Source organism: Callionymus lyra, chromosome 3, assembly GCF_982586985.1.
Source record: "Callionymus lyra chromosome 3, fCalLyr1.hap1.1, whole genome shotgun sequence".
NCBI classification, from domain to species: Eukaryota; Metazoa; Chordata; class Actinopteri; order Syngnathiformes; family Callionymidae; genus Callionymus; species Callionymus lyra.
The window spans coordinates 27,731,733-27,803,821 of NC_141820.1; the positions used below are offsets into that span (position 1 = coordinate 27,731,733).

Genomic DNA, 72,089 nt, shown 5'->3' on the forward strand with positions numbered 1-72,089 from the left:
CGTACAGTTTTATTCACTTTTTCCTCTGGACTCAACTGACTCTCCTTGGCAACTGTCAGGATTTACAACTGCGCTCCGGCGTGGCGGGTTACTGACAAAGATGACAAATTGTGTATGGAGAATGTTGCAGGCTGTGTGAGGGCCCGCAGAAATATTAGGAAACCTGATGGGAATATTGCAGGAATGTTTCATGTTTGCTGAAGTTTTCCTTCACAGACATGTCAGAAACACTTTATAGTTCCAGTTTTTCTTCAAAAGCCGCAGATTTAAGTGAATTCTGTGTCATCGTTGGTTGAGGGAGTTGTGTTTTTGAACAACATTTGTAAACTCAGAATGTATTTAATACGCCTTCTAATGAGTTCCTAATACAATGTTGTTTTTATTATGTACCATTGCCAAGGAGGTTATCTTTTCGCCAGCATTTGTTTAATAAAAAGTAATATTCCGTTGATAAAACCTTGTGGATTGGGTTTGAAATGGGATTTCTCGTGTGTCTTGTTTAAAACGTGTTGTTATTGTTCACGGGACAGAATAATCTCGAGGCATGTTTGACAACTTAGGAATGCAATTGACCCCGTGACCTGCTGGCTCGCTGGTTAGGACACTGTCACACAAGCTGTGCAAGGGATGTCAGTTTTCTTCATCGAAACTTTTGAACGTACAAAAATAAAAGTTGTTGAATTAAATTTAGGTGGAAACTGTGATTTTTTTTGCAAACAACTTTCAACATATATAAATGCATGGCAATTCATATTTTTATTAAAGTAATGGAATAATGTGTTTATCTCCTTAAATTACAAAGCTTATTAACTATGGAACTATAATGCTATAATTTGCAGAAAAACATTTAAAAAAATTATAATAAAATGAGATTTCAAATATGTTTGAGTTTTTTTTTTTACCATGCTACATTCTTTTAATGTTTTAGTGAACTACATTCCATTGTCTTTTGGGTCTTATTTTTAAGATACAATCTTCATAATTTTACTTAATCTCTTCCATTGTGTGCGTGTGTGTGTGTGTTTTTTTGTATTAGACACGCCTATTTTGAGAAAGTCAAATTATGTAAGGCACAAATGAGGTTAAAAAAAAACATTTTATACAAGTAGTTTTTATTTTTCATTGATTCTAATACAGCACGATTCAAGCGATTCATTTTTTTCCTGTCAAAAACGTATAATGTCTGTAAATTTGATATTGCTATATACATATATTTTATTATTGTAGATGTACAGAATTTGCATTAAAATATTAAATATATAAAGATAATAAGTGTTACGGTTGGTAAATTCCACTTCTGAATGACGGCTGCTAGCACTGTTAGCCACTAGCTAAGCTAGCAAGTACAGCATTAAGTTTAAAATGTCCATCAGTTTAAATAACGCTTTAATTGTTTCTTCTTCTTGTAAATGTTTGTACCGTAACACTTTCATTGTGTGTTGTTAGTAAGTAAGTAAGTAATTTGTATTTATATAGCGCTTTTCCAGACCAGGGTCACAAAGCGCTTAAACAATCAAAAACAACACTCAATAAAATATACTTTGTGCGTTTGTAAAGTTAAAAACTGAAAAAAGAGTTGAAAAATAAAATCTAACTAGTAAAAAAAAAACATATAAAAAACCCACATTACTTTACAGTAATTTAAAAAACCAAAAAATGCAGGATTATTTGATTTTGAAAAACACAACGTGTAGTTTGGAGTGCATCGTTTTAGTAATGAAATGTAAAAACAAGAATAGTTAATAAAGACTTTCACGGAGAACTTGTTCACGTTCTTGTTGAGATTACAATGAAACCTGCTGTCATTCATTGCACTAAAATAAATACTTCTGCTTCATCGAAATGCATTTTGACACCAGAATACTCACATTTCCTGCTCCTGTGTTGTTGTCTATATTTTGCAACACGTGTTTTTCCTTCAATTCCTTGACATGGGTCGAGGGCTCGAGTGGAAACTCGAACAGAACTTTTATATTTTAAAGCGTGAATGGTCGTTCAGTGGCGTCCAGGATTCCATTGAAACGTGTGAAAATGTGAATTTAATTCATAAAAGCGGAGCTGCCATGCCTGGCTCGGCTCCAGCATTCCGGCTCCTCTCTGTTTTCTCTGGCCGCCCTCCAGACCTCCTCCTCCTCCTCCACCCTCCGCCCCACCGTCCACCCACGGGAAGGTGATTTCGTTCTTTTCTTCCTTTTTTTAAAACCTCATCCTCATTGAGTTTTTTTTTTTTTTTTTTTTTTTTTGTTTCTCAAGTGGGCTGTGGATGCGGTTCTTATGCCCACACTTCTCAGACGGTCCGTGCCGAGCTGTCACGCCTCGCCGCTGCTGCTGCTGCCCGGTGCCGCGGTTCTCTCGTAGCCGAGTTGGAGTCGCTCTCACCCGGCGTCTCGAACTCCGCGCTCCCCCTCCTCCTCCTCCTCCTCCTCCTCCTCCGCCTCCCTCGGTGCTCTCGTTTCATCGGCTCCACCGTCGCCAGCTCCCGCTTCACACGGGAAACTTTCCAGAGGACAACTTGCCGCTTAAAGTCGGTTGACAACCTTTCGTTTTGATCATCCATCTTTTTTTTTAAAAGCCCGTTTCTACCGGGGAGAAGTTCAGCGGCGGCGCCGGTGATCATGAGCGGACGCGGGGACGAGGCCGCGGAGAGCTCCGGCTCCCAGGAGCCCGCTGCAGGGGCCGGGGAGCCGCAGAAGAGGAGGCCGGGGAGACCGAGGAAACCCCAGAAAGTAAGTTTAAATATTATTTTCCGGGCTCATGCTGCACCCCGTCTTTATATCTTACCTCTTTATGAATCTAACTTTCAATGACATTAGATAAGAACTGAATTATTATTTATAAAATCAGTATTTTTAAATAAAACATTTTTTCTCCACAATTTTCCAAAAATATAAAGGGATTCGTGTTTCACTTTCGCTCAATCGAGTCATTCAAAGATTCTTCGAGTGTGTTTTTGTGATTCATCAATGAGTCACTTTCCCACCAATAAACTTAAGAGAAACACACAGTTGTGCTGCGGCAGAGTGCATGTTTTGAAAAGCGGAATTATGAGTCAATCAATGCATCTTTGTTTGTCCACACACACACACACACACACACGCATTGTCCTGCGCCTCGCTCTTGACCTATAAAGCAATGATCAAATGTGAGACCACCAGTAAATGAGCAGACGCTTGAAAGGGTCCTACTCTAGTCGGAGAGAGCGGCTGGCACAGAGTGTGCGTGTGTGTGGTATGGTGTGTGTGATGAGATGGGGGGGTAGGGGTGTAAAGCTTTGTTTCCTGTCCTCGACACCCATGTCATGTCCCCCCCACCCCTCTTTCCTCTGCTTCAGGAGCCCACTGGAGAGCCTGTCCCCAAGCGACCGAGGGGCCGCCCAAAAGGAAGCAAGAACAAGGGCCCCTCAAAGGCGACGCAGAAGGTGAGGAGTCTCGACTGCACAACGACTCACACACACCTTTAACATTTTTTTTTTTTTTTAATCTTTGCCCAACATCCTGAGATCCTGCGTCTTCAAATGAGGACATTTTTGATAGTTTGACCTTTAACCTACTGGCAACACAACATTCATAAATGGCAGCAAAAGCAACAATAGTATCAATAATACAGTTGAAAGTAAACTGTTGACAATTAAGGACATGTATTTATTTTCCCTTTTTTTTTTGGTATTTCAAAAATTTCAAATTGACAGAGAATTAGCAGAATATATACACTTGACAAAAGCTCAGGTCACAAGAGGTCAAAGTGTACGCACTGATCACATTTACATTTCAGCTGAGAAAACCAAAGGGCACGATTTAAAGGGAACGATCCGATTTTTAAAATCACATCTTAACACCTAAAAGGCTATAGGAGAGAAATTGAATAAGAAAGTTGTCAAAGATAAACCTATAGAACATTTAAACCGTAGACAGGTCATGTGTGTACGACTAAATGCTTCATATTATTCACATGTTTCAAACTCATGGCCACAAAGTCATTATACGCGGCCCGCAGGATGGTCGGCGCAGATCAAAGTTAATGTTTACGTTGATATTTTGACCCATAAAGATTCCAGTGTTTAGGATTAGATAAGGGACGGATATTGCATTTATTGATAACAGTGAAACGGATAGTCGTGTTTGGTAAAAGACGACAAACACAATAGTAGTTAAAAAGCTTTAGCCTCCCTCACTTAAAGATGTTTTTGTTTTTAATTTTATTAAAGTGGAAGTCTGATCTACCTCGCACACATACACAGTGGCTCAAGGATCTTATACACTGTATGTTTGTGGCAACACTACAAAGTTTGATCAATTGTGGAAACTTCTTTTTTGTTTAAATTAAGGGAGCACAATTTATATTTGAACCAGAATGCCCTGATAGTCAATTGCCATATTTTTTTCACTAAGGCAAGTATTTGTACATGAGTGTATGTATATATGTGTGTGTTTATCTATATAACCATTTATTTCTTTTTTTGTGTGTTTAAAAAACGATGCGTGGCTGATTTGTCTCGATGCTATTTTTTAGTTTTTGTTGTTTTAATATTGGAAAATTCGCTATGGACTAGTTTTTACTTTACGGATTCCGCGTCCGTCTTATTGTGTTTGTATTATACGTGATTTTTTTTGTCACTCTGCATTCTGCAAAACTCAATAGAAAGATGTCTTACCAAAAAATGGAGCCTTCAAAATTAAAGAGACAGAGTCTTACTTTGTTTACCCCTAGAATAGATGGACATGTTTTGAGTTGTGTTACGGGTTACTATGACAACAGTCTGCAAATGTGTAGATTGTAGTTTTTAACGACCTTCACAAAGTCCAGTTTTAGGTTATTACTTATCAAAGCCAGGTTTATATAGTTTATATTTATTGAATAAGGTCAACATCGTGGCTCCAGTGGAGCTAGCATTAGCTGTGTCACGATTTAGCATTAGCACACATGTCAATCATTTATGCAATAATGACAACGTCTCTGATTCATCCATTTTTATTCCCAAAACAAAAAAACAAAAAAAGAATTATTCAACATAACGTAAACAACTCAACATTTAAATCTTGGTCAATTGTTTAGGACAAGACCCTTTCACCGGAGAAAGGTGCATTTCAAAAATCTGTATAACTTTTAAAAAATCATAGAATACAACGTTTCAAAAAAGCTTATACTATTCGGAAAAATGAAAAATGAAATTAATCATCAATCATGTTTCACCTCCACATGCCTCAAGAGTTGAACAGGCGATGTTTCTGAAAGATGGAAGCGTAAGTTTTTATAGAGATGAGTTTACTGAGAGGGGGTGGGATAAAGAGAGAGCAGTTTGAAGTGAGATTTAGATATTGATCATATTGTAGTTCGAAAGCGAGCGGGAAAGTGATTTTATTTTAGTGAGATGAGTAGTTGAAAACTTTGTTTTTTATATCTATTAAGTTTCACTCAAAACCATTATGAGGAAATAATTTCAGAAGGGTTTCAAGTCCTACCACAGCAGCTTAAAAAAATATTTACATGCCAATGAGCAGAAGAAAATGAATATTAAGTCCGAGAGTGAAATTTTTTATGATTGTACTGTAAATGTGTAGAACAGCTCAATTGATCATCTCTATGCATCTTTGCATCTATATGCTGAAGTCAAGACCAACTTTCCCCCTCGACTGAAGACATGAAAATGTAAGAACGTACGACACTCAATCGCTGTGATGAAATAAAGCCAGGTATAGTAACGTCACCGCGGATCACGCTGATGTGTTTTCACTTATACGAGACCGCTCGCACAAGAGCTGTTTTCACGGAGATCAAAGAACCCGAAAAACGAGTGAACCATAGACAGGTTTAGGAATTTCACAGCGACATCTCACCATGTGCTTGAGTTATGAGGCTGCGCCTGAGATCAGCCATGGCAAGTCCCAATGTCGTCATCCGTTGTGTAGACAAAGCTCTGGAAGTCTGATGATGACAGCAGCTTCAGTAATACCTTGATGTCCTCTACTACTGTAAACTTTCCCAGCTCTGTGGCTTCAAATCCATCAGCGCCAGCTATCTATTCTTGTGCTGTTTGAGAAACTTGGATCTCACCAGGATCACACCCCTCAAACAGAACTGTTTTTAAGAGCGACTTGTGAGGCACATCCTCAGTACATTGTGGCCTAGAGGCCATGTGCAGCGCTTAACCCGTATAAATGTGGCCCCCAAAGAATCAGAGAGAAACTAAAAAACAAAACTGTTAGTGGTTTCCAAATTCATGTCCCTTTCATGTACACGTTATTGTACTTGTTTCTGTTTCACGAATCAATGTCATTATTTGCTGTTCCCTTGCTTCCCCTTATTTCCTTATTATCTTTCTTATTTCCAATAGTTTTTCTTTCTTCAACACACAGAAATAAATTGTATTCTCTGATCAGGAAGAGGCAGGTGCGTGGTTTGGCTTTGTGGTTAGAGAGCTTCACACTTATTCGTAGCACTTCGGTTATTGAAGGAAACCTGGGAGTTCAACTTCAGTGCCCTGAGACGGAGCTTCAATATTGGGTGCACATAAGCATGAACCCCTGCTTACGGTCTAAAGGATATTTTAAAAAACAAAGACGTTTTCCTATATTTTATTACTTTCTTTCCCATTTTGCAAATACTGGTCTCCTCGTGTAAATGCATTGTATTCACTTAGCAAGTAATTTGAATGATCAAAATGACCAATTGTCTACTACACAAATGTATATGGAAAAAAAAAACGTAATCGTGCCTTTCAATTATATTTTCACAAACGTGTGAAAAGCCTCTCCAACACCAAACCACCTTTTTTTCTATTCGTTATCCAGACTTTTCCCTTGGAAAATGGAAACAAATTGAGAAATTGTCTTTTTAGCAAGGAGCTTTGAAAAAGACCAGACCAGATTAAGATGAAAGATTTTACAACATTAGAAAAGATGTTAGCAGCCGGCAAATTCCCAAATTCAATTAAATACATTAATGGTGTGTTTCCTGCTTCATCAGTTGGCTGGCCACTCTTAATCCAAGGGAGGTAGATCGGGGACGAGCACGAATTCTCCGCGGAGCAACGACAAATTTCTTGTGAACATAATATGCAATTTAAATCGTAACTTTTATTAAAAGATACATACTTTTGATTTTCACTGGGATCCAACACCAATTAAAAGCTTGGGTCCGAGCAGTGAATGACTTTACGTTGGAACTGTATCAAAATCCTTAACCCTGAAGCAGATTCAACGTTGTAAAAAGTCGACTTTTGGGTTGAAGCAAATGCTAAACAAAGCATTACAGACAGTCAGTTCTCTCTGAGCTTCCTCAGAATTGCTGTGTCACTCAGGGTTTTAAAACTAGCTAATGATTAATTCACGGGGGTATTGTCTTTCAGACCATGAAATCTCCACATAAAAAATGCAGGATCTCAAACCCAGTGATTACAGCGCACAGATTAGTCCACCAGCAATTTAGGATGTCATTATGAGCGCAGCCTGATGATAATTACTCTGTAACGAGGAAGCATCCGCTCTTTGCATTGTTGTTTTTAGGGGCGACGGCGCCACCGAAAATTTATGCTGTGTTTAACCGTGTCTACGTGGTTACAGCGCAATTCATTGTCTGAAATGGGCAATTTCGTTGTAGTCACTAGCCTTAACACTGAGACACAATTTGTTTATTACTTTGTTTCTTCCTCAAATTCATGCATTTATACTTTGTGGGCCTTATTCCCATAAGCCCTAATAAAAGGATGTCTCTCATGAAATATTTGGACCTTACAAAGTCATGAGTTGATACCCAGGTGTTTTTAGCTGGTTTGGTATAAAACCCCGGGTTATCCGTCATAACCCATGTTATGACTTCATAGGTGTAGATGCACTTCCTGCACTGACTGTTTTGATTGTCTGTGAGGCATATGCTCATATTGAGGCTCAGCCGGGGTAGTGGGTTACTGGAAGACGTTTAACCAAACTCCCCAATTGGTTAAAACCAAGGCGCAGACCCGCAGGCATTTATCAAGGGCCGTCAGCTCTTTCAGATATCAGCGTCTACAAGGGACCCACAAGTCCAGCAATGTAGTCAACTAGGGCTACAGGCTTGGAGAGTACAACCAGCATCAACCATTGAGTGGTTCACTGACCTTGTCTGGAATTTTTGGAGGTCTAGATGGAGGTTAAGCAGAAGTCTCCTCCAACATGATACCCTACAGAAGGACCAACGAAACAGCCACCCCCCACAGACTACCACCGGGATCATACCCAGCCTGTCAGGGATTCTCTGTTATCTAGTGCAACAGGCTGCCTGAGGTTGGCCTTAGACCTCTAAAAACAGACATCCAGCATTGCCTGAGCAGGAAAGTTTAAGCTGTTTTCACACGGTGGTCCTTCTCCTGCTGCTGGTGTGGCTTGATACAACTGAACTACCATGGGAGTTCCCGTATGTGCCGCAAGTTGCTCTTTACCCATGTAGCTACCTTTTCCTTGATATATTAAACTTTTGTGAAATAAAGATTATTAGAAATGGACGCGTGCCATAGACAAGGGTTAACTCAGAACAGAGGTCGGGTAGTGCCATAAGGTGGTAATTTTTTCTTTTAAAATCGAAAGACCTTAATTGTCATGTAGCATATATAATCAACCTAATCGGTTTTGACCAAGTTGATATAATCACTGAAATAACAGGTCAATAGAAGGTGCCCTGAGATGGACAAATGTGGTTCACGTCTCAGCCAGGCTTGTTGGGGTACGCCTGGCCAAATTGTTACCCAAAGCCACATGCCATCACTGTCCCTGGCTGCTTGACAAAGATCTCACTTTGTTTTGTCAGCCAGTTCTCGCCACAGTGCCCGGAATACCTCTAAATATTTAATGGTTTTCTGGCACTGCTTTTGTTTATTGTAGGTGACCAATAAGGGGTATCAATCCCTGTTGGAATTGTCTCTTGTTTCCAGTTGGCTCCACTTAACCCAAAACACAACAAACTTTTTTTTTGCACTTTACTGAGGCCAAACAAACATGGACTATTATGATGCAGTCTCTTTGTGTGAGGTGAAAAGAATGTGCCGGATTTAATTGTGTCAATTAATTGAAATGTGTGTTAAATAAATTAATGAATGTTTTTCATTCATTTATCTAAGAGCTTCTTTTTTGTGTTCACAGAAAGCGGAGGCTTCTGGGGAGAAAAGACCCAGAGGGCGACCCAGGAAATGGGTGAGTCAATTCTTTTTAACTTTATGGACTTGTCTGGACTTTAAATAAGGATTCTACAGATAGAACCAGGATCATGAGCAGCAAAACCAAATCTTTTGTGTAGCATTGTTTGCTAGCTCTTTTCCACCTGAAGTACAAGATGTTTGATGAAGAATCAGATCATCAAGTATAAACGATCATGAATACATTATACTGATTATACTGTCATTCAAACGTATCTTTAATTTAACGGTTCAATCATTCCATTTTAACCTAGCAACGCATGTTTGGGATTCATGTAAATTGATCTATACCTTGATCTTTTGACATGTATATAGTTGTGATCTTTTTCCATATTTATAACTAGCGTGTTCTCTGGCTACTTTGCCACATTCTTTCTCTTTACCCTTGTGCGGTCTCTGGGTCAAGGTGACCCGGTGGCCGAAAACAAATGTGTCTGCGGTATCCCGTGTGTTGTCTCTGTGTGAAGGTGAAAGACCTCCCTGGCTTCCAGAAATAAATTTGCAATGGTGGTCCTGTACTCGGTCCGTTTTAACCCAATGCAATGAAACTGAAGTGTACAGGGAAATTGAAGGGCGGGAGGTTAATCTCAGGACTGTAAGGAGAAATTCTAGCATATTGTTGATCAGTAATCCTTTGCTGCTGATAAGTTTGTTAGCAGACCAGCAGAGAGGCTGTCTCACAGCATTTGTATTTGTTGAAGGAGGGACCGTCATAGGCTTTTATTTTTATCCGTCCCATGACTAGTTACACGGCTTGTAACATTTTAGCCACTCGTGTGATTGAGTCAAACAATGTCCAAAGAATGATTTATTAATGGCTGTGGGGATTTAAATGATGGTGTCATCTGTTTGGGCTTGTGTTATCAGTCAAACAAGGCTTACTCTCCGTGAGAACATTAAATAATTCCTCTGACATCCCCTCAGTGTTTATCAGATACAAAGCAGCAGGGTTGATTGATGGCGGCGGGCGAAGACGGCCTGCTGTGCCACCCAGATGCCTGTGAAGGTCTGGAACTCTTCCACTTGTTTTGTGGTTTCATAGTCTAAGAAAGAGAACAACATGAATCAGCCCAGAGAGACATTGGCTTGTCTCGATATGTCCCCCCAAAAAAACAACAACCGTTTGCACATTAGCCATCTTCTCCAGCGACCACACACTGCTGGGTTTGCTGCTCTTATCAGCTGTGTGCGGCAGCTTTCAAGTCTGTTTGAAGAAAACCTAGAGTGAGTAAACACACAAGTCGGTTCACATGCTCATGTTTTCAATCTTCTGCCTTTTAGCCTTTGTCAACAGACACTTACCACTTGGGAGGCCAGACAAGAGTTTTCACCAACCTTCTGTTCAATAATTCAATAGATGTTTTTATAAACATATATATTCAGACTTTTGTTTTGTTATTTAAAGAGGCAATATTCCTGTTAGTACCCAATAATATAATTCATAAACATGCTGCAAAAGTTCCCTTTTTTTAACTTTAAGTTGAATTAGAAATAACAGCCTTTAAACAATTTCAGTGAGTAAATATGTGTATTAATATCAAGCTACATTTATATACATTTAATCCTATTTTTTTTAACATAACACCACAAATAAATCAAAAAGTGATTCATGTCGTCAAATATCCCGGAGCAACACAACAAATGGGCCATAATTTACTACTTGTGCCTTTAACTGTAACATTAAATAGCGACACCGCCCAATATGTTTTAAAAAATACTAACAAGGCAGAGAAGAACTACAGTTGAAAATGTTTGACAGTGATTGAGAATATTACAATTGTACATGTATGATGGATACAAATCAGAATTTATTGGTATAAAACTAAACGTACAGGACAAGACTGAAATAAAATACTCTATGAACCTATGAAGGTTGTCAAGAAGTGCAAGAATGTGTATTTTTAAGGAAAGTTGGTCATGAAGTGTTTGTACTCGGGTATTTGGAGAGGCTGGCCCAGAGAAAGTTTATTGTAAAGCCGTTCTGTTAAAGCAGCAACATCAATAAATCAATGTGTCGACTGCGTTGCAGCCTGCCACTGAACTCTTGGACCGAAGCGATAAAAAGGGTTTACAGCAGAGCTGCCTTTGTAGCGCAGCATGCTCATGCTTGTACGTCGCAGGTACGCTCACCTTCACGGCGCTCTCTCCACGTTGGCAGAGCAACACAGAGCGTGCCGCGTACTGTATCCTGGGAAGGGTGTACCTCAGCGAGCGCCGCAGGGCTCACACTAACTCACATGACAGTCAAAGGCGCCGCCACAAAGCTGCTTTCCCGCTGTCCGCAGACAAGAGAATGTTTAACTAGCGCAGCACTCAGTCAAAAAGACAATTTGTCTCTTTAGATTGTAATCTTATTTGTTACGCTCCAACACATCCTACCCGAAAAGAATTGAGGACAAAAGTTCATTGTCTTACTTTGGTTTATTTGTTTAACTATATTTAACAGTGTCAGGCCTCATAACTTCATGCTCTGACTGCGACCTTTCTCTCAACGCTTAAACCTCAAGTTCCCGAGGCTAAGTCTGGCCTGGCAACTCATGTGGATAAAAATGAAAATATAAAAAATACTGAAGTTAAAGTACATCAAAAATACCACCTCAGATCTTGATGTACTCCAAAAGGATTCCATACATCCATGGTTCGACGTTCCAGAGCAGTTTTTCAAGCCAATGAAATTACATTTTTACAATAATTCTACATACTTTACAAACACTGGGAAAAATGGGAAATTAGATTAACTCGTGTTGACGAAAATCACACTTAAAGCTTAGCATTCAAGAATCAAAACAAAGAAAAGGGAAAGATCTATAGCGGTGTCTTGTTAAACAAAATCCAAGTAGTGACCATTTAATATTTCACTTGTTTAAATGAACAACATTCATTTGAAGTTGCGAACTCAACGTTTCATATCTCAGTAACGGTGACCTGTTTTCAACAGCGCCCATAATTCTTTGCCGCCCAGCCAATCAAAGCTGTCGATCACTTTTGACTTTGCAACATGAAAAACAGTATTGCAGCGACCAATCAGCCGTCACTTTAAAGAGCAGTGCGTAGTAAGGCATCATCGTAGTTTGATGTTTTCAGCGCTATCTCTGTGCTTTTCTAGCAACCTTGTTGAAGTTGTGTATTTTTGTACATGTTTTCGTCACACTTGTTTTCTCATATATCTACGGGGAACAAGACCTCTCGGTTTGCCGCATGTGACACGTGAGAGATCCGTATCAGTTCTTCAGGCATGTCAAATGTGTTGGTGCGCAGCACGGCTACATGCCTAATGCAACACACCTTGTTGCAGTGAGAGTATTAGCTCATAGTTCCAGCGCAGCAGCAAAGTATGAATACAAAAGAAATTTAAGTCACACAGCAAACCCTCTTTTTGGACATTATAGAAGTTATTAAATATGTGGGGAAAAGTCCTGATTTCACCAAGATTAGAAAGAAAAACTAGAAAAACACTTTAAGTACTTCGCTGCTCACTCAACGTATGCCAGGTTCATGGACGTACGTGAAAGTAAGAAAGGTCAGAAAAAAAATACAAACGTTTGTATTGGTCTGCCCAAATAAAGGTCGAAATATTTATTAGTGACGAAATCGTGAAATATAAACAACATCTTTGTTTGTCAAACTTGACCTAATTCTTGTGTTCCCCCCAAATAAATCCTTAAAGAAGTACTTTGGCTGGGTAAACAAGGCTGCGTCCCTGGACATTGAACAGTCCTTGGTTGGCGTTTTTGACGTCACGCCCTTGAAAAGCAACCTTGGCTGGATTCACAGTCATGAATTAAGACCTGGCAGCTGTTTCACCCCCATATTTAAGCAGATCGAGCTTAATAAATACAGGTCCGTCCTGCTTCTTTTAGGGCAATTATTCAACAACGTTAGCCCTCGACATGCTGACTGTTGGCAGCATTACAACAGTACAAATTAAGAGAATTCATGAGACTTGTTTATTGTTTGTTTTTTGGATTTTAGGCTGTAAATGTAAAAAAATTCCGTTGCTCGATTCTTCAGAAATGACATTACCATTATTAGGATTATATCACTAATTCAAAGCTTCCTCTTCTCCAAGATTGCTGTTTAAAATAAAGAAATAAAAGGTCTGTACCGTCATGATGAAATGTCACATTTTTCAACAACGTTCAAATCATCAATTTGAAGTCAAATATTACTAAATTGTTATACTTCACAATAAAAATGCCGGCCAAACTTCAACACAGCAAAATCACAGGATTAACTAGACAAACATTCTCACTTCCTGATTCAACTTCTCTAATATTTCAGTCGCGTCACAGTTGTAAACATTATCAAACGTTAGCTGATCAACTTGGAGCATGTTTGTCTGAAGAACTGTTGTCCACACACACTGTCTGCCTGCATGTGGGACAACATAGTTTACAGAGGAAGTGCAACTTGAGTTTTGCAACTCACAGAGCACATGACATGGAAGATAACCTCTGTGCTGTCTGGCGGAAAGTAGAGCAGCCGTTCTCTTCTGCAGCACATTTTAGGGAAAAGATCTGGTCCTTCAAATAACAATTGACATGCACTTTTTAAACAAGATGAGTCGTCAATACTATCTTAAAAAATTCAGAGAAGATTCACCTGCGTACCAGTGTATGGATCCTATTTATGTTTGAAACATTCAGATAGTTTCATGAAGCAAAAGCTTTACCTTGATGTGCCGTGTGCATGATAGCAGCGTTGACTAAAAATGCAGCATGAGTTCTCTGAGTGGGAGTGAAAGAAGTGAAGGACATAGTTGTGTAGTTTAGATCGTGCGACTCAAGATGTCTATAGATGTGCTTAAATTGTTTTGAATTATAATTCTTTCAAAGTAATTGGAGTGATTCATTCGTTTCTTCCAAGTATGATGTTGATATTCCACGAAGACATAATTCCAAGTACCACACGAGGATCACATATGTTCAGGAAAAGTCTATATAAAATCAATAAAATACTACAAATAAAGGCAGTAACAGTTGACTTGAGATACCAACTACGTTATGAATTTGCGGGAAGGAGCAAAGTTAAGACTACGAACACAATAGAAATGGAAGAACTGGATCCGTTACCTCAAAGAAACACAAGTTATTGCTTTATAAAGCTTCTTAGCAGAGGTATATGCTGTCCCAGTCTTTTTGACAACTAAACAATATCTGTAATATTGAGCAAACCTTCCAAAACAAATGTCACAGAGAAGTTTTCTGTTCAACTTGCTAAGAGTTATGTTTTACAGGGATTAAGATTTTATGCATGCTACCACCAACGCACAGCTGGCAGGAACTGCTTGAGCATCAGTTTCGCTGGTCCAAGGTCAGTTCCTAATCAGCAGATCTTCCTGCACTGTTTGGCTGCGGCTACTGTCTTGTGTGTGCAGGTGTTGATACAGATACGAGCCCCTCTGCCAAGATGACCAGCTTCCTCTGCTAGTAAAAAGTTAAGGGGGAGGCTTGCTGCTTGCCAATAGATTGCATTCATCGGCTCACTTCCCCTTTTCTCCTGCCAAATGGCCGCGCTCCATTAGATTTTATGCGCTGGTTCCTGCTGGCAAGCGAAAGTCTTTATCCTCTGTTTGCAGCGCTGTTACAGTAACACATTGGTATCCTGGACATTTGGCTGTTGGGAGCAATTTCCTGTTGTCGTGGGGGAAAACAGGGAAGTTGTACAGACCCGAGTTGGAATTGTGATCACTTGTTTTTGAGAAGTTGATGGATTATATTGTCGACAGTCAACTCAACAAGTACTGGACAGCTACCCTAATATACTTGTAAGAAGTGATTGACCTACATTAGTTTTCGTGCTTGAACATAACCTTGTATTTTCTATCACTCCATCCCTAGTTTAATTGTAATTTATAGTGAGATAATAGTGGTGGTAACCTAAAAAAGAGTTCCCCTTTCCCATTGATCAAGGCATTCCAAGAGTTTCTTGGTCCAAATTTCTACCTTCTACCATTTGAACATGATTATTATTTTAACAAGGATGAGGCCACTAAGACCTGAAAAGAGGAATTAAGTTATCCCCGTTCATGCTGCACACAAATCCTGGGTCAATAAACATGAATAAACAGTTTATTAATAATTAATTTGTATTAACTAATCTGAAGGGGAAACTAATGTTAAACTCCAACTCTCCTGACTCACTCTCATGTTTCAAATGTTGAAGTCTTCCTCTCTAAGGTGCAGTAAGTCTCTAATCATGACCATGTTTTGAAGTTATTACTTTATAAAGTTCTCCCCCGTATGAAATCTCGGCGAAGGAGAGGTTACGAAAGCTGTAATCTCGCCCTGCTTTATTTGTACAACAAGACCCTTGGAGGTGGAGACTTACGGGATTGATGACACGAGGTGACAAACCTTGATGCTTGACTAATCACAGCAGAGTGGGCTTGTTAACTAATAGGATTTCAAGGTTTAAAGGTTTAGAAATGTTTGTTCTAACTGTAGTAAATGCTAATTTATACTTACTAGACACAGCTCCAACTCAAAAAGCAGTACAAAGACACAACATCCTTGTCCTCAACAGAACTCTGGGATGAGCATCTTATGTAAACTTCCAGTGTGTGAAATTGTACATTTAGAATGAGAAACAGGAAGAACTGATGGATACGACCGATATGAATGTCGATCTTTTTACAATTTCAGGCCTGCAGGGGTCAATTTAATTCCAAGACATTATGTTTATTGCCATCTACGATAAACTATTGAAGTTTTGTGTCCATGTCCAATCGCATTTCCTATAGTCAGAGATTACAAAGAAGTCTTTTCAAAAGCTTGTTTGTTGTAGTATTGTTAAAAAAAAAAACCTGGATACAATTGGAAATAGTTTTATGATGCACTGCGTTTGCATTCATTATATTTGTGTTGTCTCATGGATTATATACAGCTCATAATGTGACTTTTCTCTTGAGTGTTTCTGACAAAAAGGTTCCAATGACTACGGTTATGTGAAGCTGGAAAATGAATGTAAACACTGACCTTGTCTGACCATGTGAGTGATTTTTTTTTAAATTTCAGGCTGAACAAGTCTTCGTAATAATGATAGACATTTACCTGAAAAACTGTTACTCAGGGTTGAATTACTTCTATCTTGTTCTATGTTTGTAAATAATATTAAAAACTAGGAGAAAAGTACCCGAGAAATTTTTGATGTCTTATACCTACAAATGACAGCGATAAAATTACGATAGATAATTAAAATCACACACAACTCTTTTTGTCTAAAACTTCTCTAATGTCCTTTTACTAATTATGTGTGAACCCTTACTAAGCCTAGCCATGACATACCTCTGTCAAGAAGCTCATTTCACAAGGTTATATAAAAACACAGCATACCATTAAATCAGCACTATTGTACAATTTAACATAAATGTAAGTATTTTATTCCTTTATCAAGATTTGCTCTCTTACCCCAGGATTGAAAAATAATTTACCTTGCAATCCAGTCACGTAAGCTTTGCTGATTTCTAAAGTTTGTGAATCCTGATCATGTTTCACCTTATACCCCCCAGAAAAGAACATTCTAGCAAATGATTCTGCCACTATCTTGTCTTATTATCAATATTTCTTGAATGTTTCATTGAAATACACTCACCTGTTTTTGAGTTATTTACAGTAGATAACAGACAGACATATTAAATCGAAGATCACATGATGTCCTAATAATAATTTATTATCAAAGACACACACATCAAGCCAGAAATGGAATGCACTTGTGTAAAAGTTCAGAAAAAGCTCTGTTATCACGGGAGAAACCCAACAAGCACTAGGCTGAGATAAATAAAACGGTCATTTGTCTGGTTACATTAATCAAAAACGATTTACAGTCACAGACGCTGAATTAGTTACAGTACAGAGAAATAACCTAATGAACAACACAATGAGTAAAAAAAATATATACTTTAAAACATTGACTAGAGAATAACGTTCTAGTAACTATATCATAGTGTTGTTGCAAATTACCATCTGGATCCTCTAATTTTTTGAAGGATATGTTACTTTCCATCAAAGTAACTGCAATGTGATGATAATTCTCTTCTTCATTGACAATATGTTGCTTAAAGTACAGAAAAACTACAGCCACCTACTGGCCAAACCACAAAACTGTATTTAAATATATTATACAAATAATAGAAGAGCAGTAGTACTAAATGAATCTCTGGCTTTTTTTAAATGTAAAAACAACCGCAGAATTACAAATCTTCCTCAACATTGGTCTCGCTCGGCTTCTCTCTCTTCGGGTTCGTCAGTTCCTGCCGACCACGTTAAAGAGGACTTCAACACAGTCGGCTCTTTGTGTGGACGGCTCGGCGTCACACCCAGGACACACGCATGCCCATCTATCTCTGCCCATTCAAGGCCTCTTTGGTGTAAAGAGAGGCCAACGTGAGACTATTACTCGCCTCTCTTAAACCAGCGGAAGTGACTAAGTGAAAGGAATCACAAGTACTGCGGCGGGAGAGTTGAGGCCACGCGGTCCTTCTAATACGATCTTGGCCGCGGGTCACCGGAGGCGGATGCCAAGCTTTCCAATCAGGAGCAGGAGAAAGAAAAGTTGAGGTGATGAGTGGCACTATTAGGAGTTAGTCCAGCAGCTTTGAAAAGTGGCTCGCCCAGGAGAACCCTCAGAAAACTAGCTTCCCCCTACTTTTTTTTTTTCAAACCTGCATGTGTGAGGCGAGGGGTAATTGTGCTGTTGTGATCAGTGTCAGATGTTAAAAAGCTTTTTATAGCCCTGGAATGGCTCATACCGAAAATATTGAACTTGGCGTCTGAGGATTCTTGGCAGTGGATCATCTGGCAGATTGAGTCAGCGGTTGAATCAGACCTGCGGTGAGCTGGACCCTGCTGGTGTGCATGCCAATGGCCAGAAACTCGAAACCAAAGTCGCAAACACTCGGACCGGTCTTCGCTGAGCGGAGGTCGCTTCCAAAGATGTGAAAGTTGAAAAAGTCACTAATGATCTTTGAGAGGACGTATGCGCAAAGATGTTGGAAGGCTTAAGAAAGCAAGTGAGGGAGCTCCAGAGAAAGTATGTTGCATTAGAGCGATATCTAGTGGTGCCTGAGCAGATTGATAAAGGTTTGAAAATCACCTCAAATGACTTGTTCTTCGAGAATAAGTTTATACTTACACAAGTCTCAGACTATTATCGACCTATGATCATGATTATCAATGAATAATCTGAGAATATCAAACATCTCAGAATCTTTGCCTCCACAACAGCTGCTTTTAAACCATCTGAACTATTTTAGTTCTTCGGGAACCAAATCATTTTAGCACTTGTTTCAACAGCAGGAGCTAAGAACTAAATCCTGTGGTCAATGGAACCATTTCTGCTTCAGCTATCGAGGTTATTTGGACCAACACCAAATGATTAACGTTTTGTGAGTTACAAAAACTAAAATTTGAGGGCTCTCGCCTAACGAAGTCAATGTAGAGATCGGTAGAAAACTGTGAGGCCGTTTATGGTTGTGTTTCTAGAACGGATGGCGTTGTAGATTCTCAGAACATTATTATTCTCATTATTTTGTATTATTCCACACACACTTCCGTTTCCCTTTTCCCAAATTCTATTACATTTTTCTCTTCTTTATTGTTGTTAGTCACTTCCCCCCCCCTTTTTTAATGTTATTTGGGCTTTTGCACATTAAATTCTTACATTATTATTATTATAAGGTGCAGGCTTCGGATTAGCCAACCGTGGTGTTTGCCTCTCCCTGCTTGGTTTCATTATGACGTATAATGTTGTATTATTTTAATTTATGCAAGGTAAAAAAAGTCGAAACATTGGGATTTCTATCAAACCAGCACACAATGGGATAAGTTTATTTGGAACTCAAGTGAGAAACACTTGAACGTAAAAAATCTTCAACTTTTGTATTTGTTCACAATACAGCCGAATGCTTTCAGCTCAGACATGTGGTCTGATGTGAACAACCAACATATCAGTACTTTCTTTACTTTTCCGTACGCAATGTAACTTCCGTCAAGTCTTTGAGGTGAAGGAAAAATGAAAACTTTGATCGCATTGTCTGTCCCGACGCTCATTTTATTAGAGTTGCTGGAGTAAAAACATGACGTGTTCTTCAAAATACTCAAATGCAAACTGCATGAGCGTAATGTGCAGAAGATAAAGTTGCAGGCCTTTGTGGTTTTGGCCGATTCGGTTCCTGTTCATTCCAAACATTAGAGCTAATTTAAAACACACCGCATTCTTTGGCACTACAAAGCCAGAGAAGAAAGTTTTTATTTTTAGAATGAAGACAGCAGAACATGGAATTTTTTCTTTTTCCTTTTTTTTCTTTTACCATGTTGTATCTGATTGAGATAATGTACCAGCTTATATCATTCACCTTCAACTTCACCTTCACCTTCACCTTCTCATTTACCTTCACCTTCACCTTCACCTTCACCTTCACCTTCACCTTCTCATTCACCTTCACCTTCACCTTCACCTTCACCTTAACATTCACCTTCACCTTCTCATTCACCTTCACCTTCACCTTCACCTTCACCTTCACCTTCTCCTTAACATTCACCTTAACATTCACCTTCACCTTCACTTTCTCATTCACCTTCACCTTCACCTTCACCTTCACCTTCACCTTCTCATTCACCTTCACCTTCACCTTCACCTTCACCTTCACCTTCACCTTCACCTTCACCTTCACCTTCACATTCACCTTCACCTTCACTTTCTCATTCACCTTCACCTTCACCTTCACATTCACCTTCACCTTCACTTTCTCATTCACCTTCACCTTCACCTTCACCTTCTCATTCACCTTCACCTTCACCTTCACTTTCACCTTCACCTTCTCATTCACCTTCACCTTCACCTTCACCTTCACCTTCACCTTCACCTTCACCTTCACCTTCACCTTCACCTTCACCTTCTCCTTAACATTCACCTTCACCTTCACTTTCTCATTCACCTTCACCTTCACCTTCACCTTCACCTTCACCTTCACCTTCACCTTCACCTTACCTTTACCTTTACCTTTACCTTTATCTCCTCCTTCACCTTCTTCTCCAATCGGCCTGCACTCTCTTCTTCACCAACTCTATCAATGTCTATTTCTCTGATGGATTAGCTTCCAAATATTTGCTAGAATTCTCAGCTAAAATTCCTATAATGCACTGCAACATTTAAATTAGTTTAAAAAAAGAGATTTAAAAAAGGAATTGATCAGACAAATCTTAAAATCCCTTTTTTTCATCATCATAAGTGTCAAGTGCAAGATCTACGCTGATGGTGTAGCCGATAGAAAAACAATCTTAAAATATATACTTGTTTAGAGACATTCTCTACATAGACTTGATTTTTTGCACATTTATTCCAGAGTGAGTTTCATCAGCCCGGTGACTCACTGCAACTAAGCGTTTAGATTATTTTGAAAGGGAACAATATGTTCTTATTTTACTCCACTTCCTCTCCTGCTCCCACTGCACTTAGCTGAGTATGTCAATTGGCAGGCTCATACAAAATAGTTTTAGATCAGTTGTAAATACCTATTGATAGTTCAAAAAAAAAAAAATGTCCGCTGTCTTCCATGTATTTGGAGCTGGTGGTCTATCAAAAAACACTTGTTTTTATTTAGAAATCTTATTTACCACAAGCTTTATTACCACAGACTCACCAAATCTGATTATTATTATAGACCACAACTTGCATTGTGGTGAATCATTCCACTAGTCTGCTTGAAGAAAAGGATAGCTATGCTATGCTAACCCTATTGGCGGAAACTTTTTTTTTCTCAAATCAAGCAAGTTTAAGAGAATTATGATTATTTATAGTGGCGCGATGGTCGCAGTGCACGACCGAGCACATGTCTCGGTTATTTTTAGTGTGCTTCCCGAAGGCTATTTCTGTTGTTTGTAAGAGGGAGTGAAGGCGAGACCCCTGAGATCAGAGCCAGACACTGAAAAGAGTCAGGGGTGGGCAGTAACTTTGCCTCATTTTCGACATTCTCAACCCCCACGTTTCAACCGCTGCTGGCCTGCGACGCCGGATTCCATCCAGCAGAGGTGTTTGTACAGACAAGAGACTTCCACATGAGGAGTTCTCCAGCGGATTTCCACAGGTCACCTATGCCCCCCCACTCTCTTCCTGCTGCAGCCTGTGGAAGAGTTTAATCATTTCACTCTGAGTCCTCAGCTACAACAACACGAGCGGCTACACGTGGATGTGAAACACAGTTCAGTTTAACCCTGCCACCGCCAAGAAAAGATGACACTGTCTGCCTTACATTTTCCATCATCCCTAAATGTAACATCATCAGTTAGCTTTAAGATAGGATGTCTAGCACGTCTATTTAAGGACTCTGTTCGTAGTGGTGCAAGGAACTAGACTAGGTCATGGGAGGCCAAGTCCTACCACTGCTTGGGGCTAAGACAAGCCAAGACCGCACACACAGCTACCGCATTGAGTTCACTGAGGGGGAGTGAGACAGCGATTGTACTTCATGTAGAGTGTTCATGAAGTCCGGAAGCAAGTCGGTGACAGAAGGCAAACTAGACCTACCACGGTAGCTAAAAAACACCTTGACTTGTCAGCCGTTAGAACAACAGCATAATCAAAGTTCAGGAGTTCAAATACTGCAAGAAGAACAATGGACAGATGCGTTATGTATAACCTGTGTAAAGTGTATATAATATCAATTATTTCAGACCACAGTGTAAATAACGACCATTTTGCTCACTGGACACTGACCAAATGGTTGTAATGTTGTAATGGAGCAACAGAGGATTCACAACAATGCAGTTACACTTGCTGCTTTAACAAGTGAGCAGCGGTTCAATCAGATAAGTAGAAGGCTTTAAACTTTCCTTAATCAAGATGGAACTTGAGAAAAACACAGAATTTATAGACAAACTAGTTTCAGATCAGTAATCAATACCTATTGATAGTTGAAAAACTATCCTAGGGTTAATCTTATCTGTATTTATTTGGAGCTGGTGGTCTGGAATGCGTTAATGTCCAACAAAAACACTTATTCTCATTTATAAATCACTATTAAACATCTTGTGTTGTATTTTTTTTTAGTCAAATCTCATTCTACACTGATTTTTAAGAAAGTCAAAACGACTTGTTTTGACTAAATTGTTCACATATTCTGCCTAAATTTTTTTGATGAACTTTATTACCACAGACTCACCAAATCTGATTATTGTGTGGTCGTCATAGACCACAACTTGCATTGTGGTGAATCAAACCAAAGATTTTTCTCCAGTTTCTCTGACTCTAAAGACAGTCTAAATACTTTCTTAATGTATTCTAGCCATGCAAGTTTTGCTAACCCTATTGAGGTTGCCGGTATAGGAGGTGATAATACCAAACAAACTCAATGTAAGAGTAACTTTTGGTTGGTGTTACGTGCAAGCATCACTGTGGACATTTATTCATGTTGTTCTCTCTTTATCCTCCATTAAAAAAGATGAGAAAAAACTTGTAAAAGCAGATATCTACATTGGTTCATTTTGAGCGATCCTTATCTATTGCCATATAAAAGATGAATGAAAGAAGCAGTGATGTTTGTTATTCATCCACAACAAACCTTTGTTCCTGGTAGAGTGTGTTATTATCGTCTGTAAAATACAAGCTGTAAGAAAGTTCAGACAAAAGTCTTACAAAGATAAAAAGCCAGCCAAGATAATCCTCCATCTATTCCAAAAAAAAAACCTTACACGCCCAGTTTTCAACTTGATGAATGACATTCTGTTGTTTTACTGTTGCATGAATGGAGTCATATCTGCAAGGATGAATAAATCCAGTGCAAATATCAGACTCTGGAAATCCCCGGAGAGGAATTTAAGGTCATCTCTGGTGTCGACGGCTCAATCATAACACACAATCTTAGGTTACTTGCCAGCAAAACATCTTATATTCACGAGTCCCTCATCAGGTATGTTTGAAGGGTGGGGGGGGAATAGGGAAGTTGCTCGACACAATCTAAAAATAAACATTTATAGTGGCGTTACAGAAGTAGAGCACTTAGAGCGACCCCCCTTAGTCACTGTTTGTTTTACACAGGAAGCTCCACAGCTGTCCCGGGTTGTCCCGGCGCTGGATTTTGTTCTTTCCCTTTCACAATGCGCCTCCTTCAATTCCTTTAAATAGATATGGGCATTTATGTCATTAGAGCATTTCTGCTACCACTATTATGAGGCAGGAAGTCGAGCGGCTCCAGGCACGACAGGTTAATTCACAACATCTGCCGCTGCAACAAGGAAGAGCGTAAGTGTGGGGCTTCCTCCTCGAGAGCGTAGTTTAAAACTAAATAATTCATGGATTCAGACATTTGATGCCCAAATCAACTTCTTTTAAAAAAAATAATTATGGAAATAAAAGAGCTTCAATCAATACACTGTGGGTTCTATGCAGCTGGTGCCATTTTCTTTTTTCTATGGGTTTTTTCATTATGTAAAATACATGATCTAAGACGAATATTAGAATTGTCATTTGAGCAGCCGTTTTTCATAGAGCAGATTAATTCATCTTTACGAACGTGTAACAGAGCAAAGTCATTGTATTTGAGATGCAAATGACCTCATAACATGAAATGTTTGATAGCATAAAAATGTCTTATTGTTTGTTTATTATTATAGCTTCATAAAGTATTGGTCTAAATTTTTAAATGGCATCTAAGGTAAAAACCCAACTCTCCTGACTCATTTAAATGTTGAAGTCTTCCTCTCCAAGATGCAGTAAGTACCTCATCATGAGGATATTTTTAAGTTATTACTTAGGTTCTCCCCAGTCTGAAATCTCGTTGAACGAGAGGTTACGAAAGTGGAGTCCATTATGACGTACTATTGGTCTTCACTCCTCCTCCAGCCAGTTCACTCCCACTTTGTTTATACAACAAGTCCCTTGGAAGTGGAGACTTCCCGGATTGATGACACGCAGTGACAAACCTCAACCAATTGACTAATCACTTCACAGCAGAGAGTTTCGTAAAAACAGATACATACTAACTGATGAGTACAATAGAGGTCTGAGATCAATTTAAGAGACACTTAATATATCAACACAGTAATTGCCAATTAAACTATATAAAGGTACTGTTACAGAGTAGTAACTTTACCGAAGGAAGTCCACAGCTAGCATTGTAAGCTAATATCTACGATAGAAAGTACAGCATTGGGTCGAATAAATAAAACCTTTTTCTCAAAATAAGATATATAAATACTGTTGATTTTATTTTATAAACATAAGTTTGATTTCAATTAAAAAAGCATCTTCAGAGCTTGTTGAAAACCCATGATTTTCCTTGATAGTTATCAAGTGAATTACATTTTCAGATGATTATTTCTTCCCATGTAACACCTCTGTCCAACTAAAACCCCCCTTTTTTTTCATTCCTTAAGTTCTGTCCACTTTTGCTCGGGAACACTCTGGGAACAGATTTCACTTCAAACAGTGGAGTCTCCTAAATGGAGCCAGTCCAATTTGTCTGTGCCTTTCTTTCCTTTCAGAACACCCCCACCCCCCCTCATCCACCCCCCCCCACAAAAAAAAAAAAAAATCCCACTCAACAAAAGGCAGCTTGTCTGCTTGGAATTTTCCACATTCCTTGCAACGACAGACAGTTTTCTCCTCTACAAAGGGCCCTTCGGCAAATTCCCCCTAATCGCTGGGTTTAGTCGGTCCTGGTTGGTGCAATTCACAACTCTGACGGGACGAGCAAAGGTTGAGTGTTGAGCAGTGGACGAGATGAGAGAGGGGCAACTTCCTCCAAGGAATGCTGCGCTCCAGGCAGCACCGCATTTGATATTCATTCGACCTGATGGCGGTTGGGCAGCAAGAGCTGTTGGGTGGCCCCGGCAAGTGATGATGATGATTCTCAAGGTAGTGCGATAAAGTCAAAAGGACAACACTCTTGATTGCAACAACCCATTAAGGGGATCAACTTTCTTCACTCAACCTAATCCACACTGAAGTCCTTAACTGGAACCAGTTAGCTTAATGTATCAAATAAAAACAGACAGCTTTCAAGACACACCCAAAATTCGGGAAAGAACATTGTGTTCTTTTCCAACTTGACCGTGGTCCTTCATGTACAGTCTCCGCTCATGCATGAGGCTTTAACCATACGACTCCACTAGATCACAGTTGAGCACTATCCTTCGCTTCTCTTAACAAAATACTAGAACAAATTCTGCTTTTCCAACATCAAGATGGTCTGTCAGGTATAGCGTTAGCTATGATGATGATATTTTAGATTAAATGTACCACTTTGCTAGTCAGAAAATGGTCAAACTGGGTTCAGCTTGATAGGGTACAATAAAACCCCCAAATCACAAACGAAAAATAAAATGAGCCCAGTAAATTGAATATACCTTTTTTTGCACAATAAGGCGCACCTGATTATTAACCGCAACATCAATGTACAGGTATAAGTTCATACATATGGCGCACCAGATTTTTATTCAACATACCTCATAGTTACATGTTACTGTGATGACCCAGGAATAGTTTGTGTTGGCCAACATTACGTGCACTTAGTTATTAGAGAGCATAAAGTTTAAGATCACAAGGTTTTTTTTATGTACCTAGATAAAGAAACGAATGTGAATCATTACGCAAAGTAATGCAACGGTGCCTAGTGGAGTAATATTATGGCACTTCGTGGAGTAATACAACAACGCCTGGTCGAGAAATACTTAGGAGTCTCGCAGGGTAATACTACGTCGCCTCGTGGAATAATATAATGGCTAGTGGAGTAATACTACGTCGCCTCGTGGAGTAATACAACGGAGCCTGATGGAGTAATACAATAGCGAGTGGAGTAATACTACGGCGCCTCTTGGAGTAATACAATGCCTTGCACAGTAATACTACGTCGCCTTGTGGAGTAATACAATGGCTAGTGGAGTAAAACTACAGTTTTTAGCAATGTTTACCACATAAAATCTTTTCAAGGTCACTAATAAAGCTTACTTACTGACCTTTTAACTTTCTTATGACCAGAATTTGCACAGGTTATAAAGTGCAGAGAAATTTTAAGGTTTTTATATACGCTTAATAGTTTGGAAAATATAAGTCAATTAAATACTTTTTCTTACTTACTTAAGCATTCCAAGATGTAGCAATGTTGTCCATGTATTGAAGCAGCTATTTTTTAATGATGTTCTTTTCTACGTAAACAATGGAGAGTCTGCAGAAACTGCGGGTTCAGTGGATCAGAGTTTTTCTAGGAAGTACTAGGACGATAAAACGGTAGACGAACCAAAGACTGGTTTTGTAAACAAATGCATATTTCAAATAAATATTTCACAACAGCATTTTTATACTATTCTGACACTCAGGGGATCCAAAAACTCTATTTAAAGATCTGTACATGGGGCCTTTCACTAGTGCTGGTTGATACAACCATATACTGTACATCACAAAATAACATCATCGTGGTTCAGCCCTATCTTTTTTGCTCATAAACAATGGTCTGTTAACGTTTAGGCTCTCAAACGCAACAGAGACACGTTGATTTAATATGAAGGTTTAATTGAGGTTGATGATAAATGTCTCATCTTCCTTATCTCGCCTCCTCATTGACGGTTTTATAGTTTCCCAGAGCAACAGCGCATTCCCAAGTGTTCCAGTCAGATAAGTCAAACGGTCACCTCCTCAGAGCTCTCTGTTAGAGCAACTTGTTAAATTTTAACTCTTTAAATGGGAAGCATTCCTGGTTTTCACGGCCTCCTGCTCCATGCCGGGTTCCAGCCGAAGCATATCCCATTACCAACCCTTCATCCATGCAGACGTGTGTTTGTGGAGGGATTGTTGAACTTAGTTGTTCAAATTAAAGCTTCGGCTTCAAAGGAGGTGCAAAGGTTGGTGTGGTCCAGTAACGGTTAACCAGAACAAACAGCAGCGACTATCTTATGAGATAATTAACACTCGGACTGCAGGAACAGCCGAGCGGAAACACCTATGTACACACATTAGACAACCAGGCTGACACGCAGTCACACAGGCAGGGAAGCAGATTAACCTTTTTTGACCCGAACATTTTGGATTTTTCAGACATGTTTGTTAAGTGGAGGTTGGGGCTGTCTGTACAATTTCACCCAACAGCTTGTTACCTCTGCCAGGGAGGTATATAATATACATTAATTTTTAAAAATGATATTTCTTTAAGAAAATGTTGATAATAGAACATGTATGAAACTATTGTATGGGTGTAATTCTGGATTAGCATCTTTATCCACAATTCTTTTTAGTCTTTGTTGAAGAAAAACTTTTATTTTACTTTAACTTTCAACAGTTTATTTATAACATTTCAGGTTTATTAATATCAGAAATGTGTCTTATTTTTAAGAAATGAAAACGATTCTGTAACATTAATCTGTAACTATAACACGTCAAGAAGCTTGTTTTGGTAAAAAGAATCATTTATTTGGTCTGTGGTGCAGAAAAAGTTGGGGTTTTCCTGTTTATTTTTACTTAGGTAATGCTAAGTAAAATGAAATTGTTTAAATCATATAAATATTTATTTGCTAGAAGGACAATTTTAATAGTAATAATAATTAATGATTGTTGAGGCTGTTTTATATTTATCAACACATCACATCATGTTGTGATTTAGCGTTACATGTATAACTTTCAAGGTCTTTAAAAAACGAAACCCGTCAAAACGGTAAATCTTGGTGAATGTACAAAACGCCACTATTGGTAGATAGAAGTAACGCAGTAACTATAATATTAGCTGGAATTATCATAAGAAACAATATGATTATTTTTCTGGGGACAATAAGTTGACGGATCAAGATAAATTTGCTCAGTGGAAAATCTACTTAAGGCATCACTCTTCAGGTTTTTTCACTTCACGAGGCTCAAACTCGCACAGCTTATCTGTGTCTGCAATGTGTGTGACTATAATTGTCATAGTTGTATTAACAACATGCTCGTGAACACCGTCGTTGGCTCGGCGATCTCTAGGTGGGTGCTTTTGTGAATGGCGTGCAGGGTTCCCGGCAAGGCGAAGGAATTTTTTTTCCCTCTTTGATCAAAGGAAGTCTGCTGGGTGGTTTGTGGAGCTGAGACCCCGGAGCCCTGCATTCTTGGAGTACTAGATAGATTGGGTTTCATCCGTGAGGGGGGTAAACCACCGTGCTTCTTACAGTCATACTCTACCTTGCATACCTTCCAATGCTGTTTGTGCCGCCTTTGCACTATTACTCGGGCTGCTCTCGGAATCACTTGTAAGACTTAGCAGCTGTTGGGGCCCACCACTGATTCATGGTGTCAGAACCAGGCAACATCAAAATGCTTAGATTTCCCTTTTGCGTCGTGGAGAGAGAGAGACTCTCCGTGGTTGGTGAGAGAGAGAGAGAGAGACATGTTGTTCGACCTTAACAGGGATTGAGTTTCACTGATGGTTATTTCCAAATACTTGGTACCAGATGCAACACAAGTCAAGCTTTATAGACGACTCCCTGTTAAGCACCAATGATTCCGTACATGGAAGTGGGAAAACCCCAAAAAGTTAAAGCGCTGTTCCCTGAAAAGATGTTTCAGCAGGGATGAACGATGAACACGAAATGCTCGGTCTTGAAAACACACTACAAATAATGATTCAAGACAAATTCTTTCTGTGTATCATGTCTTCATCTGCAGTTTTAAAGGCGTTTTCAACCAATCACTTTCTTTTTATGTGGGTGACATAAGGAGCAATCAGCCAGTGGGGATTTTTTTAGTAGTTTCAAGGTTAAAATCTCAAAGAGAGCAAGAATTCTCCTACAGTACGATATTTTTTGGCTCCCTCAAAAGGAACAGTGTAACAGCATTGTCGTGAAAGCAGAAGTGTGTCCCGGCTCGCATGTGTTAACAAATCATGGTGTTCCATCGTGTTCTTAAAAAAATATTATCAGTCACGATAGAAATGATTGCAACGAAAATGCCGTGAAAGATGTTGGTTGTAAATTTGGGACGGAGGCGGCAGAGTAAAGAAGGGAATATCGTGCATATTTGTATATAAAATACTCTATTACGATTACGATTCATTTTAGCGTCTTGTGTGGGAAAACAATTGAAGTATGGTGGCCAGCTACTTTCAGGATAAACAGTCGTCAATTTCAGAACGTTGCGGCCATAGGTGAGGTCACTCCACACATAGCAAGACGGAGTGAATGGTTTTTGGACTTCCGGCTTGGTAGCAGGGAAAGTACTTAGACAGCAGAAGTCTTGAATCTGCTTTTGGAACGGACGACAATCTCTGAAAAGAGCCGCCTTGCCAAAATGGTTCCTTCTTTGAATTCTGCGTGTAGGACCCACCCGGTGTTGACATGGACTTCATTACTGCACTTGAGCCCGTTGGCATTCCCGTCAGAGTTGGCACATAAGGCCACCAGCTGTTGGCACTGATCTTGTGTGTGTGTCGGGGGTTAGGGACACGGTGCTCCCATCATAGGACCGGCAGCTGGTCGGTTTAGATTCGCCCAAGACTTAAACTTTTTCCTCTTGGCATTCTTTGGGCCGTTGGAGTGCTCAGCTGTCCGACACTAGTCCAGGGTCACTTCCTGTGCAGTTGTTTCCAATCCAGTGCAATCCCAAGGTTTATTAATATCGTTAGCACCTTCCAATGCCCCACAATGGTGTCGTTTCATCGCCAAGGATGAGTATTTTGCTCTTTCCATTTCAAGGGATTTTAATGGGGTTTGATACCCGATCTCAACATGTGCCCCTTTAAGCCGATAAGCAGATCTCAATGTTTCCGTCAGGTTTATTTAGATTGAGCGTAATCCAAATCATACATTCGTACCATCTTAATGTAACATGACCAAGTGCGAGTGGCAGCTGCGTCCGCTATATTGTCGTCAACCCGCGGCTACCAAGTTGCTAAAACGCCGCCTGTTCTCACCTTAAACCTTCCTTAATACTTTCCTTGATCGATGTAGGAAACTCAGACAACGCTCGATATTAACAGATCAAATGTGTGTTGTGTGTAATGTGACAAAATAAACTTAAATGTAAAATGTACTCGTCGTAGACTAACCTCTTTTTTTTATTTTACAGCCACAGCAAGTTGTCCAGAAAAAGCCTGCTCAGGTAAGATCTTTTACACACAGATAACAACAGAAAACATACTCTTAGACTCTTTGACTTTTATTTAAAAACCTGTGTATAGAACTTACTAAGCGCTGTGTGTTTCACATTCATAGCCAAAAAAAACAACACTTTTCAGAGCTACAGAGAGTTACAACTCAACGCTTTTAACTATAACAATTGCTTTTTCTCAAGCAGTTATTCAACATCTGTCTCACCGAAAGGTTTAGAGGGAAGAACAATTATTCAAGTGGATTTTTTTTAACTTCCTAACATGGTACATGATGTTTTATTAAAACAAGACACATTTATAATTTATACAAATTTGTTATGTTCATGGTTCTGAGTGAGACTCGAACAATTGAAAACTGACTACTAGTCTTTTATATCTAAAATAATTCATTTTCACACTCACTTTCAAACTGAAAAATTAACAATGCTTCCTTTGAGTCTCACCCACTCCCAGTAAATTTATCCCTACAGTTGTGTGTGGTAGCACATTTTTAACGTCATTTAAAAAATGTGTTTTGCAAAGTTTTATACTTAAATAAAAGCCATGAATTGTATATAGCAAAACAGATTGATCCGGACTTATTATTCTAAGAAGACAGTTTAATATTTGACGAATATCAAAGTGAATCTGTTTTAAACGTCTTACAGCTCTTTCTTAAAAATCATTTTCTAGACAGTTTTAACCTTTGAGGAGCTACAGTCATTTCAAATCACATCTTGTTGGTGGCGACAGGATCTTAAATGGTTTATTTCTCATATATAAGCCTTTATTATAATTGTAAAAAGACAGAGTACTGTATTATAGTATCTGTGTTTTATCTACTAACAATTGATCATGCATTGTAAACTCGTGCAATAAATAAAAACTCGAGTGTTCATCGTCGCTTTGACTTTAATCGCTGTAAGTGTTTTCGTGAATCATAGCCTTTGTTATCAGTAAACTGTGAGACATGGAACATCTGTTCTTTTGTTTGAATTTCATCTCGTAAACAGTGAATTTTGTCAAAAAGAAAAAAAAAGTGCACTGAGGTAACGTCTCTAACAAGGCCCCCAAAAAAGTTGCGTGGCGTCTCTACATCTGTTTCGGTTGCTGTTTATGGCGCTAGTCAGTACATTAGGGGCGAGGATGAAAGCGGAATGGCAATAAGTGAGTGAAAAACGACACAGGACCCCCACCTCCTTCCCCGTCAGCATGCCCTCACTCTCTAGGAATCCGCCTGCCTCCCTGTGTTTGCTGGTACAGGCCACTTTTTGGTGTGAATGCATAACTTGGCTTTGATTTGTAGCTGTGTGGGAACAGGGCTGAAGTAGTGGGGAGGTGCTGTGAGGCCCGCCGAGCTGCAAGCTATAAAAATGCCATTTAGGTCTCCCACTTTGATAGGCTGCTTTATCTCAGCCTCAACACCGCCCGTCTGTGCCCAACGTCAGACCTTCATTCCAGCACAGGGGTGCGGCTGGCGCTGGAAGGTTCACCCCACATGCACAAGGGGACCCCGAAAGCCAGTTTAAACTGATAGTATAGAGAGAAGGAGGGTGGTCCTAAAATGTTCTAGGACAAAGGTTTGACTGAAGTGCATGTGACGAGGCAGAGTCAGTATTGTGATAAATGTAAAGATTTTAACAAAAATGTAAACTCAGGATCAAGCATAACTCAACAAAGGAGCATCCAGACGACAAAGTGTTCTACCGAGAAGAAGTTAGAAGACGATAACAAAGCAGACACACTCTTGGTATTCAAAATGTCAGTGTTTAAGTTGAGAAACAGAGATTATGGATGTTAACAATTTAGACTTGCTACTACATCAGTTTAACTTAAATTTTATGGGAGATCGAGTCACCAAGAATCAAAAGACAATATCACAATTTGACTCATACTTCCTGTCACAGCTTGGATTTCGGTTAGCCTTCAACACACCATGGACCGACCCCTAGTGCAAAATGTGGGAAAATGAAATACAATACAAACTTATCAGATGAATCATTTTATTCATTTTTTCAATTCTAGTTTTTCCACATCAACGCGCAGCACCGCTGAAGGAAACGAGTTATAAAAGTAAAGTGCATCTGGTCAATTGTTCAGAAATTGAACAGGCTTGACATGGACTGAAACCTAAACATTTCCTGACAGCAGGTGAACCAACCCTTAGCGAAGAGACTTGATAAAAAAAAATTCATCCTCTGTGCAAACGCATGTTCACGGGGGGAACTCAAGTTCTGACTAAAATAAAAAGTGTCTTCATCGTTCTACGTGAACAAAAGTGATTTATCCAAAAGAAAGCATCTCCTGATTAAAGTTCTTATTTCTGTGATCAACTTAAGTCTGAAATAAAATACTGATAAACATTCAAGTTTGTTAAATGCAAAGGAAAATAATTCCCAAAAGCACATCAATCACAGCATTAGACAAATGAATGAAAGAAGTTCAGTACTTCAAGATGTGTTCAGTCCATGTTCATCATCCAACATTCTCTGGTAACCCCTCATCATATATATTACAATACTCGCAATCTTTTACACATTAAAAACTGTTCGACCTGCGACCTGGTCGTGGATAAGTGGCCGAATTCTCTCAATGAAAAACGACACCTGCTCACAATGAAAAGAACACCAGACACCTGCTCAGGTGATCTAACCGTATGGGTGTGCGTCATGTACCGACACCACGTGGAATAATGACGCAAAAGTTATTAAGAAAAGTGTGTCATTTTGAGCCAGCAGGTCGGTATGTGGATTGGTTTTTGGGGGGGTTCAATATGATTAAAGCTTCTTTTGTTGTTCCACCACCCGCACCTTTTTTTTCTCCGCCCCTGCTCTCCTGTGCCCCCGTCACACATGGTAGCATTTAAGCAGACCCTTCAAGGCTCAAGTCTGCGAGCACTAATGAATGGAGCAGGAGCTTCAGAATGCAGTCAGGCTTCAGCCGCTGAATGGGTGCACGGCCGCGGCCTGGGAAAGGATGAGGGTTATAAATTGTGTCAGTTTGCCTCCCTGTATAAAATGAAGCCATGTGGAAAATGAAATCCATTTCATCGGAGAAGAAAGGAGTGTTTTTATGTTTTCTCCTGTTCGCTCGACCATCAACACCTTTTTGATTCTCAAGAAAGTAAACTGAAAAACAAACTCCAAAGCAACAATAATAATTTAACACAACATGTATAAAATAAAAATATATTATTCAAAGCTGCCCTTCAATACACCATTTTAATTTTTCTGGAATTATATATTTTAAATGATATATATATGGTTTCAATTTCATCCAAATTAGATGCATTTTCATTGGGGTTCTGCTCCGCTTTAGCCAGGACTGAATCACCAACCTTTGACCGTCAGTACTGTAAATGCTGTTTTCTTTTTAAAATAAACTTTTCTGACTGGTTTGGGAGTGAATGAGACATTAACCCTCGTGTCACCACTGGGTGACCCCGAGACGACACAAGGGTTAAGATGCAGACAGACCTAGCGTTTTATAGATAGAACAAATGTAGGCAGAGAAGATAAAAAATGACAGGTGTACATATGCTAAATGTTTAAAAAACCCTTTTAAAGATTGTTGATGAAACAATCCTTCATCGTCCTAGTACTTATATATAGATATAATTTTATAAAGTCTATATTAACTAATAAAGTCTATCTATATAGAGAAAGATTTCAGTTGTCATTGATCAAAGTCGTTTTCTTCCATTTCCGTGCAGTAAAGGTGGCAACGCTACACTTGTGACACCTGGAAAAAAAAACTGACGCGTTGTTTATACATACAGACTTGGATCAATGAAAATAGTTTTTCATTCTCTTGTGTTTCCCGGTGTTAAGAGCCGAGTATAAATCAGAATACTGAGCGTGTGTTGCCTCGTGACAGGTTTAAATACAGCAGAGATTTAACGCTGACAGGATGGTGTTGATCGACTTCGCATGACCGGACATGGAAGAACTATATATACGTAACTATTTTAAAGCAGCAAAGATAGCAACGCTCGGCTCCAGCTCCGGTCAATCATTTACCTTGTACCACTCAGTGGCTTTGTTGCATCAAGTCAGTTAACCCTTTAACCACCACGATTACCGACAGGTGACCTGAGCTGTGTTTCATTTCATGAGCTGCTTTTTGTGTGCTGAATGATTAATTTAAGTTAAGGGTCTCAAACTCAACTGGAGGTAAATTCCTTTGAGACTGGGCTTTGTGCTAGTTGTTTTTCAGCAGTTTTCTGATCCAAATTTGATTTGTATTCAGTTGTTTGTTGTATTCTTTCTGATTATTTTTCTTTCTGATTATGGGTGTATTTTTATTAAGAAGTTAATTTAATTAAAGCTACATAAATGACTTAAGTTGATGATGCCAGGACTGCGTAATATGCAAAAGGCCCATTTGTTGCAAGTTTAGTTTTAATTGTTAATACATAGATTTGATCACTGTTTTTATTTCTGAGTTTTTGAATGTTAAATTAGAAAAAAGATGCCAAATGGGAAGCAACTTTCTAACATGGTGAGAATTGCAGAATGAAGTCAATGATCAAACTGAAATATTTGACATTACAAAAAAAATGAAATTCTGGGACTTTAAAGTGATTGTTCACTTTAGATTAAAATTTTACTCATTTTCTACTCACCCTCATGTCGACTAAGGGTTGGGATTATTTTCAGATGAATATATAACCTTTTAGAGTTCTAGACTTAAATGTATTCTTTCTAAATTATACTTAAAACATTCAAATACCTCTGTGATGCTCGTCTTTATTGTGTTGAAGCCTCAACAAACATTGTTCTTGACGTTGAAAAACTTCAATAAATCTATATTTTTAAATTGTTTTTAGCGGTCGCTGCTACCGTGTAAGAGTAGAGTATGAATCAGAACTCCGGGTAAATATCGCCAATAACTCCAAAAAGGAACAGATTAACAGTCGAAAATATTTATTATCAAAATAAAATCACTTGCTATCTCACTTTCTAACTGAAACACTCAATAACTAACTTTTTTTTACTCACCCCCTCTCAGTGAACTTGTCCTTGCATCTGCATGTGTTTCTAAAATAATAAGCATATATCATTAGACAGCTCTTTGCTGGTTTTCCATGTTCAGAAACGTCTTTTAATCACACCGATTGTTTCCGGAGTTGTTGCTCTAAGATTCCCACATATGGTCATCAGAGGGTTAAACACAAACCTATCCATCAGTTCTTCAGACTACACTACTTTGAAACAGTTTCTTTCCTTGTTGGTTTAACCAACTTTTTTTTTCCCTGTTTGCAGGAAGAAGAGGAGGAAGAAGAGGCCGGCGAGTCCCCAGAGGACGATTAAGCTTGTACACCGTGAAACCTCTACCTCATTCAGCTGTCAGGTCTTTCAAAGGGAAAAGACTGTCTTGACCACTTTTAAGAAAACGGAAAAACTTCCAACTTGGATTTCAATTCAGCTCGAGAATTTCCCTTTTTTTTTTTTTTTTTTTTAAATTTTCATTGGGTGAAGCCACACGGATCTAAGCAAAAACATCATCTTCACTTAAGTGCAAAGTCTTAGTGTTGGCTCAAAAAAAACACACACAAACACGCCCAGACTCGAACTGGTGCAAAAGCAGGGATTTTCTCAGGGCTGTCAGTCACACGACTTCAGCAACATCCTCGCCAACTTATTCTTCGTGACGTCACTCAGTTCAATATACTTTTCAGAAATATTTCTTACGAGAGGATTTTCCAAATCCCTTCAGTGAATCTATTCGGATGATCGCCAAAACAAATTCCCTTACAATTTTCTTTTTCTTTTCTTTTATTAACACGTTTCGATTCCCTTTAAATCAGCCCTTTATTGCTTTTTATTGGTGGTTAACAACCAATTCTTTTGACTTGATTCTAAAAAAGTAGTTTAAAACACACAAAAGTAGATTTTAATACGTTTAATAATTGGGGAGCACACCTCGTATAGAGTGGCTGTTTTTTTTCTTTTTATAGTTATTGATTATGGGAAACTTTAAAGGTCCCAAAAACACCGGAAATAGTCGTAGATTTTGTGTCAGATCTTACTTAAGATTCAAGGATGTTTCGAGACATTCTTAATCCCATCTGATCCAAGTGGGTTGTAAATCCACCAGCTTCTTTCTTTCTCTCAGTTCTGGGCGGAGAAACGTCTGTAGGACACAACAACAAACAACCCATCTGACTACTGTAACCCTCACATGGACAAGCTTGTGTACAAAAGTGTCGCGTGTTTGCATGACTCAGCTTTAAAAAAAAAAAAAACAGCATCGATGATTTCGCACTGCAAAGAGAAACCACCAACTCGCTCTGCCTCTCACAAACTAAAAAAACCTCAAGAACAAAACAAACACAAGAACAAAACGTGTTACCTCAGCGACAAACACAAACTTGACAGATGGATTTCAGTGGCAGCGTGACATTCGTTTTCGACTCATCTCGCACTGTAACCCCAGCCGGGGAGCTCGGCGCTCCGTCGTCGTTCTCCTCGCTCACTGATATGCAATATCTTCTCACAATTTCAAACTACCTCTGACTCATCCAGCTCTTGAAATGCACGCTGCCGCTGGCCGACACACAAGCGCATGCACAGGAAGGCAGTGTGCGTTCTCATATTTGATGATATGTTGTTACTTGATACTGTATTGTAAAGCGAGGTTGTCGGACGAAACTTTGTTTTTGACTCAGTCTTAATCTCAGAAGAAGCACGATGAGAGCAAATCCTTTTGATGAAAGTTCCCGCTCGCTGAGGAACATCAGTGAGTAAAAAGCATTGATTTAACATTTAAGGTTATATTTGTCCCCCATTGTTACGTTATATTCTAAAGGAAATAAAAGAAAAGAATGAATTGATATTTTAAAGTCTTAATTATTAGACCTAAATTGAAACAAAAAAATAATTTGTCCAAAAATTCTCAACGCTTATATTACATACTTAACACCCAAAACAGTTCCAGTTGAGTTTAAATAAATTAAATACTGAGGGTTTTGTTTTGTCTTGATTGCTAACGTCTCGAACTTCAGATCCTCCGAAAAGAAAGAGTAAAAATTAGTTATGATACAATTAAGTTTGACAAAAATGAATGTTTTGTCAAGAAAATGTAAATATACAAATACTACAAAACATAATTGTCTGACTAACATGCATAAAAAGTAGATAACAGTGAAAAGATTGCATTACAATCAGTATTTGAACTATTAAAAAATAGATTATAAAGAGTAATATCTAATAATATCCAGATTTCAGTAAAATATTATATTTACTACAACATTTTGTGGTTTGTACCCTTCAAAATATGTAACGTATGTAATGTATCATGCCTTATGATGATTTGAAAATATTGAATTAAATGCAAATTAGAATAGCTCCACTTTAAATAAGGGTCCAAATATTATTTATTTAAGTAATTCTTATTACATGGGGTGATTTCTTTAGAAAAAAGTCAATCATGCATTAAAGAAATATCATTTCCTTAAATTTGGCCTATAAAAATTGGACTGGTGGCACAGAGGTTAAGATTAAGGTTAAGTGTTTAATGAGTTAATGAGTTTAATTCCTGGTCAGGAAACTTTATTTTCAGAGTCAATTATGTTTTTTTAATTCAGCAGATTGTACTCTGTGTTTTTATAAAGTCATGTGCAATTAACTCCTTGGCGGAGATATGAGCAATCTCAATGCTTTTCTAATTATCATTTATTTTTATCTAGTAGCGAAGGCAATTTGAGGATAACATACTATTTGAGGCAAATGTTCGTTGACCTATTTTTACACAGATTTATATTATGTTCTAATAAATCTGGACTGCTATGATGTGGTAAATATACATGTATCTAATTCTAAATCCCCCTCAGACATTAAGCATTTTACCATGAAAAACCTTTCAGTTTACATCTTGCTAATCCATAGTATGTTTAGTTAAAGGCTAATTATTAATATGATTAGAATTTTGCTTTTGAAAACGTTAAAAATTCAATTTCACTCTGTGCCGATCTTCTTTGTCTCTCTGACCAGGAAGCAGCGAGCAGACAAACTAGTTAGCTTTACTAAGTTAATGTGTACGTTTTTTTAATCACAACATATTCATATCAACTTGTTTGCCCTTGAATAACAAATATCTTGTAGACAATTCTATATCTGCTCTCAGTTGCTTCTTCAATGATTCTGGCTGAGTTATCGCCTCGAAAAACAAAAAGCAGCTAACATGTCAAGTACTGTTTTCTCATTTACAGACACATCTTTGTAATGCAAACTTGGACTTTTTGTTCAACAAACTTGAACTTCTTGAATCATACACACACAAAAGTTGATGACGAAAAGCTTTTTTTTTCTTTTTTTTTTCTTATTGGTTTGTTTTGAGTAGGTCTAGATTTCCTCCTGGAGTTATGCGCTACCTACACGTGTCCAGTACCTCATACTAACATGCTAACAGTGGGCTCACCAATGGACAAACACCTACCTCCAGTCTTTTACAAAGATTGTTTATTGTGAGTCTGTCTGGACTGCAGCAACTCAAAGTAACATCCAGACGTCGTATCTCACTACAGTCTCATCTTCAAGTGACTCTTCAGGTTTTTGTTTGGATTTTTGTATATTGTATTCATGTTTTTAATTAGTAGTTTTTGTTAGGCTGTACTTGATTTAGCTGTCTTTGTGTTTTATCACATCAACTGTGATTGACTTTCTCTGTTTTTTTTTTGTTTTTTTTTTGTGGTTAAAAACCAGTTCTGCTTTTTACTTAGCGATAGATCTTACCATTTCTTTCCACCGGTCATCATAGCAATCTTTGAAGTTTTCTGAACTGGGCCAGAGGTAGAGCCTCAGAGGAGCTAGCTTCATCAACCTGGCTTTGCTAGCCGGTACCTTTAGCAACTGAGGCAGCTAACAGCTAGCAGTCGTCTGCACAGTGCTACGGATCGTTCCAGTGCCTTTAAATATTTCACTCAAAATTGCTCACTTATTATGAAAATGTGTTCCCTCTCCTTTAAATCAATATCTTGAATTGACAAGTGACTTGATTTAGAATCCTCCTATTTCAGGTTATGAAATAAAGTAAACCAGACAAAAGCCAGTTTTTGAAATCAGGAGGTAAAACAAAATACATTAAACCTATTTATCATTATGCAATTATTATTATGTTTTAACCCATCGCTGAGTCAAATGCAAAACATTTTGTTTGTACAATTAAAAATAATTTAAGATATCAAAAGCTCACAAATATAAAGAAAGGCAATAAATTAAAAAAATATATATTTTTTGTTGATTAAAGTTTGAGAATTAGAAACGTAGATTTAACTAGATGTTTCACCCTCAATTCAAATTAAAATAAATTAAAAGTCTAAAATAAATAATTTTTGCTGTCATTACTTTCATTTAGATCTATCTAAGCACGTTGTTGCTAAAGGAAAAAAAGATTGTTTAAAAGTAAAATTTGGATTTAGAATAAGGGATAGTTCCTTCAAAACTACTCGAAATATAAGAAATATTTTGTGGAAATATACATTTACACAGAAAAGCCTGTATTTTAATATGATCTGAGTAATACAAAGCAGAGAAAACATAGGTCATGCTAAAATGCTATAATGCTAAATAAAAAGTAAAATTTCTACAGAACTGTTGAATTATTAATCTGATATTGGCTTAAAGAATACAGCTTTATTATCCAAATGTGACCGAGAAAAGTATTCCATCTTTAAAATAATTGTTGTGAATATATATTTGATTGTTCCATGTTGCACAGTGTATATTTTTTATATAAGCATAAGCTAAGCTTTCACAATGTGATGACGAGCTAAAGTGAAACGAGGACCTTTAACCTGTACTAAGGTTAAACTAACACGAAAGTGCCTTAAAGTTTGTTGAGTAGTAAAAAGAAGTCCATCCGAGCACTGTGCAGATGTCACTACGTCACATCAAAAAATCGGTTTGCTAAATGAGTGGCAGCTTTGTACCCGACGCCTCGGAACACCAAGTTGTTTTCCGAGCTTTCATCTCTGGGAGTCTTAATGAAGTTTCTCTCCGTGTTGACATGTTCTAGTACAATCACAAACACACCGCTACCTCCCGAAAGGCCTGCTTTTTACCTCGTTTCCAAACTTAAATACTGTTTAAAAAAATTCAGGTGTCAGAACGCATAGGGAGAACATCTTAATTTTTTATATATAAATATATATATATATTTACAGTTTATTTTTGTGGGAGATACATTTTATAAAACCGTTTTTTTTTCTCTGCTTGTCAGTATTAGCTAAGACTGGACGTGGAAGCATTGAAAAAAAGGTGTTTTCTTACGCGACGCTGTCGCCGCCGTGGCTGCGTCGCTCCTTCTATATCATTTCAAATGTTGTCTTCACTATCTAACGTCTTTTACTCTCTATACACTTAGTATTAATGACTTGGATTACACTACGATTTTTTGCTTGCTTTGCTCAACAGTCTTTATAGATATTCACTGCGTTTTATTCAGCACAATAAAAAAAAGTATGGCATCCATACCTATGTCTGTCTGCGTGGTTTATTGAGTGCATCTTTTTAGTTTTATAGGACAATGTTCCACGTTTCAAATGACTAAAAACGCCTCAAAAATGTTGAACAAGTGATGTTGTTTGGGAAAGTTAAATCAGTTTAAAACATTCATGCTATGAGGATGTACATTAGCTACCATTATGCAATCCAGGAGATGACTGTAGCAGGACAGGAAAATATTCCAGGAAGTAGCTCTGTATGTTCCATTGGCTGGGATCTACGGAGCAGGGAAATGGCAGGGGGCATTTGAGGGTTTGTGTTTCCCACAGTGAGACCTGTCTGGACGGTCTCTGTGTTAGAGTCGTCACAAACATATCAACCAAATCTGTATCCACCTTGGAGCAAGAGAGCTAGCTAGTTTGGCATAAATTATTTAACCTTTTAGTACCTAAAGTATACCCCACTTTCTTTTGGACTTATGTGTTATTTACGAAACTTTATGCTAGACACAATCCCACCTATCCAGGGTTGTTCAACAGATTGTTATTTGAAAATCCCATTGTTTTGTTCTTGTTTTGGTCCAGTTTTTAAAGGCAATATTGTATCATGATCGGATCATCCTGATCTAAATAGACCTCTTTTAAGACTACTAAATCCGTATCACCAGTGCTCTAGATGGAACGATATATATGTCAATGTGGGCTCCCAGCAATGGAAACAACAGCAGGTAAAAATAACTCTTGTGTTATCTCAGGGTCAAGGTGACCTGGAGCCCAGATAATAAAATATATTTGAGGTATCCCTTTTCAGAGAATGAGATAACACAAGGGTTAACTGCTGAAAAGGTTTTTTTTGAGAGAAAACCTAAAAACATCATTAAAATCCTCATCTATTTATGATTTATTTTAGATGACCACTCGTTTGAGCCAGAGCAAAGATATTCATGAACAAATTTTGGGATATTTAGCAAAAGTCTTGCATTACATTAATTAAAAAGGCTAAATGATAAATAACAAACAAGCCACTCCTGCCATAGGTGATCACTGTGACAGTGATGTAAGTGCAAAATATAAAGAAAAGTATTTATTAAAAAATTCTATAAATCCTTGCTACCTACCACCTGTAACGATCACAATCATTTTGAATTTATTTCTGGTTATCCAGATCATCCGTAAAAGTTTTGAACAACACAAACTGGAGGTTTACTACAGATTAAAACTACGATTGGATTACTTGATCCAATCTTCAGAATCCTCACTGACAAAAGTGAAGGAAACTGGACAAAACTATTAGTAGTAGTAGTACTATCACCTTGATCCGGAGACGACTCAAGGGTTAATTATTCTGTCGACTAAGAAGCAACACTGATTTCTTTTCACCATTTTTAAATTTAATTTTCGATATAATCTCAAATGCAGTCGTCAACTTGTATTTAAAAATAGTCAGCCCAACAATTTACCCCCAAAATATGACTGACAGAAGAACATAACAAATATACAAATGGAAAAACCGTCAAGAGCAATTTAATTGTATAAAACTTTCACTTTTACCTTTGCAACAAAATAAAATTAAAAAATAAAATAAAAAAGTCTATTTGTCCATTTTGAATATCTCAGAAATAAAACCTGGTGGCTGGTTCTGCACAAAAAAGCACAAATATGGCAGAATTTGATACGAGTCTTACTAGAGCCAGGTCGTTTTTCTCAGGTGTCACTAAGCAATGGTCAGCAGTGCAAAGATTTCTGGATTACTCCCGTTAATTTGAGGAGACTCTTTCAGTTTGAGGTGAGGTTTTCTCACCAGATTCACATGGTTAATGCTAGTTAGTTAGCAGTGTGGGAGGCTATGCTAGCTATTTATTAATCCATTCCTTCATTTGTGGTAACTTTTCATTCTCACCTTCAACTTATTAAGATGGAAAAGTTTGTGGCTCATTAGTCACACGGAGGACCAGTGATCATAAGTAGCTGCATGATTCAATTCCTCCAACAATTCCTCCAACAATTCCTCCAACAATTCCTCCAACAATTCCGCCAACAATTCCTCCTAGTTGTCCACTAAGAATTCCTCTCTAATTAATTTAGTTTGACGTCTCTGGGGCAATTATTGAGTCAAAGCTGTTGCAATTGAAACTTGAAAGAATATGTTAGTGAATCTGAACTGGGATTCGCAAATGTGTAACTTTATTGACAATTGTATATCTTGATTGACAAATGCGTAACTCAATTAACAAATCAGAATCTCAAATGACTTATACGTAACTCAATTTAAGACATTTTTAAATCCATCTACAAATGCATAACTCTATTTTCAAATGCATTACAAATGAGAAACTCAATATACAAATATGTAACTCAATTTAAGAAATGCGTAACTCTATTTACAATTGCGTAACAACACTTACAAATGCATAACTCTATTTTCAAATGCATTACAAATAAGAAACTCAATTTACTAATACATAACTAAATTTAATAAACGCGTAACTCGATTTACAAATGCGTAACTTGATTAACTAATGCATTAAAAATAAGAAAATCAATTTACTAAAATGTGTAACTCAATTTACAAATGCCTTACTCGATTCACACTTGGGTAAGCATACACGTGTAACTTGATTTAGAAATGTGTAGCTCAGTTTACAAATAAGAATTTACATATTCTTACCTCTTTTTACAAATGTGTAACTTAATATAAAAATGCATTACAAATAAGAAACTCAATTTACTAATACGTAACTCAATTTGATAACATGCGTAACTTGATTTACAGATGCATAACCCAATTGACAAATTTTTAACTCAATTTAAATATTCGTAACTGTATTTACAAACGTGTAACTCAATTTACAAATGCAAAAATTTGCAGCACATTAATAAGCATATCAAACAAAGATTTTAGGTTAATCATAGTTATCCTAAGAAAAAAAAAGGCAATTTTAAATTATTTTAAAATGATTTTATGTAGAAAGCTACTCTAAAAAGTGAAGTCGAAAGTTTTATAATCAAGTCATAATAACTTAAAGATGCTTTTAGTACGTTTTTGTTCTTTTGCTGTGAACATTAAGGATCGACTACTTGAGTCCTGGGCGATCAGTACTCAGTCAGCTAAGAGCTTTATAAGAGCTTCATAAAACAATGACATGTTCTTAAACTGCTGCTGGAACACACAGGAATCCAGAACAGATGGAAAAAGGAAAAAAGGTTTTAAAAGGAAAAAAAAGTTTGATATGACTTATGGATTGTTTTTTTTAGAAAATGCAGATGTGACATTTAAAGGCTGTTTTCACGTTCAGTCACAGTCATCAACAATAAATATTATGAGTCCGTGAGAGGTTTTTACTTGAGACTTGAACTGCAGCAGATTCCATTTTCAACCTGGACGTACAAACATGTTCAGCGTCTGCTCCGAAGCTGGAAACCCCCGAGTCAGGCTCAGGCCATTGAAGTCCCATGATTTAAGTGACTGCAAATCCAGTTTTGTTGTGGACATCTGGCCTCTTGAAGAGAACCTCCTGCTGCAGCAGAGACTTTCTGTTTCTCAGAGAACACAGCCCGACTGTTGTAAACTGAGTGAGTCCGATTCACACACACACACACACACACACACACACACACACACACACACACACACACACACACACACACACACACACACACACACACACACACACACACACACACACACACACACACACACACACACACACACACCCCCACCCCCCCCCACACACACACACACACACCATCACCTCGTCATACAAACTCCAGACAGCCACTTTCACAGACTTATGAGGTAGATGTTCCAAATATCCCACTTTTGGTGTCAGGAAGTAGGACTTCCGGACATCTCTGGAGAAGACCCAGACTTTCTCTCACTTCCTCCGACTCCCCAAACTTTTGTGTGTATACCATAATATTGTTTGTGTCTTAAGATAAGGTGAATAACAAACCTCGGTATTGTATTGTAACTACTACTACTTCAGGTGTGTACAATGAATGCTACGGAAACTGATCCTTATGTTTAGATAGTGGTCAATTCATTTCCTTTTGATTATCACTTTCTGATACTTGCTTTTAACAAGGTAACTCTAGCCTCTGTTTTTTAGACAATCCAATACAATTGTTTCAGTCGAGTTTTCTCAAAAAACAAGTCTTTGAATTAGGAAAAAAGAGTAACATAAAAACTTATATATAAGACAATCTTCTGCTACTGCTGATTTAACGTTATGGTCAAGAGAGTAACCCACCGAGACATTATCCAGACTAGAGATTATAAAGACGTTTGGAGGTCGAGATCAAGACGAGATCAAGACATTTGGCAGTAGAGGCAGAAACAAGACCAAGACATTAAAAGGATGAGACCAAGGCAGGACCAAGACATTTGGATCTAGACTAAGACAAGACACTTGGAGGTTGAGACCAAGACGAGATCAAGACATTTGGCAGTAGAGGCAGAAGCAAGACCAAGACATTAAGAGGGCGAGACCAAGGCAGGACCAAGACATTTGGATCTAGACTAAGACAAGACACTTGGAGGTTGAGACCAAGACGAGATCAAGACATTTGGCAGTAGAGGCAGAAACAAGACCAAGACATTAAAAGGACGAGACCAAGACAAGACATTTGAAGGTCAAGACCAAGACAGGACAAAGACATTTGTATTGAAATGAAATGAAATATCACAAGTACTACAACACTATGGTAATGTATATATTTCATGCACCTATGGTCAGTGAAAGTAATGCAAACATTAAACTAAAGTTGGGGACCCACTGTTCTAGCTTACCATCTGGATCCATAAGTCTTTTGAAGGTTCTTAGCTCCGTCTGCATCTCCAGCTCTTGCTGGCTCCTACAGTGTGTGGGGCTTCAGGAGTCAGTTGTGCCACATTACAGGACAATAATGGGCTATTAAGTTCCACGTGGAGCAGCTCAGCTCTGTGGTACTTCCTGCTGGACGCTGCAGACAGCAGCTGCCGGGCCACTATTGTTCTGGCTGCTCTCCAGACCACATATATTGGTATTGTAAATGTTTCCTGGTCACTGATGAGCAGGACTGAGAGAGGATGTTGCTGCTCTCCCCTTCACTTCCTGTCATCAGTCATGCAGCCACATTTCTGCTTCCTAGAGGAAGAAGGAGGGATGATGGAGGAGGGAAGTCAAAATACTAGGATGGCAGCTTCTTCGTACTTTATTTTATATCCTTCTACCCTTAAAATATACTCTTAATCTTTATGGTGGTAATGTCACAACACAACTGTAATACCTGGTTGATTCTACTTATTATTATACTATTACTATTAGTACTAATTATTCTACTATACTACTAATAATTATTCTAATACTACTACTTCTACTATTAGTACTATTACTACTACAACTACTTCTACTAATTATTCTACTTCTACTTATTCTTCTACTTCTACTAATTATTCTACTACTACTAATTATTCTACTAATACTACTAGTAATTCTACTTATACTACTACTTATTCTTCTACTACTTCTACTAATTATTCTACTTCTACTTATTCTTCTACCAGTACTAATTCTTCTACTAATACTAATTCTTCTACTACTAATAATTCTAGCACCAGTACTAATTATTCTACTAATAACTCTTCTATTACTACTACTTAATAGTACTACTACTAGAGGCATAGACAAGACCAAGCCATTTGGAGGTAGAAGCAGAAACAAGACCACAACATTAAGAGGCAGAGACCAAGACAGGACCAAGACATTTGAAGGTCAAGACCAAGACAGGACAAATACATTTGCATTCAATAAAATATCTCAAGTACTACAACACTATGGTAATATGTATATTTCATGCACCTATTGTCAGTGAAAGTAATGCAAACATTAAACTAAAGTTGGGGACCCACTGTTCTAGGTTACCATCTGAATCCATACTTTTTTTGAAGAGTCCTACTCCTCTACTAGTAGTATTTTTTCTACTACTACTACTAATTCTTATGTTAGTACTACTTCTACTATTACTACTACTAATAGTACTACTACTTATACTACTACTTCTAATACAACTACTGGTACTGCTACTAGTGATGGTCTGATGAAGCTTCATAAAGCAGTGTCATTATTTAACAGTCCACTAGATGGCGGTCTCTGCACCATTACCCTTTGTTTGAACAACTGTTACATGTCACTGCTACATGATGTTTAATCAGCACATCACTAACTACTACTACTTCTACTAATAATAATAGTCATAATACTTTCACTAATACTACTTCTACTATTATTACAACTACTACCACTACTTCTACTAATAGTAGTAGTAGTAATACCACTACTACTACTACTTCTACTACTACTACTGATACCACTTCTACAAATACTTAGATTACTTCTACTACTACTACTATTACGACTAATACTACTAATACTTATACCACTCCTGTTACTACTTCTACTACAACCACTACTACGCCTCTGCCTCCTACTAGTAGTACTACTATTAATAATATTATAACGTCTAGTTTTGGGAAGTAGTCAGTGAAGGATGTCAGTACGAGGATGTTTTCTCTTTGTGGACGAGTGGGACCGAAGGAAAAGAAACTGGATCTGCTGTGACTCAGTTGGAACTGGTTGTTTACAGGTGAGTCAGGTGAAATAAAAGACTTCAGATTCAGACTTCTCTCCTCCACACCTCGAACCTGAGAGCATCTTCTCGTCTCTGGTTTCCACAGCGGCTGCTGGTGTGGAGGTTTCTTCTCCGTCATCCTGCGCTGTAAATTTAAAGAAGTCCCTCCATGGATTTAATACACTAGATCATACGTTTTTTTTATTTTAAGATATGAAAACATTATTATTATACTCATAATTAAACGGTAAGAAATGATATCAAAATAAATAATTATTTTACTTTTGGAAAATCTACCTCATATCTCGGTTATTCATGAAAACCTTTTTTCAGATGGGATCTTGAAGCACTCAAGGTCAAAGATGTAAGGAAGGTGACGTCACCTCCTCTACTCGTGTGAGTCAACAGTCGTGCACACTTGCTCTCAGCAGAGCTCTGACTCGCACCAGCAGGTTTCTTCTCCAAGTGACTCACAGCTCAGTCACCTCCTGGAGAGTCATCCAGCAACAATCTTCCTCCTCTGATGATTCAGCACCGCCAAGCTTCACGTGTCAGTGAGTCAGGGACTTGGTGTTTTGGCAGGTCCGTGAGTCAACAGGACTAAAGAGATCCTTAAACAACCTCAGATGATTCAGAGGTGTTGAACTTGTTTAGCTTAATGACCACTATCACCATGGCAACCCAGAACTTTTTCAAAAAGAAAATGGTCTGGTGGAGCCTGCTGTAAAGACACAGAACTCTAGGAAACTGTGAAAAAATATTCGTTCAACACGGGTGTACAACAAATTACTTCTTCCTGCAATGTATTACTTCTTTGATTAACAATTACTACTACTACTAATGCCACCACTCCTACTACTAATACTACTACTAGTTCTACTTCTACTACTACTACTACTTCTACTACTACTACTACAACTGCTTCTACTACTATTACTACTTCTACTACTACTACTACTACTACTTCTACTTCGGGTACTGCTTCTTCTTCTAATACTACTACTTCTACTTCGGGTACAGCTTTTTCTTCTTCTACTACTACAGCAACTAATACTACTACTACTACTACTACAACTACTACTACTACTACTACTACTACTACTACTATACTACTACTGCTGCTACTAGTACTACTACTACTGGTACTATAACAACTAGAACTACTGCAACTACTACTACTACTACTACTACTACGACTACTATCACTCCCACTACTAATTCTTCTACTTCTACTACTACTATTACTTCCACTACTATTAATACTACTTCTACTTCTACTACTACGAATAAAAGGTCATTTAGTTCTACTACTATTACTATTAGCTACTAACAATACTTCTACTATTTTTATTACTACTACAACTACTAATATTATTACTACTAAAACTACAACTACTCCTTTAACTAATAATTATACTTATATTTCAACTTAGAATACTACTTCTACTACTACTACTACTACTACTATTTTCACTATTATTACTATTACTACTACTACTTCTTAAATCATCATCATCATCATCATCATCATCATCATCATCATCATCATCATCATCATCATCATCAGCAGCAGCAGCAGCAGCAGCAGCAGCAGCAGCAACAACAATAAATAATATCACAATGATTTACTGGTATGATTCTTCTATATGAATATAAATATTTGTTGTTCCTCATGTAAAACACATTAATTTGTACTTTTCCTATATCGTGCTTGAACGTTGAACGGTCATTTATTCAACAGTCTTACACTGTCCTCTAACGGAAGAAATGCTTTCTACAGTCCTACTCTCCCTGCTTTCTAAAAACACTTCTCCTCCCACGTCTCCTTGAAAATATATGTCACTGCTTATATCATGAATCTCCAAAATATTATGTAGCATCTCCATGGCAACCGAGGCGGTTTGGCTCGCACTTGAAAGAGACTTATAGACATCCCACAGAAGAAGTCTGTTATGGGGTCTGGGACATTCCGTTTTTTCTATCTCTGTTTACAACTTTAAATGGATTCAACGAAAAGATACATTGATATATTTATATACAGATCCAGGTCACCATGATGTCATTGAGTTTGGTTATGTATACATTATGAAGTAAAAGGTTTGAACATCACATTCTGAAATTCATTTAATAATTTCCAATCTTCATTTAAACTCTAATAAAAACATACCTTTTTTTTCTTAAAGCTCCAAGTACGTAATTTATAAAGCTCTTTCAGAAATAATTCGGGGGCAATTATTGTTGCACAAACAGGAAATGGCTTTTATTTTGAAATGTTTCCTTTTCCCGTCGTATTCGACCCGGTCTGGATGTGGTGACAGATCCACTGATGCTTTTTTTGAAATGAATATCGGTTTTCTAGTAAATTATATCTGAATTTCAACATGTCTGCAAGAAACCCCGGCACAGAACTGAGTGAGTATTAGCTGTGGGTGCTAGCTGTTAGCTTTAGCCGTTGAGACATCCGGAAACAACACGCGTTAACACGTCCATATTTCACGTATTCTTTCACAAAACATGTTTCAATGCTGGCAGTCATTTATATTTTACATGCTGGTGCGTCTGTGAAATGTGAAAACCAGACTATAAGGCTCGTAAACGTGTTGCTGGAAGGACTTGCTGAGTAACTCTCAGTTGAATAAGTCACAGGTAACTGACCTGTTGAACGACAACCTGACGTCACGTGTCATTTTATTTTGCCTCGTACAAACCGTTACACGTGTAAGAAGCCTGTATATTTATTTTTAAGGAACAAATTCGTTCGTTTTAAAAACTGTTCTGAATTATATCCACTTTAAGTGTGTAAAATGGTGCTTATTTATAGTTGGTGCAAAAGTTTAATTACAATTGATTCAAAAGTTGTTCTTATTTTAATTAAATAATTGATAATATTACTGCCAACAACCATGTGATTTTAATGTTTAGTTCAGAAGGGAAAGTTTTGTGTAAATACGCCTTCTTCTATTCTATTTTTTATTACTTTTGTGTTCTGCCATTATAATATAAATATTATTTTTCGAGTTAAGGTGGTGTTAGTTGTTACTCATAGACATCTCATGACTTGTTTTAACTCGGTCAGCTGACTTGGTTTCCTCAACATGTGACGAAGGATGTGTTTCTGATTTACAGACAAAGTGAAAAAATGTGCTCAGTCTTGCACACTTGAGATGTTTTCACATGATCGCTGTCTTAATTATTTCCATCTTTTCTTCGTCATCCATCGCTCTGGTGTGTTCCTGTGTGTCAGACTTGGAGTGGGTGTCCAAAGTGAGAGTCAACACTCAGGCGGTCCTGAGGAGAGCTCAGCAGATCCAAGCTAAGAAGATCCCAAAGAAGCAGTGGCAGGTGCGGCTCGCCTCCCCAGACATGTCCAATCGAACCTGCACGGAACCATGATGACTTCATGTGTGCTGGTCCCTCCTAGGCTGCCTGGCTGCTGAAGGCCGTCACATGCATTGACCTGACAACTCTTGCTGGAGATGACACACCTTCCAACGTGCACCGGCTTTGCCTGAAGGCCACCCAACCTGTCCGACAAGACCTGCTCCAGGAGATGGACATGCATGACAAAGGTAGCCTGTTACGTAAACTACTGGTTGGACATATAAAGAAATATTCAATAGTGATGGTCTGATGAAGCTTCATGAAGCAGTGTCATGTTGTTTAGAGGTCAGTAGGTGGCGCCATTAGTTTTAAAATGATGATTCATTAGAACAGTTGTTCAAAACAAAACAAAGGAAAATAGTGCAGAGACCGCCATCTAGTGGACTCTTAAAATAATGACACTGCTTCATGAAGCTTCATTAGAACATCTCTAGTATTCACAAAGAAAGACTGAAAAGATGAAAAAAATGAGAAAAGTGCAAAGAAATAAAACAAGCATAGAAGAAGAAAAACCTGTTATTTAATTCTATTCACCCCAGGGGGTAACTTTTCATGAGAAAAAGGAAAAACAAGAATTTACTAAAAACAAAGGAGCAATTAAACAGAAAAAGTCGAAAGAAAACAAAGAATCAGAAGAAATTTTAAAATAAATATACAAGTAGGAAATATTTAAAAAAAAAAGAAAAGAAATTGATAATCGAAATGTATGGTAATAAATATTAATTTATTATAAAAATCTGAAAATATAGAAATACTGGAAAAAGAGAAGAAAAAAAAATGCAACCCAAAATTGCAAAAAAAGAGAGAACATATTAAAAACATTTTACAGAAAAGTAAAAAATTAAAACCAAAAAAACAAAAGTAACAGATGAAAGAATAAAATAAAAAAATGGACCAGAAACATTAATAAAAATAATACGTGTATAGTGTGTCTTAGGCTTTTTTTTTTTTACTCTTGCTATTTTTAAAAGCTGGATGTTCTGTGTGTGTTTATATATTTACTTCTATTCAAATGAAGTATGTAATCTCAGAGAACATATTCACACATTAATAACACATATATGACAAAGTACTGTATGGAACCTCATCAGATCAGCTCTCAAAATGTTGGGCTCAAATGCAACAATGTTGTCAGGAAACGGGAAGAAAATAATGTGAAATAAATTGGCATTTTGTTTTGTATTAAGTTGAGAGGAGTAAACATGTGTATCCAGCAGAGGGCGACAGAGACCACTCTCACTAACTGTGTTAACCAGGGGTGACAACGGCTGCAGTGTGTGTGTACCCGGCTCGTGTGGCCGACGCTGTGAAGTCGCTTAAAGCGGCCAACTCCAGCCTCCCTGTTGCTTCAGGTACGTCATCTCGCTCCAAAGTTTCCGGGAAGCAAACATGATCTCACCTCAGCCCTCCTCTCCCAGTGGCCACTGGTTTCCCAGCAGGACAGACCCCACTGGAGACACGTCTGCAGGAAGTCCGCCTGGCTGTGGCTGATGGCGCCACCGAGATCGACATCGTCATCAACAGAACGCTGGCGCTGACGGGACAGTGGGAAGGTGAGGGACAGTAACACATGTCCTCACTCAATAAGAAAACAGCTGTGCTCTATAGTTATTGAATAAATATATATATATATATATATATATACTTTCTGTGCACTCAAAATGCTGTCTTGATGATGTTTATAATTGAGCAAATATTCCCAATAAAGATAATTTCAGTTAATCTGAATTAATCTTATTATTTTTATGTTTGTATCAGTAAAAAGACATTTATTTTAGGTATGATTCTTGATAAATAATACATTCTTATAATTAGGTTTACATAATAAATATTTGTTCAAACATATGTCAGATGTGGTTGTAAATACAAATATTAAATAGTATTATATACTTGTAACATATCAATAAAACATTTTTTGTGTACCAACGGGGAGGAGAAAATATATTTGTGAATGTTTAATTACTGACGCTCGTGGATGTTCTGCAGCGATGTATGACGAGATCCGTCAGTTTCGCGAGGCCTGTGGCGACGCACACATGAAGACCATCCTTGCTATCGGAGAACTTGGAACCTTCACCAACGTCTACAAGGCCAGTCTGGTCTCCATGATGGCAGGTCAGTGTGTCGAACCTAACCAAGAGGAAATGTGTGTTTATGTCTTGGATCTGTGCACACATAAACAATATATAATACTATACATCAAACAGTAAGCACTTAAAACATACAAATGTAACTTTTTATCTATGTTACCTTAAGCACAAACAAAAGTACTTTTAGTGGCCTGCTGTCAGAGTTAAAAAAAAGTCATTTAAATGAACCTTATTACCGTTGAATAAATAATAAAATAAGTTAATAAAAACACCATATTAACTGTATAATTGTGTGTTTTCATAGAAAAACAGAGAAAGAAACACAAACATTGCCACTGAAGTTGAAGTGATCACTGCCGAAAAACTTAAAACAATCATTTGGAAATGTTTGACCCGGTGTTTCTGTAGTGTAGAATTTGACCGAAATGTTCCTGCTGTTGGTTTTTTAATTTTCTACCAGTGATAAGAGGGTGAATCCATCATTTTTCTCATATTAGCAGAATGTACTTTTTATTTGAGACTTCTACCGAGGGAGATTGATGTTACCCTTTTCTAACATTTTGTGGATCCAGAATATAATATTTTGCTACTTTAAAGGCCCAATCCGTAGTATTTTAAATTCAGTTTTGCCTCCCCCTTGTGTGGGATCAGTGTAACTACAATGTTGTAAATTCTCAGTTTAGCCATTTCCAATTGTATGCATGTGATAATGAATTAGTTGAGAGGAGAAAGGCTTTTGTTGAGCCGGTTTATACTTAAAAAAAAAAGCATTATTTCATAGAAAAACCCTTTCTGGTGGTCACATGAATCACGGACACAACATGTCGTTTAAAAAAAGTCACAGAGATCATAGTAATAATAACGAATAAAAAGTTCTATTACACAAGGAATGACCTTTCATTAAACCGTAACAGGAAATACAAACGAAAAAAACGACAGAAATAATGTTAAAATAATACGTATTTCTGCTTTAAGCAAGTTTAAATTAAATATGGATTTAGCTGTAAAATGAATCCAGCTATTAAAACAAAATCTAATGTGTGAACTGAAGTGAACTCGACAAAAGAGCAGACTCTCAAATAAATCCTGTATTTCCTCGTATGTTAGTCAACAACGATGTATCAGGTAAAGAAAGTCATTTCAAACTCCTGTCAACTTTGCAAAAAAAAAGTTGTGTAAAGTAAAGCGGGTGTGAATAAAGGGCATCAACACACCTGACCACACACACACACACACACACACACACACACACACACACACACACACACACACACACACACACACACACACGTCGCCCTCGCACAATAAGCCGCTTACAGAAGCAAACTGTCAGCCGCTCTGATAGAGATCATTATTAAAATGCATTGCTTTTGTCGCCGCGCTCGTCCCTTAATCTCCCCTTGTTCCCATGAATTGCGTATGAGATTCCTGAAATTGAATGATAATTTCACCTATTAATCTCCGACGGAGGCTATTTTACTCCGCCAGTATCCCCCTGCCCACGCAAATGAATCCAGCTTCATTACCGCCGCCCGTATTTAATAACCGCTATCCATTATCTGGTAATTAAGACTCCCCATAACGAATCTAAAGGATTACGCCAGTTTGAGGAAGAGAGCAGGAGAGAAAAAAAGCTTCTTGACTGGAAAAATACATTGAACATGTCTTTAATGAACTGGAAAATGTTCGTCTTGTTCTGTTCGGTAATGAACAGTCATTATACACCGGGGAGACAGACGGCCTGTTTTTTTCTTCTCCCTTTCCTGCAGTTTGTGGGTAATCTATTAAGAGAGCGTCGTTTCATCTTCTATTTTTATCGCGAAAGCTGATAAAACGTAATTGGCTCTGAAGCACAGGGAAGGGAAAATGGCGGGTGTTATTGATGAGCGCGCAGCTGCCCTCCGCGGCGACATATGTTCTTGTCTGGACCTGGAGTTTCACTTCAGGTGTCCAGTCACGCTCCATCATGGGATGGGAATCGGACTGAACCGCCGTTTGTCGCGAGCAGGTTCGGACTTCATCAAGACGTCCACGGGAAAGGAGAGCGTCAACGCCACTTACCCCGTCGCCATAGTGATGGTGAGGGCCATCCGCCAGTACTTCCTGTCCACGGGTTACAAGGTAAGAAGAGCCTTAAGAAGCCTCGACATGACCGTATCTCCTCACACACCAGCTAAACATAGAGCAGATTCACTTGCACATGAGTCAAGCAGATACAATAACTCCTGGACAATTGTAAGAGCTGAACCTAGAACCAAGTTCTTAATGTAAGTAAGAAAGTAAAGGTTATTTGTAGAGTGCCTTTCTAGACCAGGGTCACAAAGCACTTTAACAATACAAAAACATACACAGTTAAAATATATACTTTAAAAAAGGCCAAGACACTTAAGACAGACAGAGGAGTCCCAGACAATCAGGGACAAACCTGCACAAATAAGAATGTCTTGAGATATTTCTTGAAGGTGTCAGTAGATCCATCAAACGAGGGAGAGGAAGATTATTTCAAAGCCTGGAAGGATTTCTCTCCTCTGGTCCAGAAGCGTGTGCACAGAAACCATCAGTCGATTCTGATCAGCAGACCTAAGAGCCCGGGCTGGGTTGTAAGTCTGGATCAGATCATTGATGTAAGGAGGAGCCTGACCATGAATAGATCCGAAAGTAAGAACCAGAATTTTAAAGTTGATCCTGAAAGAAACTGGAAGCCAGTGAAGAGTTTTAAGGATCGGGAAAATATGAGTTCTTCTACTAGAGCGGGTTAGAATTCTCGCTGCAGAGTTTTGTATCAACTGCAGGCGAGACAACTCCTTCTTGTTTAGACTCCAAAAGAAACTGTTACAATAGTCCAGACGAGAAGAAACAAACATGGATTATAAGCTCAAGATCATGTTGTGACAACATTTTCCCAAGTTTAGAGATTTTTCATCAGTTGAAGGAAACAGTTTCTGGTCAGTTTTCTGCAGTGTTGAACTAGAGACATGTCTTTATCAAATACAACACCCAGGTTTCTCAGGCTCAGTTTGACAGACTGACCTAAGTCACCAAAGTACTGACTCAACCCTGGAACCTTATCATCAGGAGCAATCACCAGAGTTTCAGTTGTATGTCTATAATGTATCTTGTGAGTTTCCCTAAAGCCGATAAAAGTAATAATTCTATAATAATTAATAGATTTTTTTTAATTTTAATTTCATTAAATAAAACATTTCTTAAAATTGTATAGAAGATAGAAAAATGAATTAAAATAAATCTTTAAAGACATTAAAGATGAAAATAATTACATTTGTTATGTTTAAGGGTCTGGATTTATTATGTTTATACATTCTGAGAAAAGACCAGCAGTGTCATCTCACCTGAACAGTTCAAGACCAGGAAGCTTCTCTCTTTCTTCTAGGTGGGGTTCAAGCCGGCAGGCGGGATCCGGACCGCGAGCGAGTCCCTGGTGTGGCTCATTCTGATGAAGGAGGAGCTCGGGAACGACTGGCTCAACCCTCACCTGTTCCGCCTCGGAGCCAGCAGCCTGCTGGCCGACATCGAGAGACAGGTGCGCTCACCCCAGCACAGAGCAAGAGCCTCTCCAGCTAAAAAACCTCCTTCTCACAGATTTACCACCACGTGACCGGACGATACGCCGCCTACCACGAGCTGCCGATGGCCTGAGGAGATGCTCCGCGGACCGAACCTTAACCTCAACGCCTTGAACCCACAAGATGAGAAGTGAAACTATGACCTGACCAACTGTTGCATCTCTGAGAAAGTGTCGACATCCATGCACTGAACCAGTCGCTGGACAGAAGGAGATGTTGAAAAGTTAATCTGCTCGCACGTCCACGGACAACATAAAGTAAATGATTTATAAATGATCAGAATCTTTTTTCTCATAATTTTAGATAAAGATATTATACTACAGATCGTGTCCTTCTTATCCCAAATCCTAAAAAAAACACCCTAGAAAAGCTCAGGTCTCGAGAGGCTAAATCCAGGTGAAAAAGCACTTAAAAAGCACATACCTCTGCCAAGCAGCTCATTTCCATCTATATTGCTTATTGTCCCTGTTATGTTCGGCAAACATTTACTTTTGTATATTATATGCTTTTTTAAGCGAAATATTCCTTCGACAACAATTTGGCTCCCCTGCGCGCGAGAGAGAGATTAGTCCTGCAAAAGATTACTGGATCCAGATGGAACAGTTGAATGAACCTGCAAGATCACAAAACCTCCTTGGCAGAGGTAACGATAAATATCTGCATAAAATGTGTTACACAACTAAATCGACACAGGCTTTTCCTTGATTTACTGGAACTCCTGTTGTGTTATCAGTTTTATCTTGCCTTTAAAGTATATACTTTATTGAATATTGTTTTCATTGTTTAAGCTCTTTGTGACCCTGGTCTGGAAAAGCGGTATACAAATAATAATGACTTACTTACTTACACACTTGTACCATATCATTATGACCACCAGCAGTTGAATCTGTCTGGAATTCTACATTTTCATCCTCAAATACGGGTCTATCGCTCCACGATTGACTGCCGCAACTTCGGCATTCCCGTCACTTTCTTGCAGCCTCCCGTTCGCACTTCCCGCACGATTCCAGCGATGCCGGTCGACCTGCCGCAACAACGCGTGCGGAATCGGCGATGGCTTCTTCCTTTGCTCTTAATTTCATTAGCAGGGTTGGCGGAGCGGCGGGGATTAATCAGGGGTTAAGTGAGTTTAAAAGATCTGATTGAAACAGCTCACGAAAATTTGAAGCTTCATTTGAAGACAAAAAACTTTCTTCTTCGCCTTTTTCTTTTTTTTTAATTAAGATATCACAGGCGCTGACCTTGACTGGAGCCGAGTGTAAATGAGGGGAATTAATTGCGGAGCCTGGCTTTTCGGAAGAAAACGAAGGATTTGATGAGAAACTCCAGGGAGAGGGTTTGGCTTCGGGAGATGGATAGAAGGGCTGGGAATGAGGCCACGGCGAGATGGGATGCTGCCGGATCGACTGAAGCAATTCTTAATGAAAGTGTCAATTTTCCTACATTTTTAATTAACTTGTGCTGCCGAGAGCCGGTCACACCTTTGTCAGTGCACACTCCTCACAAGATGAAGTCTTTACGCTCAACTCAGAGGATCGTTCTCGATATTCTTCAATCCGCTATAACATTATGACCCCTTAACTGTTATTAGGCCATTCTTTGAAACTATAGCCATTGCCCGCTTTGCAGTTGGTGAAGCTTCATGAAACTGTCATTATCTTCAGAGTCCACTAGATGGCGGTCTCTGCACTATTTTCCTTTGTTTTGAACAACTTTTCTAATGAAACATCCTTTTTAAACTGATGACGCCACCTACTGCCCTCTAAACAACATGACACTGCTTCATGAGGCAACCGATAAGATTGGGGAACCCCTGATTTAGGAGGTCATAGCTCAGAGGGTTGAGTGGTTGGCTCGTGCCCTGTGAAGTTGTGGGTTCAATCCCAGATATTGTGGCATTGTGTCCATGAGCATGACACTTAACCCTGATTGCTCCTTGTGGTTGAGCTGGTGCGCTACGTCGCAGCCTACTCCCATCAGTGTATATTTGAACTGGTGTACAGATAACTTATAGTATAAATCACTTTGTGTGCTGAAAAGTCAAAGAAACAATCAATGTTTTCCTGTCATAAAAAAATCTTGATTTTATATGTTTTGTATTTTTATGTAGATTTACAGATTTTTGTATTGAGATCTTCAAAATATACAAAGACACATGGGGTTATTGGATTGTGAATTTGACCATAGAATCAGTACTTGGCTTGCATGTAAAATTAGTAAATTTTAACACATTTTAATATTTATAAAGAATTAAACAAATATATATATAAACTATTGGTGAATTTTTTTATTTTTTATTTTTTATAAAACCATTAAAAATGTTGTTTCTGAGTGATAAATCAAAACACGATTAAGATATAGAAGTAAAAGTCTTTAAATTGTGTGATAAGGAATTATATCTTCAACTGACGACAAAAATAATACCAAAAAAGGAAAAATCTTATAAGAAGATCGTCAAATGTTAAGTAAAAATGTGATTAAAATACTGCTTTAAAGACTTGACTAATTACTAACTGGAACTAGTTAAGTTGAACTAGTCATAAAGGTTTTGGTTCTCCTGAGACCAAAACTCTCCTGAACAGCTGAAGCAGGACCCAGTCCTTTACCTGTGACGGATGATCTTGTTTTCAGGCCCGGCTGGAACTTCGTCCCCCCAAAACTTTCCGAGGTTGATGCCTGTAATCCGTTTTCCCGGAGCCCACGTGTTGACCCGCGTGATTTATTGAGAGCGAAACAGTTGCTGATGCCGTTTGTGATGTGGGAGTCGTGATCCGAACCGTTGCCGCCACCAGTCTGCGCTCCTTGTTTACTCCTGCGACGCAGGTTGTGAATGATGGCGCCGGCCCCGGCGGTCCGGCTCCTGATGGATTAGTCTCACTTACATGAAGGCATGTAGATCATCTCCAATCTGGACCCACGCTGGGAACGACCGGTTGATAAGACGGAGGCCTCGGTGGCAGCAACTTGATTGATTCCCTCGGCCTTCAGCTCAGATGTCTCGGATCACGTGGACACACAGAAGCTCCAGAACAGCTTTGATCATTTCACTGCTTCAAAACCTTGTATATTGAATATTAAATTATCTTATCAAAACTCTCATTTTCTGTTGACAAATTACATGTTTAAGGATATCTTTGCACTATATGTGTGACCTTTTACAAATATTTAAAAGTATAAATATTCTGAAATCAAACATAAGACATGTATTTATTTGATTTTTTTTTTTGAGGCATTTTGGCATATTCACATTTTGTTAGATAGTCATGATCTGCACAAATCATATTCTGCACAGTTTACAATTTTTAAATCTTTTTTTTCATTTTTCATATTAATCAAAAAATGTTTATATATCTCTGTTACATTCTTTATATTATGAATTAGTTAAACTTGTTATTTTGTTATTTAGGTTTGTATTTATTTTTCAAGTCATGGTAATAAACCACAACATATCGATTTGCATTCAATTAAATGATTACTTTTTAGATTTCACCTCTATTTTCCAAGGTCTTTCTTTTTATTTTGTTTCTTTTGTGCTTTTTTTTTAGTCAGTTTAAAATATCCTTGCCACGAAATGTTTAAAACTTTTACAATATTTATTAATCATTTTTTGTTTAATCCATTTTAACCCATTTCAATGTTTAACCAAAAGTTTATATTTCTCTTAGATTATTAATAATATTTAACTAGTGGTTTTAGTACTTAAAAGGTGTAATATGTTTTACTTGCTCATTCAGCTAGTGGCTAATGGTGCTAGCTGCAGGTATTTTAGGGAAAATGTACAAGATAAGAATGTGAAGTCTGTTCTCATTTTTACCACATTATTATTCAAAATTTTAATGTCTTAATTTGATGTTATGAATTAGAGTTTTATTGTATATTTACAGAATATCAATTCTAATCTATCACATCAGAATGACAGCAGCTAGCACTATTAGCCATTAGCTAAGATAGCAAATATAGAATTCATTTTAAAATGTCCTTTAATTGTACACTACTTTACATTAATTAGAAAAGAAAAAAAACGTTATTGAGATTGTTTCTATCCATCATGTGTGACGCGGTGTTACGGTTAAGTTAACAAATCGCAGCTAACTATGTTTTTCGTTCGTCATCGAATTAATAAATAAAACGGCAATTAAGTGCTTGTGTTCGCCGCCATGTTGGCAGCGTGGCAGAGAGTTATGTGACCCGGGCTGATGTTTGCACACACTCCGGCTGGTTCGGATGAAGCCCGGCGCTGATCCAGTAACACACACCTGACAAATCGTCTCGCTCAGATTGATTGGTTTCCTGTTGTTTAATTCATCAGTGTTTCTTTAGCCCGCAGCGGCGGTGAAAAACGACGCCGCACACATAGTTTATGATGAAGACGGACCGTCCAGGCGGGGGGACACTGTCACTAATGGTACCGCTATCCATTATGAGCGTCGCCGCTGATTTGTCATGCTGTTTTTTCCAGTGCTGGGGTCCCCGTGTACATGTTGTTAATAACATCCCAGGGTGCCGTGCGGCGTGTGCCAGTCAGTGACTGATTCTTCTTCAGTGAAGTATAATTTGACTGGGAAAAAAAAAAAAGAAAAAGTGATTTAGTAAATAAATCATAAATCGCAGCAGCACTAAGTAAAAACTTGACATATAATCAGAATCCATTAAAAGTGAGATGTATTTGTGTCTTTTTAAAATCCTCCCCGGGCATCAATAAATCTTGCTGCTCTCCACAAATGTATATTTTATCACCACATCGTCGCTTTATGTTCACCGCGTCGTCTGTGTTCATCCGTCTGGAAATGATATCAAACGCAGGTTTCAACAGGTAAGTCGTTGTGAAAATGCAGCAACAAATGTGATTATCAGTTTAAGTTTGTCTCGTCGTCTATTAAAGTCTCTCTCTTTGCTCACAGGTGGCTCTGATCCTCCCCGAGTCTGAGGCCTTCCTGCTCCAGTGGTTACCCTGGACCATCTGGAAAAAGAAATATCAACACGGCAACAAAGAAAACCGTAGTTGGCATAGCCTGTTAAACATGGCAAAACCAAAGTGATGGAACATGCTTTGATTTGTGAAGCAGCTTTGAATGTAGAATGCTTTCATACAAAAATGTTTATTCATGTTGTGTCTGTGAAGTGTTTTTCAAACAAAGTTACCAGGTTTATTAGGAGAAATTGATACTGCGATATGTTGCAATATATATTTTTTCACAATATTGTATTGATATTCGAGAGCAAAGTGTTGTTTTTTGTTTTAATTCCCCTAAAAATGGAAAGATTGGAGAAATATATGCATGTTTTTTCCTTAACTTATTAAATTATAAATATATATATTATTAATGTACGGTTAACATGCAATTACTCCTGGCTATTGTTCATTTCTTTTTACTTCTGACCGCTAAGGAACAATGAGATCCCTGTGACAACTAAGGACGAGGGGATACAGTTGACTCCAGTAGCTTTTGAAGCTGATGTTTGGGTTCAAACCAAAGTTAAGTCTTGATGGTCTGATGAAGCTTCATGAGACAGTGTCATGTTGTTAAAAGGTCAGTAGGTGGCGCCATCAGTTTAAAAAGGATGTGATGTTTCGTGAAGCTTCGTCAGAACATCACTAGTTAAGACTTTGTTTAGATGAATGTGGTCCGTGAATCCTGTCACTCACACAATATACTACAAATATATCCTTGTCACGACAGTATTAAACCTTTGTTAAAGAGTTAAAGTTAAAGATGCAGCCACTTTTTAAGCGGGTGGTGGTTTCCTCTAGGAACTCTGATTTCCTCCCATAGTCCAAAAAAATGTAAATCACTTTTAAAAAAACTGTACCACCAACTCCTTCTGAAGAGATTTAAAAATACATAACCCTAAAATAAATATATGAATAAACCTTCTTTCTTAAACAGGCTGTTTTCTGGAAAGTAAATGTATTTAACATTCTCAACTAATCCGGAAACTTTAAAAACTAAAAAAATCCTATGATTGTTGAGGAGAAAAATAAAGGTCTGGTGTTTTGAATTGAAAGAAAAACTACTTTGACAGAAATGCTAAACGCTAACATTAGCATTCTCAAATTGAAAACAGAGACTGATGTCACATCCTGTTTAGACTTCCAGTTAAGGAAGGGCTATTAAAGAAATATTGTTTAGCCCAGAACGTGCTCATTGTGTCTTTGTAGTTTCTCAACACAACTGTGTTGCATTCATTTTGAAAACAATATGTCCCAGCATGCATTGCGGGACTAATGAGTCTCAACAAATCTCAATTTCTCCTCAAAAGTGACCAGAAACTGTCGCGGTAACTTTTCCGTCTTTGATCACAAACAAAGCCGCTCTGCTCTCCCACCTCCGGAGTCAAGGTTGTCCCGGGTGAGACTCCGAGCGGAATAATTGGACTTCAGGCCGCGATGATGCTAACGAAACAATTAGCCGGAGTCTTTGGTTCTCCCGGTGGCAGAAACAGGTAGTGACGGCTGATGCCGGTGGGACTTTCCCGGTGTCAGTCCAGCCCTCTGATGCCGCCGTGATCCCTCAAAAGTGTGCGGTCGGAACCGGCGCTCCTCTCCCTCCGGTGCTCCCCCGCCTCCGAGCGCTGACCTTGGAAGGATGCTCCCTTGTGGCGGGAGAAGAGATAGAATACATGTTTGAGAGATCAAAACGATCCGGCTCACCTGTCTCGTTCCACGTTTGCCGCTTTCACAGCCCACGTTTATTAGAGGAGTTGATCACGAGTGTTTCAGCCTCGTATTCTAAACTTATTTCCACTCACACAACCTTTTAACATTTTTATTAATCAATTTGTTTTTTCAAAAACCAAGTGAAATAAAATTATCAATGTAAACAATTAATATAAAATGTTTCATTTACTTCTAGTTTATCCTATCTCTAATAATACTTCTCATTCTTGTTTGGATACATATATCTATTTTTGAATTCATCTTTTTAAATATAATTATCAATTATGACAATTTATATATCTAAAATACTACAAAATATGTTTAATAAAACAGAGAATCGTTTTGATCAAATTAAACTATTTAAAAGAGGAAAAGAAATCATGTGGAAACTACTTTTTGTAAATAAAAAATAGTATTTTTTCTTTAAAATATACAGCTAGCAGTTATTCATATGCAGTATTTATTTAACATATATTCAGAACAATGATTTAAAATGTATTTGTATGCTTGTTGTTTTTTATGTTTCTATTATACACTTAAATGAAAAAAAACAATAATAATAATAATAAAATAATAATAATACAAATTATTTCATTTTGTTGATTTTTATTTTTTTACTTTTTTAAATGTCTTATTTAATGTCCTTTCAATCGTTGACTTCGTGTTTTGCATCGGGGGTCTGAGAGGACTACAATTTCATCTATGCTGTATGTCTTGATACATATATTTGACAATAAAAGAACTTGAAAACTTGAAACTTCTAACTTGAAAAATCAGCTTCATAATTTACAACCTCCTTTTTAACAAGGTTTTGATGATGGTTGTTTCATAAATCTCAGTTTAAAAAAGTGTCTCATCTATGAATCTTACAACACGGTCTTGATTTCCTCAGTTAAAATATATTTTCAATCGTATATTTATTGATCCAAACAGTGATTTTCTCATCACACGATCCATTTAAAAACTGTCACAAATTTTTTTTCCACAAATTTTGTTTATAAGTTTAGGAAATTTTGTAAATAAATGTATTTAATACTTCCGTATTAGAATTGATTTTTTTCCCAATATAAAAAACCTTGATGAACTTTTGTTCGTCTTTCTTGTCATCAACACCTGAAATCACCTCATCGTATTGATCCGTGAAGAGAAACCGCCGAGTCACGCTTACATTCTTCTCCTCAGGTGTTGATTTAATCTTTTGTTTGTCATCATCAGGCAGTTTTTGTTTCTTTTTTACCCACAATCACCCTCGTGACACGACATCTATTCACCTCTCCCCCGCCAGTCGGCTGGTTTCACTTCATTTGAGCGAAATATGGAAATAAAAAAAAACAGAAAAACTTTGACAATCCATCACGGCGAACACAACGTCTGCTCTCATTGATGCACAAATATTTTCCCTCCCGGCTCCGTGGTGATACCAGTGACAGCTGGCGATTATTTACCTGAGTGGATCAACAGGAATATTGATCAGCCCGATATTGGTTTTCATTTCCGCGTGGAGGAGGAGAATAAATCCTGCAAACAGATGTAATAAATATTGACTGTGGCTGGTGGACACAACATTTTCCCGTCGAAGGTTCTTATCTTTCAGAACGTTTATTTACAGCTTGATAAACACACGTCTCTTTTTACAATTGTTTGCTCCTGTGTGGCTTTTGATGACCGTTTATAGTCATATTTCCTTCTTCATTTACCCAGAAACAATTATAAACATCACTTTATCCAAATAGAATGGAGCCATGGTTTGTATCCACCCTTTTTACACACAACGTTTTACTAGCAAATCCCACTTGAATTCTCCTAGTAATATTTGTGTCTACAGAAAGAATATAGAAATACTGATTATACATTTTATTTAAAAGGTCCTTCAGGTCCGACGATTTAACAACCTGAATTCGATCAGATTCAACCAAAACACTTTCATTTTCCAACCATTTGTACCAATAATTGTGAAAACAAGTGATTCAATTTAACCTTAATTTTGTTTATTTTAACTAGTTTTAAAGTGATGGATCGATGAACCTTCATGAAACAGTGTCATACAGTAGGTGGCGCCCTTACTCAAAAATAATGTGAGTTTTAAAAAGAGAAGCTTATCAAAGCAATGTATCCTAGATTAGTGAGTGTCATCTATAGTGGTTAATTTTTAGGGGTTAATTTTCCTTTATATATCATACATACCGACGAGATAGTAGAAAACTTAAATAATGATTTAAATAAAAGAAGACCATCAGCAGCTTTACCTAGAAAGGAAGTACTTTTTTACTTTACTCAGTAAATGTCTTCATAGAAAGAAAACTGTAAAATTAGAATAGAACTTGTTAATACCAATGAAAAACACTAAAACAACCGTTGACGTTCATGGATATGGTGAATGATGACGTTAGTGTAGGTGTAACAAGATCAGTACTTCTCTGTTGATTTCTTTTATTTCCTATTTTTCTTTTATTCAAACTCCCCACTTTTCTCGAATTTTATTTTCTTTATTTTTCCAATTGACATACAAATATTCACAATTTCCATTTGGGTTGCAATTAAACTCCCTGCCTCCTCAGCTTAATGAAATCCTCTGAGTAATGCGGCAATGACTGAGGACAAGAGGATACAGTCGACTCCAGCAAGTGTTAAAGTTGATGTTTGGACATATTTTGGTTTTAAAACAAAGGAAAGCAGTTACGACTTTGCCGAGAGTCATGTCGTCTGTAAACTCTATCAGTCATGTACTTGTGCAGTACTACAAATATATTATATCCTTAATCTTACATTATCGTAATCAGGGCCGGGTCTAGGCAGGGGCAAGAGGGGGCCTGGCCCCTCAAATAAATGTTGTGCCCCCTCAAACCAGGGCCGGGTCTAGGCAGGGGCAAGAGGGGTCAAGATTTGTGGCTGCCCCTCATACATGCCTGTCTAGACCCGGCCCTGATCGTAATACATATAATATCACCAGATCCTTGCCAATACACAGCCCTGCTATAAACCACTTTGGTAAGCACTGAATCAGTGAAATATCGAAAACCATACTCAAATATTTGAATCATTGGATGAGCACACGGCTTCAAAGGCATCATACAAGTGTGTTATAGGCCATACATACCAGGCATCAAAATCCAAACTGATTAATTAGTCGACGGGGTATTTTATCAGGTCAGTGACTTGTCGGGATTCAGGTTGCCTCGTACCCGGGCGTGTCTGGCCAGAACAGAAACGAGAGAGTGAAGCTTGATGATTGAACTTCTGCCCAAGAAAGTTCACCTGAGTCTGCGTTGTTCTAAAATTCACTTGTTTATTCAGCCATGTTTACTCAGATTGGCCTCTTCCTCCAGGTCATCGCTCTGACCCGTCTCCTCGGTGTGGGTGTCTACCTGAGGGAAGGAGGGCGTCAAAGCATCTTCTTCAAGCTCCTGTTCTGGCTGCCGTGTGGTCTTTGCTGGGGAGACTTCACAATCCTTTCCTGTGGCAACGCCGAGGCCTTCTTATCTATTTTGGATGATGCAGCTGCGCGCTATGAAAGAAATCCCCTCGCAGCGCAGGTGGATGTGGCAGGTGGAGAGGTGGAAGGATCTCGGAGAGGAGGGAGGAGGAGGAAGGAGGGCAGGACCTGAAATACTGAGTCTTAAGTTACACAGCAGTTGCAGACACAGGCCCCTGAACTGCCAATGCGTTTGAACAATAAGTTTGACTCTCGAAACTTAGACTCGAGTTTTGGTCCTGACTCGGCATAAACGCACTTTTAGAGTCTTAATCTGTGATGTGACTTGACGTAGAATGTTGGCCCCCAACAACACTTTGATAGATTAGTCATAATAAAAAGTGCCCTCCATTGTATTCATCTCTTAAAAACATAGAGCGGAGCCTCTTTTAGTTATTACGGCTCCAATCCATGGAACAGACTGTCTTAGGACGGGAAATAAAGAATGAATAGTAGTCTGATAAAGTTTCATGAAGCAGTGTCATCATTTTCAGAGTCCACTAGATCACACTATTTTCCTTTGTTTTGAACGACTGTTCTGATGAAACATCATTTTTAAACTGATGGCGCCACCTACCCGACCTCTTAAACATGACACTGTTTCATGAACCTTCATCCGCACATCACTATCATTTAGAAACACAATTTTATTTTTCAGTTTATTTCTATTATTAAGGGTTTTGATCGAGTAAATTTGTCCTCTTGTTTTGGCTTTTTTTTTTAAAGTATTTACTTCCCCTTTAAAGATTCAGGTAAATATTAAAAAACATATTTAGAGAAGTAATATAAAACTGAATTCAATAATAATTTTAGAATATTTTAGCATATTTTGGAAAACTTACCAGCACTTATCTATACATTAGGTATTGTCTGGGCTCTGATTCTAACAAGTAAGTAAAATACGAGCAGAAACTATAAGTCAAGAAGAACAAATGACTTGTTGAGGCAGGAGTAAAACCAGGAGAGCATACATGGAAAATGAGAAACAATGAGCTAAAAGGATCAGGTAGAGGAGGTGTACCACCATAAAAGTAAGTTTACATTCTGGCGACTGCTCTCAGTCGAGGCCGAAGCAAACTTATTCACCATCTTCCTTATTCGAGTGAACTTGGGAATGTTCCAAACTATTTCCTCCATTTGAACCGGGCTTTTAAAGTGAATGGGCTCCACAAATCGCTCTTCTGACTGTTTGGATAATCAACATTCAGCTCAAGTTTGGGTCAATCGCATAACGGCTGTGAAGCACCGCAGAGACACAGAGAAATCAGATTCACGGCCGGGTAATATAAATCTCCAGAAATCTCTGTCAAAGCGGTGCGGACGGAATAATTGTTTGCAATGGGAAGTCTCAATGGAGTCCTCAGAGCTCATTCGGAGGCTTTTGAAGTGAACGCTGACATTGGGAGAACTCAAGGGCGGGGAGGGAATGAGGGGCTCTTTCAAAGATGGAGCCGCGTTCACCTCAGAAATTATAAGCAGCGGATTCACGTCAAGTTTGCGGCGGAGAGAGGGAAAAAAAGAGTGAGGTGCCGTGAAGGGGGAGGGAGTCCTGGAGCAAAGGAAGACCTGAATCTTTGCACTTGAGGAGATCATTAAAAATGAAACATGTTGTGTTTGCAAAGCAGGCGAGTGGTAGGCTGAAGAACACAGAGTCGGCAGAGGACCCTGTCATTCTCTTCAGCCCCAGAGAGCAAACAAAAGTTTGAGTTAGTTACAGTTTTTCTTCGTCTACGTCAGAAATCACTACTGTATATGTAGCTCAACATTCCTGTAAAACAAATACACAACCTCATCACACATGTTGCCACTCTTGGAGCACTCGCCTCCTTGTCGACACATGTTGGGAACGAGACTGTGTTGCCTTGTCTGCTAATTTTAACTCACTTTTCCTCCCACTTCCTTCCACACTTTTCACCAACACCTTTAAACATTTTACTACCACCATGTTCACTTTTATACGATTTATTTGTTGTGTGGGAGGTTTATATGTTGTGTGAGAGGTTTATATGTTGTGTGAGAGATTTATTTGTTGTGTGGGAGGTTTATATGTTGTGTGAGAGGTTTATATGTTGTGTGAGAGATTTATATGTTGTGTGAGAGGTTTATATGTTGTGTGAGAGATTTATATGTTGTGTGAGAGATTTATTTGTTGTGTGGGAGGTTTATATGTTGTGTGAGAGGTTTATATGTTGTGTGAGAGGTTTATATGTTGTGTGAGAGATTTATATGTTGTGTGAGAGGTTTATATGTTGTGTGAGAGATTTATATGTTGTGTGAGAGATTTATTTGTTGTGTGGGAGGTTTATATGTTGTGTGAGAGGTTTATATGTTGTGTGAAAGATTTATATGTTGTGTGCGAGATTTATATGTTGTGTGAGAGATTTATATGTTGTGTGAGAGATTTATTTGTTGTGTGAGAGGTTTATATGTTGTGTGAGAGATTTATATGTTGTGTGAGAGGTTTATATGTTGTGTGAGAGGTTCATATGTTGTGTGAGAGATTTATATGTGGTGTGAGAGATTTATATGTTGTGTTAGAGGTTGATATGTTGTGCAATAATTCTATATGTTGTGTGAGAGGTTTATATAGCTGTGCAAGAGGTTTATAAGTTGTGTGAGAGATTTATATGTTGTGTTAGAGGTTGATATGTTGTGCAATAATTCTATATGTTGTGTGAGAGGTTCATATGTTGTGTGAGAGATTTATATGTGGTGTGAGAGATTTATATGTTGTGTTAGAGGTTGATATGTTGTGCAATAATTCTATATGTTGTGTGAGAGGTTTATATAGCTGTGCAAGAGGTTTATAAGTTGTGTGAGCGATTCATATGATATGAATGAGGTTTAAATGTTGTGTAAGAGATTTATATGTTGTGTGAGAGGTTCATATGTTGTGTGAGAGATTTATATGTTGTGTAAGAGATTTATATGTTCTGAGAGGTTCATATGTTGTGTAAGAGATTTATACGTTGTGTGAGAGGTTTATATGTTGTATGAGAGATTTATATGTTGTGTAAGAGATTTATATGTTCTGAGAGGTTCATATGTTGTGTAAGAGATTTATACGTTGTATGAGAGGTTTATAGGTTGTGTTAGAGGTTCATATGTTGTGCAATAAATGTATATGTTGTGTGAGAGGTTTATATAGCTGTGCAAGAGGTTTATAAGTTGTGTGAGAGATTGATATGATATGAAGAAGGTTTAAATGTTGTGTAAGAGATTTATATGTTGTGTGAGATGTTCATATGTTGTGTGAGATGTTTATATGTTGTGTGAGAGATTCATATGTCGTGCAAGAGGTGTATATGTTGGGCGGAAGGTTTTATATGTTGTGTAAGAGGTTCATATGTTGGCTGAGAGGTTCATATTTTGTGCAAAAGGTTCATATGTTTATCAAGAGGTTCATAAGTTTTGTGAGGAGTCTATATGTTGTGCAAGAGGTTTAAATATTGCGAGGAGTTGATCAATGTTGTGCAAGAGATATATATTTTGTGTGAGAGGTGTATATGTTGTGGAAGAGGTTTATGTTGTGTGAAAGGTTTATGTTGTGCAAGAGGTTCATATGTTGGCTGAGAGGTTCATACGTTGTGCAAGATATTTATATGTTGTCTAAGAGGTTTATATGTTAAAAACCCCAACTACCTAAGATTAAAAAACGTTTAAATTACAAAAAAAACAATAGAAAACACTCAGTCCTGACACTACTGACTTGTTCAAATGTGTGAGCAAATATTTGTTCATGTTCATTGTAGTTTTTGTCTTCATGACAGATTTGTCACATTTAGATTTAGATCAACATGTGACGTCAAACCAGTAAATAAAGAACGTGTCTCTGGTTAATGGTGCTGATAAAAAAACACATGCTTAGATGAATCCATCAATACTTCGATGTTCTGCGTCCTGTCCATCGATCTGTCGGCGGAGACTGGATGATGATCTGGACAGCATGTGAAACGCCGGTCTTCATCTCGCGTGTAAAACCACAGCATTGATTTTTCTGGAGACATTTGGAATATCTTCATTGAGACCCATGTTGAAACCTTTTTTTTATCTTTTTGTTAACTTTTGAGTTCTCAGAGCTGCTCAAAAGAAAACTATGAAAATGGTAATCGTTTAAAAATACCCCAAATGAGCACATAATAGAACTACCTTCACAGCTACTGATGCACCTGCTTTAAAAGCTTCAGTGTTGAACTGCTTTCTGTTCCAGATCCTCCCATCCTAGTCAGTAGAATCAAGGGAGGGGCTGCAGGACTTCAATACCTGACATGTTACCAGTCGCCTGCTTTATACCTACAATATATGCCAATCGACTCCCCCTGCAGGAAGGGTGACTTCAGGATGGCGAAAAAACTGTAAAAATGAAATAAAAAAAACAATTTAAGAGAATGATTGAAACACACATACATATTATCACTAGGAAATAAAACTACATCATAAATACAAGTGGTATAATATTCTGAATATACACATATAATAATACAAATAATAATGATGATGATGATGATGATGATGATGATGATGATGATGATGATGATGATAATAACAACAAAAATAATAATCATACATGTAATATTTGAAATAATATATATGCATATACACTGTAAAAATGTCAAAATTATTTATAATATCTACAAGACAACAATAACAATAATAATTTATTTTTGGTAGAACAACAAATTTCACTATTTCTATATAAAATTTTATCGTAAAACAAAATATATTTTAATCTAACATAAATATTAGTTTGGAGAGAAAGTGTTAAATAAGGTGAGAATAACAAAATAGTTTCTTAACAAGGGTCATAAAGTACAGTGAGAAGGGAGGTTTTATATAAAATAAAATATTTGGACTAAATTGACTTTTGCTAAAAGAAACAACCATGTAGTTAAAAACAATAAAAAAAAAGAGTTAAATAAACATAATTCTCAACTTAGAAGGGCTGAGTGGACACGTCTCGTTGACCTCAGGGTTGAGCTGACGTTCTTCTCTAAATTTGTCAAGTTAGGAATTAAACGACCACATTTTTTTTAAAGCAGCTTCACGAGGAGCTCCTCCAGACTCCTCCATCCCTGCAGGAGTGATCACCAGACAGCTCGTCCCACTGATCTTCTCCAAAGTTCCATTTCAAAGCGTCGCCGGCGCTCCCTGCTCCACTGTTGTTCCTGGCGCGGCCCTGCGCCGCCGCCGACATGCAAATGAGCCTAATTTCAAATGACAAGGAAAGTAAACTTCTTCTCCGAGTTGTGTGCGGCAGGTTCCCTGTGGGGGACAGGAAGCCGCGAGAAACCCTGCTCTAATTCTGTCATTGTCAAACTTTGACACAACTGATTGTTCATTTGCCTTTGTTGAGTGATACCACGGATAACGGGGTCCCAGCTCCTCACCGTTAATTTTTTAAAAGAAAGCACAAGACAAGTATTCCTTGAAGAAATGTTTGGCGCTGCTTATGCTAAATATTATAACATCCAGGCAGTGATGTCTTTTGTTGTCCCGCTTTCATCTCCTCTTATCCACGGGAGGCCTTTACCTTTGCCACCCAGCCTCCAAACAGCGTCTCAGAAATAATTTAAGTGGCCCCCTTTATAAAAAACACTCAAAAAAAAAACCCAACGACAAGTCTGAAGAATCTTGGATTCCAGATCAAA

The 72,089-nt window shown here is 38.0% G+C and overlaps 2 protein-coding genes across 2 annotated transcripts; both read left to right on the forward strand.

Annotated features, from left to right (window-relative positions):
• The first annotated feature begins 2,016 nt into the window (after nucleotides 1–2,016).
• On the forward strand, nucleotides 2,017–35,515 carry hmga2 (high mobility group AT-hook 2). Its single transcript, XM_087786065.1, has 5 exons — nucleotides 2,017–2,726; nucleotides 3,332–3,418; nucleotides 9,111–9,161; nucleotides 30,182–30,214; nucleotides 35,468–35,515. Exons 1-5 carry the CDS (start codon nucleotides 2,616–2,618, stop codon nucleotides 35,513–35,515), a joined length of 330 nt encoding a protein of 109 aa, XP_087642191.1. The 5' UTR covers nucleotides 2,017–2,615.
• A 14,026-nt stretch (nucleotides 35,516–49,541) lies between these two features.
• dera (deoxyribose-phosphate aldolase (putative)) lies at nucleotides 49,542–57,157 on the forward strand. Its single transcript, XM_087787361.1, has 9 exons — nucleotides 49,542–49,668; nucleotides 50,501–50,598; nucleotides 50,678–50,825; nucleotides 51,894–51,989; nucleotides 52,056–52,190; nucleotides 52,624–52,752; nucleotides 54,736–54,848; nucleotides 56,119–56,268; nucleotides 56,328–57,157. The coding sequence occupies exons 1-9, from the start codon at nucleotides 49,638–49,640 to the stop codon at nucleotides 56,382–56,384; spliced, it is 957 nt and encodes a 318-aa protein (XP_087643487.1). The 5' UTR covers nucleotides 49,542–49,637; the 3' UTR covers nucleotides 56,385–57,157.
• Nucleotides 57,158–72,089: the final 14,932 nt, after the last annotated feature.

Bases quoted from the DNA above. Each gene is read 5' to 3' on its own strand.
- dera (XM_087787361.1), top strand. From the start codon at position 49,638: ATGTCTGCAAGAAACCCCGGCACAGAACTGA. The intron at 52,753-54,735 runs GTCAGTGTGTCG...TGTCGCGAGCAG, and splicing joins TCTGGTCTCCATGATGGCAG to GTTCGGACTTCATCAAGACG. The intron at 54,849-56,118 runs GTAAGAAGAGCC...TCTTTCTTCTAG, and splicing joins TCCTGTCCACGGGTTACAAG to GTGGGGTTCAAGCCGGCAGG.
- hmga2 (XM_087786065.1), top strand. From the start codon at position 2,616: ATGAGCGGACGCGGGGACGAGGCCGCGGAGAGCTCCGGCTCCCAGGAG. The intron at 9,162-30,181 runs GTGAGTCAATTC...TTTATTTTACAG, and splicing joins GAGGGCGACCCAGGAAATGG to CCACAGCAAGTTGTCCAGAA. The intron at 30,215-35,467 runs GTAAGATCTTTT...CCCTGTTTGCAG, and splicing joins TCCAGAAAAAGCCTGCTCAG to GAAGAAGAGGAGGAAGAAGA.